Source organism: Hyperoodon ampullatus (genome assembly GCF_949752795.1).
Source record: "Hyperoodon ampullatus genome assembly, chromosome: 15".
Taxonomy (NCBI): domain Eukaryota; kingdom Metazoa; phylum Chordata; class Mammalia; order Artiodactyla; family Ziphiidae; genus Hyperoodon; species Hyperoodon ampullatus.
In genome coordinates this window covers 1,062,924-1,126,519 of record NC_136928.1, presented here as the reverse complement: position 1 = coordinate 1,126,519, position 63,596 = coordinate 1,062,924, and the positions used below count along the sequence as shown (strand labels likewise).

Genomic DNA, 63,596 nt, shown 5'->3' with positions numbered 1-63,596 from the left:
CATCCAAACTTAGAAAGGAATATAACATTTTGGTAAGGCGTAGAAGAGGTGCTTGCTTGAGATGCTTGAGAGGAAGACAAGCACAAGCACTATTCAAACTATTCCTGATAAGTTTTTTTACAAAGAAAAAAAACTTTCTCAATGTTTCTAATGTTTTCAATGACAGTGTGCTAAACAGATTCTAGTTTTATTATTTTTCAATTCTCTGTACATTTATAACTGACAGTAAGAGAATTTCTAATGTTTTGACAACGATTCTGAGAGATCCCGGAACAAATGTAATTGTTCCCATTGATTATTAGGATCACTTTGAATGGTTTCGGCTTCCACAGTCACTTTTAGATCCCACACTGTGTGCCATTCCAACACTGTTCTTTAAATGGGGTAAAAGGCAGCTCTCTTCCTTATACTGTCAAACATGGTCAATTAATGCACCTGATGTGTCTGGGCATAGTCCTAAGCAGCACCTGACTACTTGTGATCCTATGCCCTCCGCTTTTGACAAGAACGCCCACTTATTGGTGTCCCCCTGCAAACTGGTTAAATCTACGCCTTGAACCACCAAAAGCCCTCAAGTTACTCCCTTACCAAAAACCCTTCAATGGCTTCCAATTACACTTGGAACAAAATCTGAAGTCCCTACCCTGGCTCCGGAATTCTGCATGTGTCTCCTTCCCGACTCTCCATCCTCATGCCATGCCCTAGCCGGCCACCCCCTCCCATCCTCCACCCTCGTAGCCCCTGGCGCGCCCTTCAGCTCCACAAAGGCAGCTGGCCTCTTGCTGTGGAAGAGCCGAACAGATTTTCGTGGGCGCTCCAATTTCATTTCCGCTCCCCTCACGTAAGGAAAAACATAAAACAAAACCCCTTTTCTTCAGCCCTAAGGTTTCACTGTTTTCTTTTGTCTTTACAAGTTAATCTACTTCATGGCCCCCCACAAAGCGTCGTGCGCCCTCAGCACGCCGCCCACGCCGCCTGACGGATCGGCCACCCAGCCCCCAGGCCCGGCAGAGTCGGCGGAAGAGACTCGGCTCCGGTCCTCAGAACCGCTTGCGGAGGGCGCGCTCGGACGCGGCGGACCCGGGCCTCCGGCCGTCAGGCCTCCCCGGCAGCTGCCCGTGTCTGCTCGCCAGCACCCTCCCCGCCAGCAGCCGCTTGAGGGCCGGCCCGAGTCCTTCCTGCGAGGCGCTGCCCGTGGCCGTCCTCCCCGCCTGCGGCTCTCAGCCCGGCTCCTACCCCTTCCTTCGCGAAGGCAAAGACGCGGCTACGTGGCCCTTCTGGCTCTCCACGTCCGTCTGCAGTGCGAGGGCGCCCCCCTCAGGCCGGGCGGCTCATTGCGGGCGCCGCCTCCGGGTCCACCTCAGGCTGCACCTCAGGCCCGCCTTCTTCAAGGCCTGGGCGCCAGGGGAACAACCCTTCCTTGGTGCTAAGGTAGAGTTTTGGATTTCTGTTGAGAATATTATGCTAAACGTGACATTTCGTCAAGCTACGCCTGCCCCATGAGGCATTCCAGTGGTGCCCCCGTCATGTTCCCGGGCTGAACCTTTCTCTTCCACATCATTCATTCACTCATTCAGGCAGCCACTTTTTGTTTCTTCCAACTTTATTGAAATAGAATTGACATGCAGTACTGTATACGTTTAAGGTGTACAGCATAATGCTTTGACTTATATACACCATGAAAGTTTCACCACAGTGAGTTTACTGAACATCCATCATCTCACGTAGATGTGAAATTAAAGACATAAAAACAGTTTTTCTTGCGATGAGAGCTCTTAGGATTTACTCTCTTAACAACTTTCATATATAACACACAGCAGTGTAATTTATATTGTACATTACATCCCTAGCACTTAGTTACCTTATAACTGGACGTTTGTACCTTTTGACTGCCTTTATCCACCACCGCCCACCCCCACCTGCCTCCAGCTCTGGTAGCCACTAATCTGAGCTCTTCTCTATGAGTGTGTTGCTGTGCTTTGGAAGTATAACTGACCTTCAACGCTATGTCAGTTCCTGTTACACAACACAGTGATTTGGTGTTTCTATACATTTCAAAGTGAACACCACGATACATCTCGTGACCATCTCTCACTGTGGAAAGGTATTACATAGTTATTGAGTGCTCCCCACACGGTGCATTTCATACTTGTAACTCATTTATTTTGCAACTGGAAGTTTGTACCTGTTACTCTTCCTCACCAATTTCTTTCCATGTCCTCCCAACGCCCCTCACCTCTGGCCACCAGCTGTTTGTTCTCTGTATCTGTAACTCTGTTTCTGTTGTGTTCTGCTTGGCTGTTCATTTGTTTTGTTTTTGAGGTTCCACATATAAGTGAAATCATAAAATATTTGTAATTCTCTGTCTGACAATATTTCACTTAGCCTAAGACCCTCTAGGTGCATCCATGTTGTTGCAAGTGGCAAGATTTCATTCCTTTTTATGGCTGAGTAATATTCCATTGTATATATGTGTGTGTATATCTATCTATCTATCTATCTATATAGATATATATCTACATATGGCATCTTCTTTATCCATTCATCTATTGATGGGCTCTTGGGTTGCTGCCGTATCTTGGCTATTGTAAATAATGCTACAATGAACATAGAGATGCATATATCTTTTCTACGTAGTGTTTTCATTTTCTTCAGACAAATACTCAGGAGTGGAATTGCTGGATTGTATGGTAGTTCTATTTTTTATTGGTTGAGGAATCTCCATACTGTTTTCCATAGTGCCTGCACCAATTTACATTCCCGCCAACAGTGTATAGAGGTTCTCTTTTCTCCACATCCTTGCCAACACTTGTTATTTGTTGTCTTTTTGATAATAGCCATATTGATAGGTGTCAGGTGACATCTCGTTGTGATTCCGATTTGCATATCCCTGATATTAATAATCTTTTTAACAATTTTATTTATTTATTTATTTATTTTTGGCTGCATTGGGTCTTCGTTGCTGTGTGCGGGCTTTCTCTAGTTGTGGTGAGCGGGAACTACTCTTTGTTGTGGTGTGTGGGCTTCTCATTGTGGTGGCTTCTCTAGTTGCAGAGCATGGGATCTAGGTGCATGGGCTTCAGTAGCTGTGGCTCGAAGCTTTTAGAGCACAGGCTCAATAGTTGTGGTGCCCGGGCTTAGTTGCTCTGCGGCGTGTGGGATCTTCCTGGACCTGGGCTCGAACCCGTGTCTCCTGCATTGGCAGGCGGATTCTTAACCACTGCACCACCAGGGAAGCCCAATATTAATAATCTTGAGCATCTTTTCATGTGCCTGTTGCCCATATGTAAGTCTTCTTTGGAAGAATGTCTATTTAGGTCCTCTGCTATTTTTTTTTCTCTGCCCATTTTTTAGCTCGACTGTTTTTTTGATATTGATTTGTATATTTTGAACATTTTTCCCTTATCAGATATATCATTTCCAAATATCTCCCATTTAGTAGGTGCCCTTTCTGTTTTGTTAATACTTTTCTTTGCTCTACAAAAGCTTGTCAGTTTACTGTAAAAGGTTTTCAGTTTGCTTTAGTCCCATTTGTTTATTTTTGCTTTTGTTTCCCTTGCCTGAGGAGACATATACAAAAAAACTTCTGAGATTGATGTCAAAGAGCATACTGCCTGTGTTTTCTTCTAGAAGTTTTATGGTTTCATATCTTACATTTAAGTCTTTGATCTATTTTGAAATTACTTTTGTGCATGGTGTGAGAAAGTAATCCAGTGTGATTCTTTTGCATGTAGCTATCCAGTTTTCCCAGCACCATTTGTTGAAGAGACTGTCTTTTCCCCATCGTATATTCTTGCTTTCTTTGTCATAGATTAATTGCCCATATAAGTATGACTTCATTTCTGGGCTCTCTATTCTGTTCCATTAACCTATGAGATTGTTTTTCTGCCAGTACCATACTGTTTTGATGACTGTAGCTTTGTAGTATAGTTTGAAATCAGGGATCATGATATCTCCAGCTTTGCTCTTTTTTCTCAAGGTTGTTTTGGCTCTTCAGGGTCTTTTGTGCTTCCAGACAAATTTTAGAATTATATTGGTAGGGATTGCATTGAATCTGTAGCTTGCCTTGGGTAGTGTGGTCATTTTAACAATATTAATTCTTCCAATCCGTGAACATGGTATATCTTTCCATATGTTTGTGTAGTCTTCAATTTCTTTCATCACTGTATAATAGTTTTCCAAGTACAGGTCTTTTACTTCCTTAGTTAGATTTATTCCTAGGTATTTTATTCTTTTTGATGTAGTTGTAAATGTGATTTTTTTTCTTAATCTTTCTGATACAGTAGTTTGTTCTTAGTGTACGGACATGCAACTGATTTCTGTATATTAATCTTGTATCCTGAAACTTTAGTGCAACAGTGATGAGCTCTAGTAGTTTTTTTGTTGGCATCTTGAGAATGTTCTATATATAGCAGCATGTTATCTGCAAACAGTGACAGTTTTACTTCTTCCTTTCCAATTTGGATTACTTTAATTTCCTTTTCTTGCCTGATTGCTATTGCTAAGGTTTCCAATACTGTGTTGAATAAAAGTGGCAAAAGCGGACACCCTTGTCTTGTTCCTGATCTTAGAGCAAACGCTTTCATCTTATCACAATTGAGAATGATGTTAGTTGTGGGCTTATCATGTATGGCCTTTATTATGTTGAGATATGTTCCCTTTATATGAACTTTGATGAGAGTTTTTTTATAATTTGTTTTTTCAGTTTATTTTATTTATTTTCTTAATTAATTTATTATTTTTCAATGAGAGTTTTTTTTTTATCATGAATAGATGTTTGCTTTTGTCAAACTTTCTCTGCATATATTGAGGTTATCATATGATTTTTATTCTTCAAGTTATGAATTTGGTGTATCACATTGATTAAGTTGTGAGTATTGAGTTATCCTTGCATCCCTGGAAAAATCCCACTTGATCATGGTGTATGATCCTTTTAAAGTATTGCTGAATTCAGTTTCCTATTATTTCATTGAGGATTTTTGAATCTATGTTCATCAGTGATATTGGCCTGTAATTTTCTCTTTTTTGTGTGATATCTTTGTCTAGTTTTGGTATCAGTGTGATGCCTGCTTTGTAGAATGAGTTTGGAAGCATTTCTTCCTCTGCAATTTTTTCGACTAGTTTGAGAAGGATAGGTGTTAACTCTTCTCTAAATGTTTGGTAGAATTCTCCTGTGAAGCCATTTGGTCCTGGACTTATTTTGGGGGGTAGTTGTTTTGTTACTGATTCAATTTCATTACTGGTAATTAGCCTGTTCATATTTTCTATTTCTTCCTGGTTTACTCTTGGGAGATTGTACATTTCTAGGAATTTGTCCATTTCTTCTAGGTTGTCCATTTTATTGGTGTATAATTGTTTGTTGTAATTGCTTATGATTCTTTGTGTTTATGTGGTGTCAGTTATACCTTCTCCTTTTTCATTTCAGATTTTATTGATTTGGGCCTTCTCTCTTTTTTTCTTGACAAGTCTGGCTAAATGTTTACCAATTTTGTTTATCTTTTCAAAGAACCAGATCTTAGTTTCACTAATTTTTTTCTATTCTTTTTTAGTTTCTATTGCATTTATTTCTGCCCTATCTTTATGATTTCCTTCTATTAACTTTGGTCTTTGTTTATACTTCTTTTTCTAGCTCCTTTAGGTGTTAGGTTAGGTTGTTTATTTGAGCTTTTTTTGTTTCCTGAGGTAAGTTTGTATCACTGTAAACTTCCCACTTGGAACTGCTTTTGCTGCATCTCATAGATTTTGTATTGTTGTGCTTTTATTTACATTTGTCTCCAAGTTTTTAAAAAAATTTCTTCAGTGATACATTGATTGTTTTGTAGCATATTGTTTAGCTTCCATGTGTTTGCATTTTTTTCTTGTCTCATAGAGTTGTGGTCAGAAAAGACGCTTGATATGGTTTCAATTTTCTTAAATTTACTGAGGTTTGTTTTGTGTCCTAGCATGTGATATACCCTGGAGAATGTTCCCTGTGTACTTGAAAAGAATGTGCATTTTGCTGCTTTTGGATGGAATGCTCTCTATATATCAATTAAGTGCATCTGATATAATGTGTCACTTAAGGCCAGTGTTTCCTTATTGATTTTTTTGGGGGGGTCTGGATGATCTGTCCATTTATGTAACTGAGGCGTTAAAGTCCCCTACTATTATTGTGTTACTGTCAATTTCTCCCTTTATGTCTGTTAATGTTTGCTTTATGGATTTAGGTTCTCCTATGTTGGGTGGATATATATTTACAATTTTTATATCTTCTTGGATTGATCCCTTGATGATTATGTAATGTCTTTCTTGTCTCTTGTTACAATCTGTTTTAAAGTTGGTTTTGTTTGAAATAAGTATTGCTATCCTGACTTTCTTTCTTTTTTTTATTGAAGTATATTTGATTTACAATGTTATGCCAATCTCTGCTGTACAGCAAAGTGACTCAGTTATAGACATACATATATTCTTTTTAAAATATTCTTTTCCATTATGGTTTACCCAGGAGATTGGATATAGTTCCCTGTGCTATACAGTAGAACCTTGTTGTTTATCCATTCTAAATGTAATAGTTTGCATCTACCAACCTCCAATTCCCAGAAAGATATGGAACACTTCATGAATTTGTGTGTCATCCTTGCACAGGGCCCATGCTAATCTTCTCTGTATTGTTCTAATTTTAGTATATGTGCTGCCGAAGTGAGCACTACCCTGGCTTCCCTTTAATTTCCATTTTCATGGAATACATTTTCCTGTCTCCTTACTTTCAGTCTCTGTGTGTCTTTAGATCTAAAGTGAGTGTTTTGTAGGCAGCATATATATGGGTCTTGTTTTTGTATCCATTCAGGCACTGTGTTTGTTGATTGGAGCATTTAGTCCATTTACATTTAAGGTAATTATTGATAAGTATGTATTTATTGCCATTTTGTTCATTGTTTTTGTAGTTCTTATTAGTCCCTTTCTTCTTCTTTTGTTCTCTTGTGATTTGATAACTATCTTTAGTGTTGTGTTTGGATTTTTTTCTTCTTTCCAGGTGTGCATCTATTATAGGGTTTTGGTTTGTGGTTACTGTGTGTGTGTGTGTGTGTGTGTGTGTATACTCACACACACACACACACACACACACACACACATATATATATATATATATATATATAAAATCATTTTAAGTTGCTGATCTCTTAAGATCAAACACATTTTAACAACCCTGCATTTTTACTTCTCCCTCCATGTTTTACAGTTTTTGATATCATATTTTACATTTTTTGTTTCATGTATCCCTTAACTACTTATTGTGGATATAGATGACTTTACTATTTTTGTCATTTAACCTTCCTACTAGCTTTATATGTGATTGATTTACTACCTTTACTGTATATATGCCTTTATCAATGAGATTTTTCCTTTCATAACTTTCAAGTTTCTATTTGTGGCCTTTTCTTTTTCTCTTAGAGAAGTTCCTTTAGCATTTCTTATAAAGCTGGTTTCGTGGTGCTGAACTGTTTAGCTTTTGCTTGTCTGTAAAACTTTTGATCTCTCCATTGAATCTAAATGAAAGCCTTTTTGGGTAGAGTATTCTTGGCTGTAGGTTTTCCTCTTTCATCACTTTAAATATATCATGCCACTCCCTTTTGGCCTGCAGAGTTTCTGTTGAAAAATCAGCTGATACCCTCCCCAAACTTTTTTTTGACCAGTAAAGAATTTTATTAAGGTAGAGGCCAAACAACTTGGTTCTTTGAAAATTTTCACTTAGGAGACCAAAATTTAAGAATTCTGTATATGAAAATTATTTTTAAACAATAGGCCAAAAAGAAGAAAATGAAGAAATAGTACTTTCAAATGGAAAAGGTATTTGAAAATTGCCATTTCCCCTCTTCATATAATACAAACTCATTTAAAATATTTTTCTAAAAAAATATTTTCCCAATGTTTTACTATTAAAGATGTATATAAATTGTCTAACACATTTTTAGTTTTTTTTAAAAAAAATCTTTATTGGAGTATAATTGCTTTACAATGTTGTGTTAGTTTCTGCTTTATAACAAAGTGAATCAACAATACATATACATATATACCCATATCTCCTCTCTCTTGCATTTCCCTCCTACCCTCCATATCCCACCCTTCTAGGTGGTCACAAAGCACCGAGCTGATCTCCCTGTGCTATGTGGCTGCTTCCCACTAGCTATCTATTTTACGTTTGGTAGTGTATATATGTCCATGCCCCTCTCTCACTTTGCCCCAGCTTACCCTTCCCCCTCCCCATGTCCTCAAGTCCATTCTCTATGTCTGCGTCTTTATTCCTATCCTGCCCGTAGGTTCTTCAGGACCATTTTTTTTTCTTTTAGATTCCATATATATGTGTTAGAATATGGTATTTGTCTTTCTCTTTCTGACTTACTTCACTATGTATGACAGACTCTAGGTCCATCCACCTCACTATAAATAACTCAATTTCGTTTCTTTATATGGCTGAGTAATATTCCATTGTATATATGTGGCACATCTTCTTTATCTGTTCATCTGTCAGTGGACACTTAGGTTGCTTCCATGTCCTGGCTATATTAAATAGACCTGCAATGGACATTGTGGTACATGACTCTTTTTGAATTATGGTTTTCTCAGGGTATATGCCCAGTAGTGGGATTTCTGGGTTGTATGGTAGTTCTATTTTTAGTTTTTTAAGGAAACTCCATACTGTTCTCCAGAGTGGCTGTATCAATTTACATTCCCACCAACAGTGCAAGAGGTTTCCCTTTTCTCCACACCCTCTCCAGCATTTATTGTTGTAGGTTTTTTTGATGATGGCCATTCTGACTGGTGTGAGGTGATACCTCATTGTAGTTTTGATTTGCATTTCTCTAATGATTAGCAATGTTGTGCATCCTTTCATGTGTTTGTTGGCAATCTGTATATCTTCTTTGGAGAAATGTCTATTTAAGTCTTCTGTCCATTTTTGGATTGGGTTTTTTTATATTGAGCTGCATGAGCTACTTGTAAATTTTGGATATTAATCCTTTGTCAGTCGCTTCATTTGCAAATATTTTCTCCCATTCTGAGGGCTGTCTTTTGGTCTTGTTTATGGTTTCCTTTGCTGTGCAAAAGCTTTGAAGTTTCATTAGGTCCCATTTGTTTATCTTTGTTTTTATTTCCATTTCTCTAGGAGGTGGGTCAAAAAGGATCTTGCTGTGATTTATGTCATAGAGTGTCCTGCCTATGTTTTCCTCTAAGAGTTTTATAGTGTCTGGCCTTACATTTAAGTCTTTAATCCATTTTGAGTTTATTTTTGTGTATGGTGTTAGGGAGTGTTCTAATTTCATTCTTTTATATGTAGCTGTCCAGTTTTCCCAGCACCACTTACTGAAGAGGCTGTCTTTTCTCCATTGTATATTCTTGCCTCCTTTATCAAAAATAAGGCAACCATATGTGTGTGGGTTTATCTCTGGGCTTTCTATCCTGTACCATTGATCTATATTTCTGTTTTTGTGCTAGTACCATACTGTCTTGATTACTGTAGCTGTGTAGTATAGTCTGAAGTCTGGGAGCCTGATTCCTCCAGCTCTGTTTTTCTTTCTCAAGATAGCTTTGGCTATTCGGGGCCTTTTGTGTTTCCATACAAATTGTGAAATTTTTTGTTCCAGTTCTGTGAAAAATGACCTTGGTCGTTTGATAGGGATTGCATTGAATCTGTAGATTGCTTTGGCTAGTATAGTCATTTTCACAATGTTGATTCTTCCAATCCAAGAACATGGTATATCTCTCCATCTGTTTGTATCATCTTTAATTTCTTTCATCAGTGCCTTATCATTTTTTGCATACAGGTCTTTTGTCTCCTTAGGTAGGCTTATTCCTAGGTATTTTCTTCTTTTTGCTGCAATGGTAAATGGGAGTGTTTCATGAATTTCTCTTTCAGGTTATTCATTATTAGTGTATAGGAATGCAAGAGATTTCTGTGCATTAATTTTGTATCCTGCTATTACCAAATTCATTGATTAGCTCTAGTAGTTTTCTGATAGTATCTTTAGGATTCTCTATGTATATTATCATGTTATCTGCAAACAGTGACATAAGCTGATACCCTTATGGGAGTTCCCTCAAATGTAACTTGATGCTTTTCCCTTGCTGCTTTTTTTTTAAAAAAGACTTTTTTTGATGTGGACCATTTTTAAAGTGTTTATTGAATTTGTTACAACATTGCTTCTATGTTTTGGTTTTTTGGCCCCAAGGCACTTGGGATCTAGCTCCCCAACCAGGGATTGAACCCACATCCCCTGCATTGGAAGGCAAAGTCTTAGCGACTGGACCACAAGGTAAGTCCCTCCCTTGCTGCTTTTAATATTCTCTGTTTATCTTTAATTTTTGCCATTTTAATTACAATGCTTCTTGGTGTGATCCTCTTTGAGCTGATCCTGTTTGGGAGTCTTTGTGCTTCCTGGACCTAGATGTCTGTTTCCTTTCCCAGGAAGGGAAATTTTCAGCTATTAGGTCTTTGGATATGTTATCTGCCCTTTTCTCCCTCTCTTCTCCTTCTGGGACCCCTATAATGTAAATGTTACTATCCTTGTTGTTGTCTTAGAGGTCTCTAAAACTGTCCTGACATATTTTTATTCTTTTTTTCTGTTCAGCCTCAGTGATTTCTACTACTCTGTCTTCCAGCTCACTGATCCATTCTTCTGTATCACCTAATTTACTGTTGATTACTTCTAGTGTATTTTTCATTTCAGTTATTGTATTCTTCATGTATATTTGGTTGTTCTTTATATTTGCTAACTCTTTGTTTAAAACTTTTAACTTCTCATTCTGTTCATTCAATCCTTTCCTGAGTTCTTTGAACATCTTTATGATCATTACCTTGAACTATTTATTGGGTAGATTGTCTGTCTTCACTTCACTTAGTTCTTCTTCTGGGGTTTTATCTTCTTCCTTTGTTTGGAACATATTCCTCTGTCACCTCATTTTGCCTAGTTTGCTGTTTTTATTTCTGTGTATGTGGTAGGTTGGTTATACTTTCCAACATTGGAGAAGTGACTTTTTGTAGAGACATCCTATGCCTCCCAGCTGCAACTGCCCTCTGGTCACCAGAGTTATGCTCTGGGGTACCCCCTATTTGTGCTGCATGGGTCCTTCTGTTGGGCAGACTATTGTGGGCATTCTGGTAGGTGTGGCTGGCCCCCACTCTAGTTGGTTGCCAGGCTTGCATTGTGCAGAGGCTGCTGGCCACTGGTGGGTGAGGCCAGGTTCTAGAGTGGGTGGTTGCAGGGCTGGGAGGGGGGGGTGTTCCTGGATCTAGTGTCAGCATGCTGGTGGGTGTGGCTGGGCCTCAGGGGGTCCCAGGTCTAGTGTTGGGTCACTGGTTGGTGGAACCAGGTTCCTGGGTCTCTGACTGCAGGGCCCTGTGTGTGTGGGGGTCCCAGAGCTGGTGTTGGGCTGCTCATGGGTGGGGCTGGATCCTGGAGTGGCTGACAAAAGAGCCCATGATGTCCCAGTGCTTGTGTTGGCCTGCTGATGGGCAGGGCTCGAGTTCAGAGTCCTGGGGCTGGTGCCTGCCTACTGGTGCATGGGCTGGGTCCTGATATGGCAGGCTGAGAGGCTGAGTTCCTGCACTGTGGTGGGTGGAGCCAGGTCCTGGGGTCTCTGGGTTCAGGGCTTTGGGTTCTGGAATTGGTATCAGCCCACTGGTGGGCAGGGCCAAGGCCAAGGTGTCCTGGGGTTGGTGCCTACCCACTGGTGGGTGAGGCTGGCCACCGGGCTAGTGCCAGCCTACTGATAGAGCCATGTCCCAGGGTCTCTGGCTGCAGGGCCTTGGGGGGTTCTGGGGCTAGTGCCTGCACACTTGTGTTCAGGGCCTGGTCCTGGGCCCTCTAGTGGACAGAACCGTGTCCAGGGGTGGCTGCAGGCTCAAAGGGTCTTAAGGCAGCAGGCCTGCTGGTGGGTAGGGCTGTGTCTCCACCTGCCTAATTGCTTGGCCTGACACAACCTAGTACTGGTGCCAAAAGGCTGGTGTGTGGGGCAGGATCTTGGTGCTAATAAATTGGAGGGCAGATTCCAAAATGGCACTTGCCAGCACCAGTGTCCACATGGTAGAATGAGCTCCCCAAAGTGGCTGCTGCCAGTGTCTATGTCTCCAGTTGCCTCCAGCATCTCAGGGAGGATCTCCAAGATCAGCAGGTGGGTCTGACTCAGGATACTTTCTTTTTAAAAAAAAAATTATTTATTTATTTTTGGCTTCATTGGGTCTTCATTGCTGTGTGTGGGCTTTCTTTAGTTGTAGCGAGCAGGGGCTACTCTTTGTTGCAGAGCACGGGTTCTAGGCATGAGCACTTCAGTAGTTGTGGCACGCGGGCTCTAGAGCGCAGGCTCAGTAGTTTCAGTGCATGGGCTTAGTTGTTCCATGGCATGTGGGATCTTCCCAGACCAGGGCTCGAACCTGTGTCCCCTGCATTGGCAGGCGGATTCTTAACCACTGTGCCACCAGGGAAGTCCCAGCATACTTTCAAATTACTGCTTCTGCCCTGGGTCCCAGAGCACGTGAGATTTTGTGTGCATCCTTTAAGAATAGAGTCTCTATTTCCCACAGCCCTCTGGCTCTCCTGAAAGTAAGCCCTGCTAGCCTTCAAAGCCAAATGTTTTGGGGGCTCATCTTCCCAGTGTAGGACCCCTGGGCTGGTGAGCCTGATGCGGGGCTTGGACCACTTGCTACTTGGGCAGGACCTGAGAACCTCTGCTATTGTAATTATCCTCCTGTTTGTGGGTCACCCGCCCAGGAATATGGGTCTTGACTATACTGCATCTCCGCCCCTTCTACATGTCTTGTTGTGGTTCCTTCTTTATATCTTTAGCTGTAGAAGAGCTTTTCCACTGGTCTTCTGGTTTTTCTCATCAATAGTTGCTCTGTAAATAGCTGTAATCTTGGTGTGCCCAGGGGAGACGGTGAGCTCAGGGTCTTCCTACTGCACCATCTTTGCCACTCCCCTAGTATAAGTCAGTCACTCTGTTATTCAGTAAATATCTGTTGAGGGCACTATGTGTCAGGCACTGTGCTAGGACTGGGATATAGTGGACACACAAACAATGGTCCTTGCCTTCATGGGAGTTAGTCTGCCCTCAGAAAGCTCTTGTAAGTCTTTCTTCAGACTCTACGTTCCAAGAGGATCGGCCCCTCCTCTACTCACACTAACTTTCATTTACTTGCTGTTGATTCCTATAGTACCTCTGACAAAATCCAGTAGGGATAGGAGCCTCATGGTCCTCATCAGTTGTCTGGTCTGGGTCTTCAACTCTATCTGGTTGAATGAGAATTCTTCTCTGAATTAGCCCACAGGAGAGGAAAAGATAATGCTAGGACCAAACCAGAACTGGGCAAGCACTTTCTCCTGTTTCCGTCTTGATTATTGTTTCTTTACTCCTCTCAAGTTATTTGTTTGAGTTGCAGGTTGGGGAAGAGGAGGTCAGCTTACCCATGAGTGGTCCAGGATAGGTTAGAACCAATAGGAAAAGAGTTACTTGCTTATGTTCTAGTCTCATAACCACTTTTCTCCCCTCAACTGCTCCTCATTGTAAAACCAGAAATATTTAACCCAGATGTCCCAGGTATTGTAATCTAATGTCCAACAGACTTCCTGTGTTTCAATATAAAGGATAGCTTCTCAACAGGTCTTCTTTCGTACATAGTCCAAATTTATATTCTTGTCTCTAATCTCCAGATTAGACACTTATGTTGGAAATATCTTTTAAAAAATATATTTGGTCATGCCATCCTTTGACTTAAAAACTTTGTGTTTTTGGTTACAAGGTCTATTATAACTGACACCACCTCCAACAATATGCTTACTAACTCCACACCATCCATTGCTCCCAGCTACAATAAATTTCTCTATGTCTCTCTATAAGTTGTTTTATCCATCTGAAGTAGCATTCATTGGAAAATGTGCCAAGGACTGTTCCATACATGGGGGAGTATGACTTGATTCCTTGAAGACCCCACTAAAGTCTAATCATACTTATAAGCTTTTGCACAGTGAAGGAGACCATAAACAAAATGAAGAGACAATCTACGGAATAGGAGAAAATGTTTGCTAACAATGCAAGCGACAAGGGCTTAATTTCCCAAATATACAAGCAGTTCAATATCAAGAAAACAAACACCCAATAAAAAAATGGGCAGAAGACCTAAACAGACATTTCTCCAAAGAAGACATACAGATGGCCAACAGGCACGTGACAAGATGCTCAACACCACTAATTATTAGAGAAATGCAAATAACTACAATGAGGTATCACCTCACACCAGTCACAATGGCCATCATCAAAAAATCCACAAACAATAAATGCTGGAGAGAGTTTGGAGAAAAGAGAACCGTCTTGCACTGTTGGTTAGAATGTAAGTTGGTGCAGCCACTATAGAGAATAGTATGGAGGTTCCTTAAAAAACTAAAAATACACCTACCATATGATCCTGCAATCACACTCTTGGGTATAGATCCAGAAAAAAACTCTAATTTGAAAAGATAATGCACCCCAGTGTACATAGCACTGTTTACAATAGCCAAGACATGCAAATTGGAGTTTTGGGAGCGACCTTTGCAAATGTCGCTCGGGGTCCGGGAGTGACACGTGCAGCCCATTTTCGAGGCAGAACGCCCCGCCTACCCCTGGGTCTAGCTCCCTCTCTCTCTGGCCTGGGCTTTTTCTCTCCTTAGTCCGACCTCCACGCAACCCCTACGGCTGAGGAGAAAATCAGCCCCATCATTGGTTCCTTCTTGAAGGGGCGGAGCCAGGTTGCGCTCTAACCCGCCGCCGCAGGCGCAGCCGCACCGAGAGCAGAGCGGGGCCGAAGCTGGCGGCGCCGAGGCTCTGAGGAGGCTGCGGGCGCGCCACACCCCGGCGGCCGGGCGGTGGCAAAAATGCCGGCCTCTGCTGCGCGGCCCCGCTCAGGGCTGTCCCCGGCCTCGCCCTTACCCCTGCTGCTGGTGCTGCTGGAGGTGCTGAGCGGCCCGGTGTGTGGCCGCGTCCCCCCTTCGGTGCCCAGGATCTCGCTTCCGAGCTCCGGTAAGGCGCGTGCACCCTCGCCTTTATCCCTTCGCGCCGCGCCCAGACCCCGCCTGCAGGTACCCGAACCCACCTGCCCTCCCCACCCGGGAAGCCGCACCCGGGCCCGCACAGCTCAGCCCGCTGCGTCCCGCGCCGCCCAAGCCCCGGCCGGTTGCGGGCGGGACCCCCACTTGGTGCTGCTCCAGCGAGCCGGGCGACTCGGCTACCACGACCAGCCCAGGAGGCTGCCGCGGCCCCTTATAAAGGCAACCGCCCCTCACCGTGCAGACGCGGACCCTGAGGCCCAGGGAGGGGAATGGGGGCTGCCGCAAACCCTCTATTTCGAAGTCTCCTCTCCCTCACTCCGCTCTTCCCTCACACGCACCTGTGTCCGTCACGCCAGCCTGACGCCCGTCCTGCTCTCAGACCCATGGGTCTTGCATACGACTCCCAGCACCCATCCTTCCGATTACCAGCTCGGCATTATCCATCCGCCCACCTCTCGAATCCATTTGGTTCTCATCAGCTCTAAGCTCCTCCGGGCCACTTGCCCCGTTCACAGCCCGAATTTCCCTAACCCACGTACAGTCCTCTCGTGTCTGACACCAGCTCCCATGTTCCGATCCCCCGTAACCCTCCTAACCTCCTCAACGTTCCCTCTACCCATTTCCTATATTGAGCAGCTGGGAAACGATGCAACGAGTTGATTTAAAATTCTGTTTAAATGATTTTCAAAGTCTTCAGAAGGAAAAAAGAGGAGGGAGATGTCCTTTCAAAAGATGTGAAAGAAGCCAGGGGATGCCACAAGGTTAAAAGTGATCATTGGAGTGACTCACACTTTAAAGGCTCTTTGTTGAGGCGGGCATGAGTGTAGCTATGAACCTTGTGTTTTCCTCAGTGGGCGGTGAGTGCTAGCACCTTGGGCAGACAGAACCAGTGAAGCCGAGAGTACATCCTGTTGGGAAAAACTCACAACCGGGTAATAGTAACTTAGAGTCTTCTAAGTTACTTCTGTCATTTCAGACCGGTGACATATAGGGATGCTATGAATCCAGAGGACAGAGTTGTGGTCAGAGCCTGGGTTTCAGTTTGTGTTGGAGCAATAGCCACAACATGGGGTTGAGGTTGCCAGTCTGGGTTCATATCCAGGAGTCCAGAGAGGTCTATATGACAAGGCGAGGCAGCGGTGGGGATAGGAAGGGTGGTTGGGTGATCCGGGGCTTATACTAAGCATGGGATAGTAGTCAGGATACAGCACAGACATGAGTATGGGTGTGGGAGGATTGGGTGGGTGGGGCTCCATACATCAGCACATCTAAGAATGCTGGTCATTCTACTAGTCCTGAAGGTAGCTGAGCAGAGGAAGCAGGTAGAACAGAGCTGTATTCATTCAGGTCCCCAGAGCCAGAGACTGAGCTAGGAAGGTAAAAATTCATCCTAACTTATTTGTTACAATCTTTAAATAGATCAGAATTTTGAATGCTGATATGGGTTAAGATTTGGCCCAAACAGAGCACATGCTTAAAGATGGAAGAAAGGAACCATTTGTGAAATATGTAGTATGTGTCAGATGCTTCCACATATGTTATCTCATTTAATTCTCAACAACCCTGGATGGTGGTGTTTACAGATGAGGAAAGTGATGCTCAGAGAGGGCAAGTAACTAACTCAAGATCGTACGTCTGGTAAGTGAAGGAGCCACGTTTAAACCTGGGCTGGTCCATTTCCAAAGCACGTACGCTTCTTGCCCCCTCAACTCTCTTACCTCTTCGGGTAGAATTAGGGTGAGGTCAAGGGTGGTGGGAGAGAGAGGAGGTGATCTCCGGATGTGTCGGTGAGAAGAGTGAGACATTTCCCTTCTAAGGAAAAAGGAGTTACTATTAAGTAGTGATTTTTAAGAAAAGGAAATTTAGAGAGAAAAGTACTTACACCTTTTACAGGTGTTTTCAAATTATGTATCATGTTGCTATGAATAGAAATAACTATTAAATAGACTGAATATTTATGCTATTTTAATGAAGTGTTCTATTTTTATAGAAAAAGCATGCTTTATTGTGTGCTAAATACTCGTTATCTTTCCCTGGGGAAGTTAAATGGTTGGCCTGTCAAGGCTTTGTTTTTGCCCTTAAGGCTGCTAAATAAATGGTACTTGGAAGAAAACAAAAATGGGCCCCTTTGGCTTTGCCCCTGTGGACCCAACCCTTATGAAATGATGGCTGATATCACTTTTCACTGTCACCCTCTCTTCCTGCCAGAGGCTGACTCCTATCTCACCCGGTTCACCATCCCTCAGACATACAATTACTCCGTTCTCCTCGTGGATCCTGCTTCCCATATGCTTTATGTCGGCGCCCGGGACACCATCTTCGCTTTATCCCTGCCCTTTTCAGGGGAGAGACCTCGCAGGGTGAGAGTTGAGAGTGGGGAGGACCTCAGATTCTAGAGCATGTGATTAGATCCTTGGTTTTATGGCATATGAAGGGGGCTGTTGTGGTGGTGGTGGGGGAATGTTGGTGAAAAGGAATAAGGGTAGATCGTCAACCTCATTGTGTCAGCTGAAGGCGATGGGGGTGGGTCATGGTGACTGGGGAGGCTCTGAGAGAGGTTCATGATTATGGGGAGGAGGCCACAGTGACCAGGGTTCAGGTGGCAGTGGAATCATTAAAATCACATGACTCTAGGGCAATGACTTTCAAACGTTTTTGACCACCCCTTAGTAAGAAATATATGGTACGTTTTGACACAGTACGCCAAGTATGTACTGAAAGGAAACTTTCTTGAAACAATATCTACTCTCCTATATGTGATACATTCTGATATATTCTATTTCATTAAAAATAAAGTTGGTTGAGATTTCACAATTGATTTCATTACTCATTAATGGGTAGCGACCTCCAGTATGAAAAACAGTGCTCGGTGGTCGGGGGGTTGTCTCTGAAGTTTTCAGATTGATGGAGGTTGTAGAACTGTGTCACCTAGCCTGACTTGGGAGGAATTTGGGTGAGAATCTGAGAGAAATGGTCACTCTTCCTTTCTTAGATTGACTGGATGGTGCCAGAGGCCCACAGACAGAACTGTAGGAAGAAAGGCAAGAAGGAGGTAGGTATAGATCCGGGCCGTGGCCTGAATGTCAGTTGAGGCCTTGGCCCAGCCCTGACTCTGTGTCAGTCCCCTCCAATGCTCCCATCCCAATGGGCCCAGGCAGGGACTCTAACAACATACCCAGAGCTGCGTATAACTGTCCTAACAGTACTTTTCCTTGTACCTGCTGCTTCTGATTCTCTCTAACCATCTCTGACCCTTAGGAAGAATGTCACAATTTTGTCCAGATTCTCGCCATTGCCAATGCCTCTCACCTCCTCATTTGTGGCACCTTCGCTTTTGATCCGAAGTGCGGGGTTATTGTGAGTGACAGGGGTGGAAGGACGGGAGGGGTCTTCTGTGAGCGGCTGTGACAGGGGTCGTGCCTAAGGCAACCCTTGTGCGTGATAAGCATTGGGGTGAGGGATATCCTCATAGGGTAGAGGCTTTGTCTACTGAAGAAGGGTATGAAAGGGAGGGGGAGGGAGGTTGTCTGTAGACGGTAAGAATACAAAGTGAACAGAGGGACGCAGTGGGATGGGGAAGGAAGTGAGGATGCCAGCTGGCCTGTGGGGAGGAACTTCAGAGGCCAGCAGCTCATGTTTTCCTTGTCCTGTGTATGCTTTGTCCAGGGAGCCTGGGTCCATTCCTTAATCAGCACTGTCCATACCTGTTTCTTCCTCCCGTGGCATGTGATTGTCTTCTACCACCTTCCCCACCTCCGTTGTCAGCCTCATCCTGTGTGGGCTTTGCTCTCACAGCCTCTGAGGTCCCTGCACGCTAAGGTCGTACCTGTTGGCCCCATGCTCTGGGTCTTGCCTTCAAGGTGGGCACTCTGTCGGCCATGTTTTCTTCTTGGTCCTGTTCATTGCTGCTAAAGCCCTGGACATCTCCAACCTCACACCCAGGCAGGCTTGGGACATGGATACTCCTAATCACATCTAGGGTGGTCATGACCTCAAAAGTCCCTGGGATTGGTGACATCTTAGGAAGGGTGTTAATGTTTTGACTCCTCACCTTTTCTCATCAGTTATCCAGTAGTCAATTACTGTTCCTCTGGCTGCACACATGTGTGACCAGGCCCTGGGATGAGTCACATGTCCTTCATATCACTGGACACTTTTTATCCCTTTCTGCTAGGGGTAGGAGGGAGTGCAACAACTCCCTTTCCTGACCCTGATCCTTAATGGCAGATCTTGACTTGACCCTTCTGCAGCCTGCAGTAGTCCTTGCCACATGAATCTAGTCAGTGTGTAGCTCCAAACCTCTTTGTTAAACATCATGCTTATATTTCTGACTTAAGGATGCTATAATTGTATATGCTTGGTTGCCTTAGTCAGTCCCTCTGGGCTGTCCTTGGAGTTAGTTGCATTTATGTTGAGTTATTTTCATAATGCTGGTGATAGACTCCCTTTTGAGGTGTCAATAGCTCCCTCATCCTGGGAAGGTTTCCCAGTTCAGGGTGGTGTTGAAAATCTCTATATCCCTTCAGCTAATGCTGAGGGCCTAGTTTCCCTACAGTTCTCACAAAGCTCACAGAAGTAGCATATTGACATGTTTGTCCTTTCCTAGTATACATAGGATCAGGGAGCCCATGGGTGTGAATACCAGAGCCATGGTTTACAGACGATGTGATTACTCCAAGTTAGTTCCCCAGGGCCTTCTATTCTTCTTTGGCTCTCTGAGGTGGGACCCTAATGGTTGTTAGATAAGCATCTAGACAGAAAATGTTCTGGACGTACCTGTCAGGAATGGTGTGACTTGGACCCCTATCCATTTTTGAGGAATATCAGCAAACAAGAACGAAGCCAGGGGCCTGTGTACTGCACTCCTACGACTTTTAGCTCTTTTTCTGAACCCTCCTATCCTGCAGGCTCATGAAATGAAGGACCATCCTTTGACCAAGCCTTGTTTGTAGGAGAATATAAGGTACAGCTAACAACTGTGTTAACCCTTTCAGCATCCTGAGACTGCTCTCTAGACTTCCTGAATGTTCTTTTCTGCCTTTGTCTTATCCTGCTACCTGGCAATCCCCATCTGCTTGAGCAAGTCCTCGCCTTATCCTTAGTGCTGAGCTTCTCATGTCCCAGACTGATGACTTTGAGACTGTGTGTAACAATCTGAGAACTTTGACTAGCTGATCCAGATATAACAACTTGCTCAGAGTTGATTGCTCAGAGAAATGAAGGTTCTCACAAAAGGAAGTCTAAGCATAGGACCTACCAGTTCCAACAACGTGGAGTGTTGTCCTTCAGTGACAGCTCATCAGACACTGGGGGAAAATATTTTAATTTGTTTTTCTGAGGGAGCTCCAGCCGTTAACAGAAAAAATGTCAGACTTATATAACAACAGCAACAACAACGAGAAGACTTCCCATTCAATTGAGTGTCTACTCTGTCGCAGGCTTGGTGCTTGATACTTTACATTCACAATTGAGTTTAATTCTTATCACCATATCATGATATTTATTTATTATGATAGTGATGACACATCATGATAGTATTTATTTCCAATTTACATGAATGAAACAGAAGTTCTGAAAAGTTAGGTAAACGTCTGAGATATATAGCTGGCCAAGGCAGAGCTGAGATTCAAACCCAGGTTTATCTGGCTCTGCTCGGCTACCTTGTCCCTCTAGTCCAGCCTGCACCCTGGAAGAAGACCTTAGCTGGCTTCAGTTTCTTGTGACATTTGATTTGTTTCATGTTAACAAGGACCATCTCCCCCTACCCCTCACCCCAACCTCTTAGGAAAGGTCCTTTATATGCCTTGCAGTCTTCTTGGCCAAAGTCAAAGGATGGCTTCTAACCCCACAGCTCAGTGAGAGCCTGCCTACGTAGCTCTGGCTTTCAACTTGAGGGACTTGCCTTCACTACAACTCATGCTGATAGGACTGTGCTGACACGATGATGATATAATGAAGAATCTCAACATTCAGATAATGTGGTGGTGTGGTCTTATCCTTTCAGACCCTAATTAAATGTCACTTTGACCGTACAGTAATCATAACCTATGTAGTTAATCGGCTCCCTTGCTCAAAGGCTATAAACTTAGGTAACGTGATGATGCCATTTGGGGAAACTGGAAGAGGACGAGTTTCAACATGTTCAGTTTTAGTAGATCATCTCTGTGAGGAAAGGAAGTCCAGCAGTCAAGTGCAAACATGGACTAGAGTTTGGAAGACATCAGGCTTTAGAGAGTTTGGGGAATGATTTGCATAGAAAGTCTGGGCAGAAATGTGAAAATTAATGAGATCTTTAAAGTATATGTGAAAAAGACTAAGGTGACATGGTTAGAGGCTGGAAACCAAAGGAGATAGAGAACCAACAGATAGGAGAAGGGGCTCCAGGAGGGTAGAATTTCAAGAGTCAAGAAGTAGACTGTTTCAAGGAGGGGAGTGAATCAAAAGTATCCAGTGGTGCGAAAAGATCAAAGAGAATGAGAACTGAGAAAAGGCTCATCCTTTATAAGTCCTTGGTGAAATGTAACGGAGTAGTTTCAGGCATAATTTGTTTTCTAGGAATAACAGGTGATCCAGGTTTGGTTAGAAGAAGTAGTAGTTTGGGATAAAGAGGCAATGGTGAGCCATTTTTGTCATTCTGTGGCTCAAGCATTTATTAAGTCAGTGACTAATAGTCTAGGAATATTAATGTGGGGTGGGTATAGAGAGTAAATTGGGGGCAAGGCGAGGCAGTGTGGAGAAAAGGAGGCGATAAAACAGGCCACAGCAGCAGGTAATAACCCCATGTTCAGAGTGCCCAAACATCTTGGTAATCTCTCACTGAACTGTCATCTTTCTCCTCTGGCTACAATGTGCCCACCACCATACAGGGCAGATGATTGTGTTTCTGTGGGGTCCTCCATTCTGGAAGATTCTTGACCCAGTGTTCCCTTTGAGGGGACATCAGATCACATCTCATTTTAACAGGCCTTCTTCAAGGCTGTCTCAGTAAAATGAAACCCTGTTTGCCAACTACAGCAAATAAGTGAGCAGTCAGAATGGGCCAGTGGTACACTTATGCTCAGGGGACGTAGATCTATGTTGGTTCTCCAATTACCATCACAGCAATAAGGCTCTAGCAGCACCATATGTCCATCCTGGTTTGTGAACTGGAGATGTCATGCCTGGTACTTCATGTCATAACTGATTCCTAACTGGCCATAGTTAACTTCCCTGTCAGGCCAGGTTGAAATCATCTGTGATTTTCATTTTTAGATGTTATCTTGAAGCCTCTCTTAGTGCTGGATGCTCAGCTAAGGTAATGTCTGGCTGGCTCTGTGGGACTCTTACACCTCTTGCCCACCCCCGCACCCCGGGTTAGTCCCTCTGGAGTCCCTGGATGAGGAAGACACTTGCCAAATTCTCATATCCTGACCTCAGCTTCAGGTCTTCACTGACTGTAGATTCCCTTCCCTCCTTCTGTGTATCCTTGACTCTGGTTCAGTCTTTTATTCGTGGGGTGGGATTAGGCGAAGGATGGCCCTTCTCTCTAGACCCCTGGGCTTCAGATGGTCCTGTATCAGCCTGTACTTTTCTTTACCCTTCCTAAGTGCTCCAGCCCTCAGGAGGCCTGCTTTCTTCCCTGATCCTCCTCATCCTGTAGCACATTCTCCAGCCAGGTGCAAAGCTGGCAGTTCAGCAGCATTTCAGAGGAAAGATCTGCCTTTCAGCTCTTGGTGTCTTCTAGTGCCATCCTAGCTGTTCCTTCATCAGAGCATGTGGGTGTTGGGTACTAGGGAAATTGAGGGAAGAGGAATAAACTGATGAAAAGAGGGATGGCAGAGGGAGGAGATGCAGGAATGGGTGGTGGAATCAGGAATAGCAGACTGGGAATATGGGGATGGTAGTGGGGGAACGGGAGATGAATGGGAATTGGGTTTTTTCTTCATCTGACCATCTTTGTAATTCTCACCATGAACTTCCCCATGACCTCTAAACCAATTGCCCCCTTCTGGTCTGTAGGATGTGTCCAGTTTCCAGCAGGTTGAAAGACCTGAGAGTGGCCGGGGGAAATGTCCTTTTGAGCCAGCTCAGCGGTCAGCAGCTGTAATGGCTGGTGAGTGGGGAGAGATAAGAACCTGTGACTTCTTGCTGTGATTGCCTCCTTCCCCGCCCTGCTGTTGGAAGTTCTGTGTCCTTTCTTTTCTTTGATCAGAATGTCTATTATTCCCACATCTCTTTCTGGCCTTTCCTATTCTTCCCAGAGTGCCTGTGTTCTCCTGCTTTTACCCACAGAGTATCATTTCTCTTGCTTTTCTCCAGAGAATACGTCACTGTTCACAGTAGACTGTGGACGTTTCCTCTGTTAACCTCATCTCTTTTAGTCATTTTTCCCTGTTTGTAAGAGGAATCTACTACAATGAATATTATAATAAATTTGCAAAATGTATAAAGAAGAACAGAAGAAATCTTTTAGAACAGCACAGTCCAAAAGAACTTTGTGTGGTGATGGAATTGTTCTGTATCTTCACTGTGTAATACGGTAGCCACTGGTTACGTGTGGCTATTGAGCCCTTGAAATGTGACTAGTGCGACTGAAGGGGAGAATATTGAATTTCATGTAATTTTAAGTTAAATATAAAGAGCCATTCTTACCTAGTGACTACCATATCAGCACAGTTTTAGAGTATTCCTACTCTGAAAACCACTGCTAGTATTTTAGGATATTTCCTTCTAGCCTTTTTAATGTGTGTGTCCACATGCATATATACTCATGCACGTATATTTGGCTGGCCAGTCCTCTGTTGCTCAGAAAAATCAGTAATGACTATTAAAGAAATTCCTTCTGTTACTTCCTTCAAACAAACTATATATACATAGAGAGTTGCTCAAGTGTTCAATGGTTCTGTCACGGATTATGCCTAAATCTTTTCTGGAGAATGACTGACTAATTCTTTGGTAGCCACAGAGTGAACTGTTCGTGTGCGACATAGCCTGGATTTTAGGTTAGCCTGTATTTTACTCCACATGCACCCTCCAGATTCAGTGAGAGCCCAATGGTTTTTCTCATGAGAGTGTAAAACAAGCAGGTGAACAGAAATTTTATGAGTGTGTGTTTTATGAAACTTCTAAATGTCATGCTACATGGATAAAATTTTGAATATTGTCACGTGACTTTATATCATAGGCATTTCTATATAATTTAAAAATTCTTTGTGAAGAAAAATGTTAATGACATTATGCTACTCAACCTGTGAGCATATCATAATTTAATCAAAGAATTCCAAATTATTTATGTAAATTTATTTTCATTTATTTAGTTTACTTCAAAGTTTTTGCTATTGTCTCTAATACTGTAGTGAACATTTTTGCACGTAAATTTTTATCCTCATTTTAGATTGCCTCCTTAAGACTCCTGGAAATGGATTATTATATTAAAGGATGTGAATATTTTACAGCTCATTATCTGTTGCTAATTGAGTTTTTAGAAAGGGTATACCAATTTACACCCTAAATCAGCAGTAGATGAGAGTTTTTTCACATAAATTTCACCACACTGTTGTGTTGTCATTAAACATTTGTGTGTGTGTGTGTGCTAATTCAAGGCTAAAAATAGCACCTTTTAAAAAATATTTATGTATTTGGCTGTGTCAGGTCTTAGTTGTGTCATGCAGGCTCTTCGTTGTGGCTGCAGGCTTCTCTCTACTTGTGACGCACAGGCTCTACAGTGCATGGACTCAGTAGTTGCAGCACGCGGGCTTAGTTGCCCCGTGGCACGTGGGATCTTAGTTCCCCGACCAGGGATCGAACCCGCTTCCCCTGCATTGGAAGGCGGATTCTTAACCACTGGATCACCAGGGAAGTCCCAGCACCTTGTTTTAATTTGTATTTTTTTGAATATTAGTGAAGTTGAACATTTTTCATGTTTTAGTACTTATTTTTATTTCTGCTTTGGTCAATCCTCTGCTTATGTTCTTGGGCCAATTATCAGGTAGGATATTAGTATTCCAATCTACACCTTTTCCTTTGTGATTATATTTTTTAAGCTAAATCCTTCTTCAGTTAGAGAGCAGATAAAATTTTCCTTCTTAAATATTTTTTCCCAAACATTTTAACTCTGATTTATTTGAAACTTATTTTGACAAATGGCATGAGAAGGCAATCAAAATTGATTTTTCCCAACTAACTAATCAGTTGACTTAGCATCATTTATCACACTGTTTTTTTCTTCCTTCACTAAAGTTGCTGCAAACCTTATTATAAAATATTGGACAATATAAATTTTAATTTAAATATTGCACAATATTTTATGAAATACAAAAATTGGGATATAAGATCTAACCTTAAAATTTGTTGTTGTTGTTATGGACCATTTTTAAGTCTTTATTGAATTTGTTACAGTATTGCTTTCAGTTTTATGCTTTGGCCTTTTGGCCGCGAGGCATGTGGGATCCTAGCTCCCTGACCAGGGATCGAACCGCACCCCCTGCATTGGAAGACAAAGCCTCAACCACTGGACGCTAAACTCTTTTCTTATGCACAATTTTATTTGTAGGAAAAGTCTTAAAAGCTGCATAAATTAAATCACTCTTAGGCTTCCCTGGTGGCGCAGTGGTCAAGAATCTGCCTGCCAATGCAGGGGACGTGGGTTCAAGCCCTGGTCCGGGAAGATCCCACATGCTGCGGAGCAACTAAGCCTGTGTGCCACAACTACTGAGCCCTAGAGCCCACGATCCACAACTGCTGAAGCCTGTGCACTTAGAGCCTGTGCTCCTCAACAAGAGAAGCCACCGCAATGAGAAGCCCACACACCACAACGAAGAGTAGCCCCCGCTTGCCGCAACTAGAAAAAGCCCTCACGCAGCAACGAAGACCCAATGCAGCCAAAAATAAATATAAAATAAATAAATTTATATATTAAAAAGTCACTCTTAGTCATTCAGTTAATGATTTACCTTTTCTGAAACGTAATGAAATAACAAAAGTTTTTGAAAATGAACATAAAGTATATATCGAGTAAATACGATATTTGAGTTGTCATTTTTATCATTCATCTACAGTTGAAGTCAGTGAGACCTTGTTTATACACATACATATTTGAATAAAAGTTTAGTCAATAGTTTATTTTTCTTAGCTTTATATCAAGCATCCTTGGCAAAACGCTGAGCCAGTCATTAAGATCATTAAGAAAGATTTCATAGGTTTAGCAGTTATGAATGTCTCTTGATTCTACATAATTGTTTATCAACAAAATGACTTCTCATTTGCAACAATCTGAAATAATTAAAATACTTTGTTTCAAGCAGCATCTTTAAGTACATTTAACCATCTGTGTGTAATTTCTCTGTGTTCTACTCAGCAAGTGGAACACAGCATGTAGTTTAAGAATGCAAATTTCATAGATAAGATAATTGTATAACAAAGAACATTTTCAAACAGGTTAAGTCTTTTTTTCCCCCAGGTAATGAAATTTAGTGTTGCCTTTCAGCTGATAATTGAGGGAGGTGTCAGAAATCACTTTCTAACAGTTTAGAATGGCTAGCTCAAGACCTAGTACCTCCATGGCTTTTTCTGTCTCAGGTCCAAGTCATAGTCAATATCAATATTATAAGTTTTCCTCTGAAGTTCTTTATAGGGCTATAATTTAAATTTTTTCTTGGTCTGACATAATGCCAATATTTAGTTGGAACTTATTATTAGTATTTTTTTTGTGGTACGCGGGCCTCTCACTGTTGTGGCCTCTCCCGTTGTGGAGCACAGGCTCCGGACGCGCAGGCTTAGCGGCCATGGCTCACGGGCCCAGCCGCTCCGCAGCATGTGGGATCTTCCCGGACCGGGGTACAAACCCGTGTCCCCTGCATCGGCAGGTGGACTCTCAACCACTGCGCCACCAGGGAAGCCCTAGTTGGAACTTTTAATGTTGATCCATTGTGTCCTACTGGCCCTTTGTTTTGAAAATAGCAGTATAGAAGATAGTGGCAATATTATTTAAGAATTAGAACCAAAATTCCCAGTTAGGAGCTATACAAATGTCCTTAAGGATAATAGACATATTTTGAAAGAAAAGAGCTTTTAGTAATGAAACTATTAGAATATAATGGCAGGAGTATTTCTTATTTTAAATTATAAAAATTGCAATTTGCATTGTGAAAAATTGAGAAAATATAGAAATGTACAAAGAAGAAAGTGAAAAGTTTATTGTAATTCAGTCATCACCAGGTAACCACTATTATTATTTCGGAGTATTTTCTCATACTCTGTGTGTGTGTGTGTGTGTGTGTGTGTGTGTGCGTGCGTGCGTGTGCACATTTATAATAAATTGGAATTGTCATGCATATTTCACTTATTGTATACTGAACATTTTCTCATCATAGAATTTGTTTAATTATTCAAAACTTGATTTTTAGTGATTGTATACTTTTTCGTCATATGAATGTAGCACACTTATTTAATTATTCCCATATAATTATGCATTCAGATTTTAAAATAAATTATTGCTTTTATAAATAATGCTGCATAAGGAATCCTTTTACATAAATTTTTATGTAAATCCTTTACATGAATCTAATTAATCGCATGAGTCAATCCAAAAAGTAGGATTGCTGGGCCAAAGGATATAAAAGATTTTTATAGTACTTGATGGATTTGGCCAAATTTCTCTCCAGTGAGTCTTACCAGCAGTGATGAGAGGGCCTGTTTCATTACAGCCAGTTAGCCCCAAAAATATAGTTAATAAACATAAAACAGTGACTTTCTCCAGAGTCCAATTTGATGTTTTTGATTTACATTTCTATTAGTGAGGTCGAACAGCTTTTCATGTGTTTATTGGTACTTGTATTTCTTTAGGAAAAGGTCTCAGATATCTTGTCTTCAAATTTGACATTTATCTGTACTCCACTGAGATAAAATTAACAAAAATGATCTCAGTGTCTCTATTTGCACTATTCCAATTTGGAAAAATGCAAATGTTTTGACAGTAATGTTCACATTAGCCTAAGAACATCCGCAATTCCTTCTCAGTCTTCTTTGCAGCATCTTTGTCTTCCACTCATCCTTTAAATATTCCTGAGACTTCCACCTAAGATCCTCTTCTCTTGCATTCTTTGTCATTGTGATCTCAGCCAGCCCCGTGGGTTCTGTTTCCACTGCATTCTGATGTCTCCCAATCTGATGCCTTCCAGATCTCCCCAAACTAGCCCCATGGATTCTGCTTCTACTAGATTCTGATGCCTCCCATACATTATCTGGAGCTACAGACCACATATCCATCTGCCTTCCAGACATCTCCACTTAGATATCCCACAGGAATCTCAAAGTCAGCATGTCCCAAACTGAGCTCATCATCTTCACTCACCTCCCCCAAACCTTCTCCTCCACCAGTGTCCCCTTCTCTGAGTGCATAGTGCCATTACCCACCAAGGTACCCAAGCTAGAGGCAGTGATTCGTCATCTTTGGTCCTCCCTCTCACATTCAATAATAAATAGGGCTCTTATAAAGAAGAGCAGAAGAAGGGAGCCTTTGCTTTCTCTTTGCGAAGCCATCTTGTGTTTTTCTTGTCTCCTTTTGGTCTCACTGCATCTTGTGATTACTGCGTCTGCCAAGGAGCCCTGTATGTGTTCCAGGTGCACTGGGTGCTGACAGCATTTTGGGGTCAAGCTTATCTCTTAAATCCGTGAGTGTGTACCCCAAGACAGCATTCACACTTCGAAACAAGACAGTTATAGAAATCCTATATGCCAGGAGAGGAAAAGGTAGAGTAAACACTGCATCTCCAATGATCTGTAATTATGTCCTGATAATAGGCTGTTTAAAAAAAAAAAAAGAAAAAAAAAAGGTATCCAGCTGGCATAAACCTTAGATAAGGAAATAGAGAATATTAGGTCAGGAGCTGTCTATCCTGCAAAGCTCTGACCATGAGAAGAAAAGAGAGTGGAAGAAGGCAGGCCAGGGCATGTTTAAAACCCTCTTTTTAAAGATAATGAGTGATAATTCCTATTATAAACCTTCTTTAAAAGTGAGCATTTTGATACCAGAGTGAAAATTTGAACCCCTTCAGGGTGTAGTGAAATATTCACTGCCATGGCTTATATCGTCTGTCAGTGTTGGGTTGCTAACATATCTGGGAGGTCTATGTTCACAGGCTTTACATCTGAGCAAGTAGGGATCTATTTCTGCACGTAATTGTCATTTTTCTTTGGCTGTGATTCTTCATCTTTGTGGCTTTCAATCTTGTTTTTCTTTGTATTTCCAAAATGGCAGTATCTTAATTTTGGGGGTTATAAAAGTAAAAGGTGCCAACTACAAAAAACGTTCAGTGAATACAGAAAAGTAGAGAGGAGAAAATAAAAATTACTTGTAATTTCATTAGTCAGAAACAAACATCAGTAACACTGTCCAGTTGTAGCTCCTCCAATCTTTCCTGTGCCTACAGACATATATACATATTTTTTAAAAATAGGGTTGAATTATGCCATGTGTTTTTTTCTAACCACCTTGTTCACTAAACTCAACACCGTGGGCATCGCTCTCTTTGGCGTATCATCTTTTGCCAATAGCAGATGTACGTTTTCATGTTTGCTAGCTTGATCTAGTCAGTAATAACTTGCCAAACAACTGCACATACAGGGATATTTTATTGTATGAACAGTGCAACAGAATATTTGAAATTGACTGTTCTGGAAAATTCAGGGCATGTGGTGACCTTGTGTCGTCCCGTGGACTTCTGCCCTCGTGACTGTGATGGCTGTTGTTCCTTTTCCTCTGTGTGTGTGTGAAGATTGTGTTGTGAGCCCCTTAGTACTCGTGGAACATCTGAAGCCCTGCTACCCCCTCCCAAAGTGTCCGATCCCTCCTGCTATCCCTTTGTGACCCTCCGCTCTCTCCGCTGGGTGAGTGTGCTCTTCAGCAATCCTAGGCTCCAGAGTTGCTGACTGCCCCCATTTAACCCCTTAGAAAGTTTTGGGACTTGACCTCCATCCACCACTGGGCCCTTGCATTGTTGTCTGCGGTCCTTTACCGTTTCCAGAATATTTATGAGTGTTCCCCTTCAAACACATCAAGTCATACTTCCAAAATATTCATAACTGTCTCTTCCACCACATCTCCCCCATTCTCAGGGTATCCATGACACAGCTTCTGTCAATAGTTTCGGTTTTAGAGTGTTTTGTGTATGATGCTTTTAGGAAAATTTTTATTCCAGTTCTGACTTCTGTGTCATGTTTTTCCCCCTGGAACTACTGAGGATTGGCTTATTTGCTGCTCCGTTAGCTGCCAGAACCTTTGCCCCAAATCTGATTTTCTCCCTCATGAAATACTCTGGAAGGGAATGGGATGCCATTTTATAGTTGTGGCCCCCCTACCTTATGGCAACAAATCAAGCATATGCCCCCCTGAGGTTCCTAAGCAGCTGCACCTAACACATATTGAATGCCAGCCGTGCGCCAGGCCCTACCTGGGGCTCGCTTTTTATCTCATTTAACCCTCAGCACTGCTCTGGGTGGAAGGTGGTATTATCCCCATTCTACATTTGAGGAACCTGAGGCTTAGGAAGGGTAATGGCCTAAGATCGTACTACTACTAAGTATTCAGAGTTCAAACCCAAGCCTTCCTGACTCCAAAGTGCTTGGATTCTTTTCACAAACTCGAGTGATAGTATAGTCTTCCCTCCCACCCAGTAAGGAAGGGGCTTTCTAATTCTTTGCTATTGCCCTCAGAGGGCTCCCAACCCTTTTCTTGCTCTGCATTAAGTGTTTTTAAGTGTTAGTGGTCATCATTTCAGTGCCTGAGACATGCAGCTTCACAGGAGCATCTCTGAGCCCAGGACGTCATGCTTCCCTCAAGGTGGCCCTGCCCTCTGCTGCTTCCCTCAGTGCACACGACCCCACGGCTCTTGCTGGGGTTTCTGGGCACCAGCCTCCAGCACTCCAGCCTTGCTTGCTTCTCCAGCCTCTCTGACTCTTCTGAGTCAGTGCTTTTCTGAGTTGCCTTCAAATGATGGTGCCCCAGGCCTCTCTCTCGCTTTCCTTTTCTCCCTGGCTTTCACGTTCCTGTGGTAACTTAAGCATGACTCCTAGGCTGCTTGACTCTGGCCCTATTGTCCACACCCTTCTGTTCGATTGATTCCAACCAGATGTCCCAAAGGCGCATCAACTTTAGTGGGTCCAACAACTGAACTCATCTCCTCTCCAGCCACCTCCTTTATGAGCCTTATGTCATTTCTTTGCTTGGTTCATAATATCATAATCTTCTATTATCCATCTTATAAGCGGAAACCTTAGAGACATTATTTTACTCCATTCTTTCACGTCTCATATTCAACTGATGTTCAAATCTTGTTAACGGGCTCTACCTCAGAAATCTCTCCCACATCCCGCCCCTTTCTTTCCTCTACCAGTGCCTTAGTCCTGCCAGGACTGTGTGAAGGCCCTTTTAACTAGCATTTTCTTCCTAAAAAACAAAACGAATTATGTCATGCCTCCTCAAGAAAATCTCTGCAGTTTTGCCCTCACCTTTAGGATGAAGTCCACATTTTCCTGGCGTGGAAGAGCAGATTCATCACAATTGGGTGCCTGTCTCTGCACCTCTAGCTCATCTCTGCTCACTTGCCCAGCAGCCCCTGTGCCCCGCTGGAGTGCCAGCCATGGGGAGTGCCCCACATGCCTGAACATGGCTCCCTTCTTCCCCACTTGCCTGTCTTCCCCCCGAAGTCCTTCTACCTGGCAGATTGCTCGCTCTTCAGAGCCAGCTCCGATGTGACCTCTGAGTTGCTGCTCCCCCAGTTAGATGTGGCTGGGTCCTCCTCTGGGCTCCTACACACGTCTGCGAGTCCACGCCTCTGGTATCTGACTACGTTTGTCTTCTGGACTCAAATGGGAACTCTTGGGGGGGACAACGATGTGCTTAGCACCCAGCGCAGTGCCTCCTACGTAGTAGGTGGTGAAGGGATGCTTCTCTGTTCTCCTCTGTTCTCTCCAGAGTCCCTGTGATACTCAGGACTCCCCCGGGGGTTTGTGACCTTCTTGTTCCCCGAGCCATTGTCTCCACTCGTGTCCGAGCCCTCGGCGGTGTTGCTCAGCGTGGTTATAGTTCTTTCGCATCCAGCCCGCATAACTGCACCTCGCCTTCCTTCCCAGAACGCCTCTGATTCCTCTCTTCTCCAACCCCCACCATCCCTAGACCACCTGTGCACCTCCACGGAGCCAGGAGGGAGGACCTGATTCCTCCTTGTTTCCTCTGGCTGGCTGTGAAATATCCAGAAATCCCCTACGTTGGTGTTTCTCAAAGTGAGCTCTTGAATCACCCACATCAGAGTAACTCTGACTGCTTGTTTGAAACGTAGTTCTTGGGCCAACCCCCAACCCTACTGAGTGAGAATTGCTGAGCCCGAGGCCCAGGAATCTGCATTTTGATCAATTCCCTAAATGATGCTAGTATACCTTAAAGTTGTGACTTGTTCCAGGGCAGTATACACCCCCTAATACTCAGAAAGAACAGTAGTGCCCTCAGACATTTACCGTAGTGGGAGAAGTTAAGTAAGATGGGAACATGCTGCAAAGCAAACCTCTTCCTGGAAAGTTACCATGTAATTATAGGGTAGAAAAGTCCTTAAAAACGACAACAGCAAGAAACAGACCAACAAAAAAAATCTTGCTTTCCACAGGGATAGCTTCTATTCTTCCTTCATATACATGAACATTCCAGCAGTTTTTCCGTAACACTGGTTCCCGTTACTGCCCAGGAGCACTTTATTTCTGTTTATTTTAAGTGAGGTAATGCCTGTCGTGCTTCGCATTGCCTGGCACTTAATGTGTGCTCAGCCCCTGAGGGTTCTTGCCCCTGCTTTGCTCCCTGCTCTGCCTGTGACCCTTTCTGAAAGTTTCCTCAGTGAGTCTGACAGTCCACCTCCTCCCTGTCGCCCTGCAGGGGGCATCCTCTACGTTGCCACTGTGAAAAACTACCTGGGGACGGAGCCGATTATCTCCCGGGCTGTGGGTCGTGCTGAGGACTGGATTCGGACAGAGACTTTGCCATCCTGGCTTAACGGTGGGGAGAGGGCAGAGGGGGGTGGTGCTGCTCTGGGCACAGAGTGGGTGGAGGCTGGGTGGCCCCAGGCTACATCTGTGGGATCTGGGGTCTCCCCAGCCCCAGCCTTTGTTGCAGCAGTGGCCTTGAGCCCAGCCGAGTGGGGGGATGAAGACGGAGACGATGAAATCTACTTCTTCTTCACGGAGATTTCCGGACCTTTTGATTCATACGAACACGTTAAGGTCCCGAGGGTGGCCCGTGTGTGTGCGGTAAGACCCTGATCCCAGCTGTCTCTCTTGTTTTCTACTCTGCCTGTCCTCCTGTCTTTTCCTCTGGTCTCTGTGTTTCTCCTCTTTCTCCTTTTTTGATGGGCAGTGACTACTTTTCTGGGAGCTTGAGGAATGTGGCGAAAGGGCTCTGGCCTCTTTTACCAGCTTATTATCCCGTGTGACACTGTAGTGTAGAGGTTAAAGGCAGGAACTGTCGACAGACCTGGGTTCAAGTCCCTGCTACACTGCTTACTGCCTGTGTGACTCTGGCGGTGTCGATTTGAGGACTAAACAAGGTAACTTATGTAAAGCATGTAGTGCAGAACTTTATAAACACGACAAACCTCACTGTTGTGAGCCTGCCCGCCCCACACCTCATGGGCCTTGTCAGTTACTCTGTATCTCTGTCCTTGCATTTCTATGCATCTGTCTCCCTATCTGTGTGTGTCTGGGGCAAACGTGTATTGGTCTCCACAGTCGTCCCCTAATGTTGGTCTTCTAAAGAGAACTTCCTATGTGCTTGTCACCCCAGGGGGACCTTGGGGGCCGGAAGACCCTCCAGCAGAGGTGGACGACCTTTCTGAAGGCTGACCTGCTGTGTCCAGGGCCTGAGCATGGCCGGGCCTCCAGTGTCCTGCAGGACATGGTCATTCTTCGACCTGAGCATGGAGCGGGGACGCCCATCTTTTATGGCCTCTTTTCCTCCCAGTGGTAAGGGGGTCCTGATGTGGAGAGTTGCGGGGTGGGAGATGCCTGGGGCTGGTGCAGGTCGGTGCGGTCTCCTCCAGAGGGCGTGGGCTCTCCGCGGAGCGCTGCTCCTCCTGCCGTGAAGCAGGCCGCATGGCTCCCTGTGCGTTTCTCACGGGTCCTCTCACGTGACGGGATGAGCTGCCTCCCCTAGTTCCCTCTAAATATCCCGCTCCAACCTGTGACTCTTCCAGGGAAGGGGCTGCCATCTCTGCCGTCTGTTCCTTCCGACCACAAGACATTCGGACAGTGCTGAATGGTCCCTTCAGAGAGCTTAAACATGACTGCAACAGGGGACTGCCTGTCGTGGACAGTGATGTACCCCAGCCCAGACCTGGAGAGGTGAGGGGGCTGGGGCAGTTCTTCACCTCACGCCTGAATTGCCCCGTTAGGACAAGAGCCCAGCTAGGCATCACAGACACTTCCTGGCCCCTGGGAAGCTTTGTCGCTCATCCTGTGTTTCCTTTAGTGCATCACCAACAACATGAAGCTCCAACAGTTTGGCTCGTCACTCTTCCTGCCTGACCGTGTGCTCACCTTCATCCGGGACCACCCACTCATGGACAGGCCAGTGTTTCCAGCTGATGGCCAGCCCCTGCTGGTCACTACAGATACAACCTACCTCAGAGTTGTAGCCCACAGGGTGCCCAGCCTCTCAGGGAAAGAGTATGATGTGCTCTATCTGGGGACAGGTATGTTTAATAGCCAAGCAAGTTGCCCGTCCAGTGCACACAGGTTGTCGCCATAGAGAGGGTCCCATGCATACAGGTGTCAGAGTCCCAGGCACAGGTACAGTTATGTTATTATGTCCTGTCCCTTGCTTGCTTCCTAGAGGATGGACACCTCCACCGAGCAGTGCAGATTGGAGCCCAGCTCAGTGTTCTTGAGGATCTGGCCTTATTCCCAGAGCCACAGCCAGTTGAGAATATGAAATTGTATCAAGTGAGTTGTAGATTTTGGCGAGTCTGGTGGGGAGATATCTGAGTCCAGAGCCAATCTGTGACATTGAAGTCTGGGAGATACAGCGTGTTTCTCTTCCTCCCTTTCTGTAGAGCTGGCTCCTGGTTGGCTCCCGTACTGAGGTGACACAAGTAAACACAACCAACTGTGGCCGTCTACAGAGCTGCTCAGAGTGCATTCTGGCCCGAGACCCTGTCTGTGCCTGGAGCGTTCGGCTAGCTGCATGTGTGGCCCACACTGGAGAGCATGAAGGGTGAGGGTGATGGCACTGGCTCCTTGCCTGATGTCCCCAGGCTCTGGCCTATCCATATGTCTGTGTCTGTTTCTCATGGGTTAGCGCTGCCCCCCCCGCCGTGTTTCTTAGTGTCACCTGTGTGTCCATCTGTCAGTCCGTACTAGCCATCTCTCTGTCCTCATCAGTGTCCCTGCCTCCCTGCTGGACCTGCCCTGACTGTGTGGTTGATTTCCATGTTGCCATACGCTTCTCAGTTTTCATTTTCATTTTTTTTTTTTTTTGGCCGCACCACACAGCATGTGGGATCTTAGTTCCCCGACTAGGGATCGAACCCGCACCCCCTGCGTTGGAAGCGTGGAGTCTTAACCACTGGACTGCCAGGGAAGTCCCTCAGTTTTCATTTTACAAGTGCTCTTAGAAGTGTTTTCACAGTTGACAACTCCCCTCCTCTGTTCCTTGAAAAACTCTGTCCTGTTGCCTTCTATGGCTCTGCATTCTCCTGGTTTTTCTCCCTACCTCACTCTCCAGTCTGTCTCCCTTGCTGGTTCCTTTTCCATCCAGCTTCTGAATGTTGATATTCCTCAGGGTTCAGTCCTTCTCTTTACACTTTCCTGCACTCTCTAGGTGATTTCATTCTCATTGTATTCAGTACCAACGGAGTGCTGGTGACAACCACAGATGTATCTTTAGCTGAGGTCTTTTGTGAAACAGAAAGTCATCTCACTGACCCTCACAGAATTTTGATTAGCTTTGATAGAAAAGAAGTTTTCTCTTTCTCTTAACAGAGAAATCTTTTAACAGAGATTTCCAGAGAAATCTTGTGGTTGTGGACCACCAGCTATACTTCTTGGAAGGTTCCTGTGTTTCTTTCAAAGTACCCCACCAAACATCTTTCTGACAGACCTAGTGCAAATTTAATTCTCTGTAGTCTGCTAGAAATATTTGTAGAATTTGACACGGCAAATGTCATGAGTACAAGAGGTATTGGGGAAAAATTTAGTGATGAAGAGAATGTTGACTGATAATTCTAGAGGTGATTTATGAGATGATGGGAGGTGCAATTGGCGAGTGAATGTTCAGTACTGAGGAGGGTAGAGGGGGTGTTGACACTGGATTTATCAAGTATTCTCTTCTTTACAGGCTGGTTCAAGACATAGAGTCAGCGGATGTCTCTTCTTTGTGTCCTAAAGAGCCTGGAGGTCTGTATGGTTTAGGGAATGTGGGTAGAGTGGATGTAAAGGGCCTAGAAAGTTATGTTTTTGGACTTAGTTTAAAACTTGTATCCTGGAAGTTATGGCAGCCTTACTCTCTTTGGGAATCCCCTTTTTAGCTTGGTGTACCATGGCCCCTTCTCATATCTTGTATCACTCCACATTTCTCTCTAACACCTCCAACCTACAGCCTCACCACCTTTTGTGCTTTTGCTGTCTCTGCAGAACACCCAGTGGTGGTTGAGGTTCCTGTGGCTGCAGCTGCACATGTGGTCTTACCATGTTCCCCGAGCTCAGCCTGGGCATCCTGTGTGTGGCACCAGCCCAGCGGAGTGACTGCACTCACCCCCCGGCGGGATGGGCTAGAAGTGGTGATATCCCCAGGGGCCATGGGTGCTTATGCCTGTGAATGTCAGGAAGGTGGGGCAGCTCGTGTGGTAGCTGCTTACAGCTTGGTATGGGGCAGCCAGCGGGGTGCTCCAAGCCGGGCTCACATAGTGGCGGCTGGACTGGCAGGCTTCTTCCTGGGAGTTTTTGCAGCATCCCTGACCCTCCTCCTGATTGGGCGGCGTCAGCAGCGACAACGACAGAGGGAACTTCTGGCTAGAGACAAGGTGGGCTTGGACCTGGGGGTGCTACCATCTGGGACCACAAGCTACAGCCAGGACCCTCCCTCTCCCTCTCCTGAAGATGAGCGGCTGCCCCTAGCCCTGGCCAAGAGGGGCAGTGGCTTTGGTGGCTTCCCTCCACCCTTTCTGCTTGATCCTTGCCCGAGCCCGCCCCACATTCGGTTAACTGGGGCTCCTCTAGCCACGTGTGATGAAACATCCATCTAGGGCTGGGCAAATAACCACTAGTGCATGAGTGACCACTGGATGGAATGACCATTGGGACGCTGGGGGTCGATGGTCATGGAAGATCGTCATGGCCTCTGAGTTTTCTTTGGCTTTTGAATGATCACTTCGAATTCCCTGTCTGCCTTTTCTGGGCCTGGATGGGCTCAGGGCCAGGGCTTTGCCCGATTCCCATAAGAGATCAGAATTGCTCTTGCAGTGAATCAGGGCTTTTCCTGCCCCTGCCCTCTCAACCCCTATGACCCCTTCAGCCCACTGTCTTGGGCCCATTAGTTTGGGGCTAGGCCCTAGGACATCGCTGTGACTTTGCTTTCCGGTTGGGCCCTGGCCAGAAGGAGGAGCCTTGCAAGTGCTAGGGGGCTAATGTGCACTGACTCCTTTTGCTGGTTCTCCCAGTTTATCCGATTCTCTGTGGAGAGTGCATGATTCCTAACCTGCAACATGGATCTCTGCCCTGAGATCCACCCCATCCCAGTTTTCCTTCTTCCATGCAAGAGCATGTGTAAATACATGGATGTTCATAGGTGACCTGGACACATGTGCATGGATGACTAGGCTGATGCTCTGGTGTATTCATGGGAGATTGAGAGGGTCAGGTTGGAATGAGGGCAATACCTACAGGACTTTAGACCCTGTAGCCAGTGAGGGAATGGCTCTCCTTTCTAAAAGGAGAAAACCACTTCCCTGTCTCCATCACCTCTCACAGACCTTCTGTTGAGTAGAGAAAAACTCCCAAAGTGACCTTCTGGGTGGGAAAGGCAATGGTACATCTGACCCCATCTTTCTCTTTGGTTTTGCCTCCTGGCTGCCACCACTGCCATGCACAGCTGCTCTTCTCTCTGGCTAGAACCCTTTCCTTGGCTTCTATTAAAACTTCACAACATTCTAAATATCAGGAGATGAAAAAAGTGGAACAATCGTTGGAAATACAAGCCACACAAAGATAGGTTTGTATCAGTGACTTTATGACTTTACTCAGGTTACCCTTGCTCTAAAGCAGGAGTTCCCCTGGGGTCCATGGCCTCCCTGAAATCACATGCAAGATGCTGTCTGTATACGTGTGTCTGTATTTTTCTGGTGGTGGTGGGGCTTGGTTTGTGACTCTCATTAGATTTTCAAGCCTTAACAAAGTTAAAGGACCACTGCCCCAAGGTCACCACATGTTGGCCAAGCTGAGGTGGTGCCAGGCAGGGGCAGCTCTTCCTGCCCTTTGGCCAGACCCTGGACTGGCAGCCGCTGGATACCTTCTTGTTGCTCCATTTCCTGGAAGGTGGGCTCTGTGCATATTTGGAGACACTGTCGGCTCTCACCAAATTTAAAGACCTCTTCCTGCTTCACAACTCTCAGATGCTCTAGGCTTCTCCTGCTCAGTTCCTGTCTTGGCCTGTGAATGTGCCTCATTCATCCCTGCTGAGGGGCTCCCTTGAGCTCCAGTGAATGGTCCAGCCTTTCCCAGTTGAAGTTTTCAGCCCTACTTACCTTGGCAGCAGCCTGTGAACTACTCAAGAGTCCCCTTGGGTTTTGAATTTTCAATGGTTTTGCCATTAATAAGTGTATGTTCCTCAGCAAGTAATCTAACCTTGGAACTATGGCTTACTCATCTGTAAAGTGGGGATAATAATACCTACCTCAGGGTTGCTGCAAGGATTAAATGAGAGAACATGTAAACAATAAAGCACTCTCTATACCAGTAGAGGTTGTTATTGTAAAAATTGGCCTCTTCTGCCATAATCATATAGCTTAACCATCTGGTAAGCATGACACATGCAGTCACTTTAAGCCTCATTTGGTGGGAGGAGAGTCATTGCCTCACACAGACATCCTGTCCTGGGGCATCTCTGGTGAGATCTTGGCTGCCAGTGTCTAGGTTTGGGGAGGCAGGGGCTGTCACTTTCATAACCTTCAGATGTCTTGGCGACCTTCCTGGTCTTTCTATGTGGGAACGGAGGGGGGCTCTGTACTCTTTGGTTTATCCTCACTCACTCTGCTCTCTTGAGGTTATGGATTAGTTTCATTTCGAGGAATGAAGGGAAATGGGAGATTTCAGTAGGACCTGGGATCTCTGTGAAGAGGGGAGAAGAGCTTCCCAAGGAGGGGGAACCAGATCACAGTGGATTGGGGGCATTTGGTCCTTGGGTAGTGGCTCTGGTTGGAGGAAGATGGGATGAGGAATGTAGGAAAACTGAGGAAGGACGGAAACAGGCCTGAAGGGAGGAGAGCTGCGGCTTAGGCTGTGGAAAGTTCAAGCCCCAGGAGTGAGTGACAGCGTGGAAATGTGGAACCAGCTCCCAAAGAGACAGTGTGAATAACTGATTGCATTATCTTTGGACTGTGGGGGTGTGGGATGGGAGAGGATCCAGTGCTAAGGGAGGTGAAGAAGGGTGCAGGGTTCCTGCAGGTAGAATTGTGAGGGTTCTGGCAACCAGAGACCTGACTGGCTTTTGCGCATAAAAGCAGCCAGGGAGAGGGTTGGGGATGGGGCTTGGGTTTGTGTTTACCTGCAGACTCTAAAGATTGCCCACTTTCTGGCCTTCACTCTGAAATTCCCCTCTGTTTTTGGTTCTGGTCCCTGGTCCATACATTGTGACTCTCAGCTTGTCACCCCTAACCAGTGGTCTGCTGCTACCCACGTGACCTTACTGAAAGTAGAGCCAGAAGGAGATGCTCCCTGTTCACTCTCATGAACCAAGTGAACTCCAGCATACCGCTGGCCCTAACCCAACAGGAGGCAGACTCACATCTTTTCCCAGGAGTCTCCTGGCTCCCTACCTGTCCCCAGTAGCCCCACAAGTGATGGCAGGAGAGGGCTCCTTTAGGTATCGGCAGGGCCTTGTCCCTCCTGGCTACTCTGCCCCTGTCAGAGGGGGGCGGTCCTGGCTACAACAGACTGTTCTTGGTCAACTGCACAGAGATCCTATCTCACAGGTGCGGGGATTGAACTTGCCTTTTTGGTTGTAGTAGGTTGGAATTTTTAAAGATCATTTTCACCAACTGGAGGAAAAACTAGCAATCAAAGCGGTAAGAAATATTTCTACAATTTTAAAATTCTGTCTGATGGGTCCCAGGGACAGACCTTGCTGTGACATGGCAATTTGTATGACCAGTAGAGAGAAGGTGTGGTCCCAGAGAGGTCCATCTGGAATGATGTAAAATACCAGGTCCTGGTTGAGGTAGGGAGGGGCAAGCGACAGAGAGAATGACCTAGCTCCCTGAGGATGTTAGGTGGAGTCAGGGGTGTTTGGAAGAGCCAAGATGAGGGGTCAGTTTCAGAGGGCCGCTTCAGGTCCTGTGGAGAAATAAATGCAAGCCAGGAACTGTCTTCCTCTCTTTTTTCCAAGGGTTCCCAGTCCATGGGACTAGCTTTTCCCTAGACACACTGGGCCGAGGGTTTAGGGCTACAGATGAATCTGCTGCCTGCAGGTGGGTATGGCACCCATCTCATGGACTCCAGGGCTTGGCAGTGCTGAACCACAGGCTAAAGGCTTTCACCACCTGCAGCTGGAGCCATGGTTGAGACAGGAGAAGTTATCAACTGACGCTGGATCCAAAGACCAACATCACGCCCTCAGCTTCAAGCAAGTCCTTTGGGTTGAGACGCTGGGAGTACAGTCCTCCCAGGGCTGAGGTTCACTCCAGGGACTCTCTGAAGGTTATGTGTCGAGAAGGCTGAGCAGACCTCTCTGATCAGAGGCTGAGGAAGAGAACTCATGGGAAAAGCTCAGCCTTCAGGCCTTTGTAGGCGTACTTCACATCTGTCAGGTAAGGGGTTCTAATCAGCCTCAGGTGGATTCACTGAAATTCTCTCCTGCGAGCCCACGAGTGCACAGACTTGGCACACGCTCTCGACGCTCTACTTTCAAGATACGCCGAATTGTGTGTGGTAGGTAAGCTATTCCTTCCTTTATAAGAAGTGAGGAAGCAGAAGTGACCCTTCCCTGAGGTGAGGATGGAGATGGATGTTTTGTCCTTTAAGTGATGTAGAACTGTGTCCTGCTTCCATGCAGCTTCTCCAGCGCTCTGGTGGGATAGAAGGTGTGGATGCTGGAGACAGTCAGGCCTTGAGGGTTATGAGGAGGTGTCCCCATGCTTTGATGTGGAAGGATGGATCTGCCTATCCTTTGTGTGAGGTCGGATGATGAGCTTCTCAGCAGCAACCAGGAACCAGAGGCTCTTCTTCCCTTTGCTGGGAGCCACACAAGTCCCCTGAATTCTTGTTCAGTTCTAGGGAGAAGGGTAACCATCCCCAAGATGGCTGAGATAGAATATTTTCCCCCTGAAGTGCCTGGGAGTTCAGAACCAGGTTAATTTGATTTATAGAAATAAAGTAATATTTTTGTACCTATAAGTTGTGGAGAAAAATCCGTGAGCACTATAACTAATACCAGCATTTCTAAAACTAGCTGAGTCCAGAGTGCCTGCATTATGAACTGTCCTATAGATTGAGAGAGCAGAACGGACTGTAGACAGATTAGAGCTGAGTGACCACTAGTTGTCTGAAATGAGGATGAGGGCCTCCTTCCAGCCCTTTGCAGGAGCTATTCCCCCTAGTGTAGCTTGTCTGCATACATATCCACCAAATTAAATTTTTATCAGACTCAAAACCCATCACCTCTCAGATTTCCTGGATTTTGGCAATTTGTCTGTGGTCTCGTCATAATACTATAGCTCATTGTATCGTGAGCACCTTGTAATTCCCAAGTAAACATCCTTAGAAAGAAGGGAGCGTGAACCTGCTCCTAGTTGACAAACCAAGGTGTCCACATGCTACCACTACAAAGGTTTATGACAAAGCTGTCCTTGGAACAGTTGCTAGATAAGTTCTTATTCTTTTGGGTATTTATTGCTGTACTAGTCAGGACAGGCTTTGTTATGACACAATAACATACAACCCCATATTCTGAGTGGTTTAAAGCAACATGTTTCTTATACTACTTAGAAAGGAAGGCAGTTCTGACATATACTACAACATGGATGAATCTTGAGGACATTATGATAAGTGAAATAAACCAGTCACAAAAATACTGTATGATTCCACTTACATGAGGTACTTAGAGTAATCAGATTCACAGAGATAGCAAGTAAAATGGTGGTGGCCACGGGCTGGGGCTCAGAGGAATGGGGGTTATTGTTTAATGCATATAGGGCTTCAGTTTTACAAGGTGGAAAGAGGTCTGGAGATGGATGGTGGTGATGGTTGTACAATATTATGAAAGTATTTAATACCTCTGAACTGTACACTTAAAAATGGTTAGGATGGAAAGTTTTATGTGATTTTACCACAATTTTAAAGATTGGAAAAAATGAATAAGACACAGTCTCTGCCCCTTTGAAGCTCTTAATTCAGGGGGGAGGCAGATACACACTATGAAAAGCACTATTGTGAAGGTATGTCCCAATCCCAAGCAACCTATGGACACCTCATTCATCTTACATCTCTCTTTTTTTTTAAACTTTTTAGTTTATATCGGAGTATAGTTGATTAACAATGTGTTAGTTTCAAGTATACAGCAAACTGATTCAGTTATACATATACATGTATCTATTCTTTTTCAAATTCTTTTCCCATTTAGGTTGTTACACAGTGTTGAGCAGAGTTCCCTGTGCTATACAGTAGGTCCTTGCTGGTTATCCGTTTTAAACATAGCAGTGTGTATATGTCAATCCCAAACTCCCTAACTATCCCTCCCCCCACCAGTCACCCCTACTAACCATAAGTTTGTTCTCTAAGTCTGTGAGTCTGTTTCTGTTTTGTAAATAAGTTCATTTGTATCATTTTTTTTAGATTCCACGTATAAGCAATATCATACGATATTTGTCTTTGTCTGACTTACTTCACTCAGTATGACAATCTCTAGGTCCATCCCTGTTGCTGCAAATGGCATTATTTCATTCTTTTTAATGGCTAAGTACTATTCCATTGTATATATGTACCACATCTTCTTTATCCATTCATCTGTTGATGGACGTTTAGGTTGCTTTCATGTCTTCGCTATTGTAAACAGTGCTGCAATGAACATTGGGTGCACGTATCCTTTTGGAGCATGGTTTTCTCCAGATATATGCCCAGGAGTGGGATTTCAGGATCATATGATAGCTCTACTTTTAGTCTTTTAAGGAACCTCCATACTGTTCTCCACAGTGGCTATACCAATTTACATTCCCACCAACAGTGTAGGAGAGTTCCCTTTTCTCTACACCCTCTCCAGCATTTATTGTTTCTAGGTTTTTTTGATGATGGCCATTCTGACTGGTGTGAGGTGATATCTCATTGTAGTTTTGAGTTGCATTTCTCTAATTAGCTATATTGAGCATCTTTTCATGTGCCTCTTGGCCATCTGTATGTCTTCTTTGGAGAAATGTCTCATTAGGTCTTCTGACCATTTTTTGATTGTGTTGTTTGTTTTTTTGATACCGAGCTGCATGATCTGTTTGTAAATTTGGGAGACTAATCCCTTATCTGTCACATCGTTTGCAAATATTTTCTCCCATTCTGTGGGTTGTCTTTTTGTTTTGTTTATGGTTTCCTTTGCTGTGCAAAAGCTTTTGAGTTTAATTAGGCCCCATTTATTTATTTTTGTTTTTATTTCCATTATTCTAGGAGGTGGATCAAAAAAGATCTTACTGCGATTTATGTCAGAGACTGTTCTGCCTGTGTTTTCCTCTAAGAGTTTTATAGTGTCCGGTCTTACATTTAGGTCTTTAATCCATTTTGAGTTTATTTTTGTGTGTGGTGTTAAAGAGTGTTCTAATTTCATTTTCTACATGTAGCTGTCCAGTTTTCCCAGCACCACTTATTGAAGAGGCTGTCTTTCCTTCATTGTGTAGTCTTGCCTCCTTTGTCATAGATTAATTGACCGTAGGTGTGTGGGCTTATTTCTGGGCTTTCTATCCTGTTCCATTGAGCTGTATTTCTGTCTTTGTGCCAGTACCATACTCTTTTGATGACTATAGCTTTGTAGTATAGTCTGAAGTAAGGGAGCCTAATTCCTCTAGCTCCATTTTGCTTTCTCAAGATTTCTTTGGCTATTTGGGGTCTTTTGTGTCTCCATACAAATTTTAAGATTTTTTGTTCTCATTCTGTGAAAAATGCCATGGGTAATTTGATAAGGATTGCATTGAATCTGTAGATTGCCTTGGGTAGTATAATCATTTTGACATTATTGATTCTTCCAATCCAAGAACATGGTGTATCTTTCCATCTGTGTGTGTCATCTTTGATTTCTTTCATCAGCGTCTTATAGTTTTTGGAGTACAGGCAGGTCTTTTGTCTCCTTAGGTAGGTTTATTCCTAGGTATTTTATTCTTTTTAATGCAATGGTAAATGAGATTGTTTCTTGAATTTCTCTTTCTGATCTTTCATTTTTAGTGTATAGAAATGCGACAGATTTCTGTGTATTAATTTTGTGACCTGCAACTTTACCGAATTCACTGATGAGCTCTAGTAGTTTTCTGGTAGTGTCTTTAGGATTTTCTATGTATAGTATCATGTCATCTGCAAACAGTGACAGTTTAACTTCTTATTTTCCAATTTGGATTCCTTTTATTTCTTTCTCTTCTCTGATTTCCATAGCTAGGACTTTCAAAACTATGTTGAATAAAAGTGGCAAGAGTAGACATTCTTGTCTTGATCCTGGTTTTAGAGGAAATGCTTTCAGCTTTTCACTGTTGAGTATAATGTTAGCTGTAGGTTTGTCATATGTGGCCTTTATTATGTTGAGGTATGTTCCCTCTATGCCCACTTTCTGGAGAGTTTTTATCATAAGTGGTGTTGAATTTTGTCAAAAGCTTTTCCTGCATCTATTGAGGTGATCATATGGTTTTTATTCTTCAATTTGTTGATGTAGTGTATCACACTGATTGATTTACGGATATTGAAAAATCCTTGCATCCCTAGGATAAATCTCACTTGATCATAGTATATGATCCTTTTAATGTATTGTTGGATTTGGATTGCTAGTATTTTGTTGAGGATTTTTGTGTGTATGTCCACCAGTGATGTTGGCCTGAAATTTTAACTGTGATTTAAAAACCCCCAACAAACAAAAGTCCAGAACCAGATGGCTTCACAGGCCAATTCTATCAAACATTTAGAGAGGAGTTAACACCTATCCTTCTGAAACTGTTCCAAAAAATTGCAGAGGAAGGAAAACTCCCAAACTCATTCTATGAGGCCATCATTACCCTGATACCAAAACCAGACAAATATACCCCAAAAAAAGAAAATTACATCTGGTCTAATGTGTCATTTAAGGCGTGTGTTTCCTTATTGATCTTCCTTCTGGATGATCTGTCCATTGATGAAAGTGGGGTGTTAAAGTGCCCCATTATTATTGTGTAGCTGTCGATTTCTCCCTTTATGGCTCTTAGTATTTGCCTTATATATTGAGGTGCTCCTATGTTGGGTGCATATATATTTACAATTGTTATATCTTCTTCTTGGATTGATCCCTTGATCATTATATAGTGTCCTTCTTTGTCTCTTATAACAGTCTTTATTTTAAAGTCTATTTTGTCTGATATGAGAATTGCTACTCCAGCTTTCTTTTGATTTCCATTTGTGTGGAATACCTTTTTCCATCCCCTCACTTTCAGTCTGTATGTATCCCTAGGTCTGAAGTGGGTCTCTTGTAGACAGCATATATACAGGTCTTGTTTTTGTATCCATTCAGTCTGTGTCTTTTGGTTGGAGCATTTAATCCATTTACTTTTAAGGTAATTATTGATATGTATGTTCCTATTGCCATTTTGTTAATTGTTTTGGGTTTGTTTTCGTAGGTCTTTTTTCCTCCCTTCCTCTCTTGTTCTCTTCTCTTGTAGTTTGATGACCATCTTTAGTGTTGTGTTTGGGTTGCTTTTTCTTTTTTTGTGTGTGTGTGTATTGTAGTTTTGGGGTTTGCTGTTCCCATGAGGTTTTGTTATAGCAGTCTATATATGTACAAGGTTGTTTTAAGTTGCTGGTCTCTTTCCTGCCTAGAGAAGTTCCTTTAGGGTTTGTTGCAAAGCTGCTCTGGTGGTGCTGAATTCTCTTAGCTTTTGCTTGTCTGTAAAGCTTTTGATTTCTCTGTCGAATCTGAATGAGATCCTTGCTGTGTAGAGTATTCTTTGTTGTAGGTTCTTCCCTTTCATCACTTTAAATATATTGTGCTGCTCCCTGCTGGCCTGTAGAGGTTCTGCTGAGAAATAAGCTGATAACATTTTGGGAGTTCCCTTGTATATTATTTGTCATTTTTCCACTGTTGCTTTTAATATTTTTTCTTTGTCTTTAATTTTTGTCAGTTTGATGACTATGTGTCTTGGTGTGCTCCTCCTTGGATTTCTCCTGCCTGGGATTCTCTGCACTTCCTGGACTTTTCTTTCCCACATTGGGGAAGTTTTCAGCTATTATCTCTTCAAATATTTTCTCAGGTCCTTTCTCTCTCTCTTCTTCTTCTTCTGGGACCCTATAATGCAAATGTTGGTGCATTTAATGCTGCCCCAGAAGTCTCTTAGACTGTTTTCATTTCTTCTTTTTTCTTTATTCTGTTCTGTAGTGGTGATTTCTATCATTCTGTCTTCCAGCTCACTTATCCGTTCTTCTGCCTCACTTCTTCTGCTGTTGATTCCTTCTAGTGTATTTTTCCTTTCAGTTATTGTATTGTTCATCTCTGTTGGTTTGTTCTTTAGTTCTCCTAGGTCTTTGTTAAACATTTCTTGCATCTTCTTGATCCTTGCCTCCATTCTTTTTCTGAGATCTTGGATCATGTTCACTATCATTATTCTGAACTCTTTCTGGTAGGTTGGCTAGCTCCGCTTCACGTAGTTGTTATTCTGGGGTTTCATCGCATTCCTTCATCTGGGACAAATTCCTCTGCCTTCTCATTTTGACTGACTTTCTGTGATTGTGGTTTTTGTTCTGCAGGCTGCAGGATTGTCATTCTTGCTTCTGCTGTCTACCCTCTGATGGATGAGGCTGTCTTAAGAGGTTTGTGCAGGCTTCCTGATGGGAGGGTCTGGTTCCTTCTCAGTAGTGGGTGGAGCTGGGTCTTGTCCCTCTGGTGGGCAGGGCTGTTCTCGGGGAGATTTTAAGCCACTTTTCTACTGATGGGTGGGGCTGTGTTCCTGCCCTGTTGGTTGTTTGGCCTGAGGCATACCAGCGTTGGAGCCTACAGGCTGTTTGGTGGGGCTAATGGCAGTCTCTGGGAGGACTCACGCCAGTGAGTACTTCCCAGAACTGCTGCTGCCTGTGTCTTTGTCCCCGCAGTGAGGCACAGCTGCTCCCCATCTCTGCAGGAGACCCTCCCATACTAGCAGGTAGGTCTGGCCCTGTCTCTTATGAGGTCACTGCTTTTTACCCCTGGGTCCTGGTGTGCCTGAGACTTTGTGTGCCATCCAAGAGTGGAGTTTCTCTTTCTCCCAGTCCTTTGGAAGTCCTGCAGTCAAACCCTGTTGGCCTTCAAAGCCAGATTCTCTGGGGACTCCTCCTTCTGTTGCCAGACCCCCAGGCAGGGAAGCATGACGTGGGGCTCAGAACTTTCGCTCCTATGGGAGAACTTCTGTGGTATAATTGTTTTCCAGTTTGTGTGTTGCCCACCTGGTGGGTATGGGATTCGATCTTATCACGATTCACGATTGTGCCCCACCTACCAGCTCGTTGTGGCTTCTTCTTCTTTTTTTTTTTTTTTTTTTTTTTGCGGTACATGGGCCCCTCACTGTTGTGGCCTCTCCTGTTGTGGAGCACAGGCTCCGAACACGCAGGCTCAGCGGCCATGGCTCACGGGCCTAGCCGCTCCGCAGCATGTGGGATCTTACCAGACCGGGGCACGAACCCGTGTCGCCCGCATCGGCAGGCGGGCTCTCAACCACTGCGCCACCAGGGAAGCTCAGTGGCTTCTTCTTTGTCTTTGTATGTAGGGTATCTTTTTTTGTACGTTCCAGCGTATTTTTGTCAGTGGTTGTTCAGCAGTTAGTTGTGATTTTGGTGTTTTCGTAAGAAGGGGGTGAACTCACGTCCTTCTACTCCACTATCTTGAGCTAATCTCCTGTTACATCTCTTCTTAACTGGCAGCTAGACAAACAGACTTGAGACACCAACAAAAACTTTGTACCTCTAAGTGGACTCCCCTGAAGATACTGAGACAGTCTAGACATATATATGCCTTATATGGTCTTTTTTGTGTATCCAATTTTACATAATAAAACTTTAATAAAAACAAGATGTTTTTCTGTCTGTGAAACTAGCAAAGATTTAAAAAAAGGTGGATGATACTTTGTGCTGACAAGGGTTTGTGGGGAATTGGGTATTCTCCTATCCTATTGTTGGATGTGAAATTAGTACAGATTCTATGGAAGGCATTCTGGCAATATCTTTTAAAAACATAAAAATGTATGTATCATTTGACCTAATAATTACGCTTCTGGATATTTATTATTTTTAGGAAATAATGGCATAAGTGTGCAAAGACGTATTTCTAAAGGTTTTCATTTTAGTATTTTATATGCCTAAAATATTAGAAAAATCCAATTCTTCAATAAGAGAAATTTGGTTAAATTAGACCCAATATTGACTTGAAAAAAGGTCCACAACATTGTTAAGTTAAAACAAAGAGAAAACCATAAGGAAGAGAGGAGCAGCCCCTGACAGCCAGGAGCTGGCCTGACATCACTGTGGGGACCTGGAGTTCTCCTGTTTCATAGAACACCAACATCAAGTAAGGCCACTCAGCAATGTGATGGATGGGACAAAAACAAGACCACTCTGTAATCGTGTCTGCACACAGACAAAACTGGAATATTGTGCAAACCACAAATATGACCAAGCATCTACCTGTCCCTGCTAATAGAAGTGACTGCTACTTCTTTACCTGTTCTTCACCAGCTTTAGCCTAGTTCCAGTCATCTCTCCTTCTGGGTGAGATTTATAAAGGTACCCAAGCATGGAATTATGCTGTTTCCTGGCCACACCCAATCTAGAGCAAAGCCCTGCTTCCTTAAACCCTCCTGCAAGCCACTTAGCACAAGTGTGAATGCTGTAAGTTCTTCCTAACAGTCTCTTACTGAAACACCCCACAGTTCCCTGTGCTGTGCATTCTCCCTCACTGTAGAATGATAAACCTAGATACAGCTGTGTTCGTGGTGGTCTTTGGCTGGGGATCAATGACAATCAGTTCAGTCCATTATTGTTTGTAATAGATACTTACTTCCATTGTCACAAAAATGTATGGAATAATACACACCAAGCTGTTGGCAGTGGTAACCCGGTGAGGGATTTTACTTTTGATTTACTATTGTTTTTGGAGGGGGGAAGGGAAGAAAGGAAAGAAGAAGGAGAAGAATGAGGAGAGAATGATGACGATGATGTGATGGCAGTGGCTCTAAATGAAGTAGTAAGTGTTGATAATGATGTTATTGGACTATCTTTATTCTTTAAAATTTCTACAATTAATATGTATTACATTTGAGTGAAAAATTATAGAAGTTACTTTTGAATGGAAGAAAATTGTGATTTTTCCACAGAAAATACTATATGGTCATTTAAAAATTTTTAAATAATTTTTAAAAATTGAAGTGTAGTTAATTTACAATGTTGTGTTAGTTTCAGGTATACAGCAAAGTGATTCAGTTATACATATACATACATGTATATATATATTTGGATTCTTTTCCATTATAGTTTATTACAGGATATTGAATATGGGTCCCTTGTTGTTTATGGTCCTTGTTGTTTATCTATTTTATATATAGCAGTATGTATATGTTAATACCAAATTCCTAATTTATCCCTCTCTACCCGCTATCCCCTTTGGTAACCATAAGTTTGTTTTCTATGTCTGTGAGTCTATTTCTGTTTTGCAATTAAGTTCATTTATATCATTTTTTAGATTCCACATATAACTGATATCATATGATATTTGTCTCTATCGGTATGACTTGCTTCACTTAGTATGATAATATCTAGGTCCATCCATGTTGCTTCAAATGGCATTATTTCGTTCTTTTTTATGGTTGAGTAATATTCTGTGTGTGTGTGTGTGTGTCTACTCCACATCTTCTTTATCCATTCATTTGTTGATGGACACTTGGGTTGCTTCCATGTCTTGGCTATTGTAAATAGTGCTGTTATGAAAAATGTTTATTTTTGCAATGGTATCTTGTGCCTGACTAAAATTATACACAAGTCATGAATAAAGTTTGAAGGCTTCCTGTATTCCAGGTCAGTTGCAGTACCAGGCAGGGTACAGTAGGTGTCGCTATTTCCCAGAGAACTGCATATTGCTAATGAGGTCCTCTCGGAGCAGTGCCCAATTCTAAACCAATTATCTGTCTGCCAGATATACCTAATCTCTAACTTTGAGTATTATGTACTTGTAATTTTCCTTCCTCTTGTCATTTTAATCCATGACTCAATCTCGATAAGATAAATTACTACAGTAAAGCACACTCCTTATTCCTTTCCATAGACAGAATTTTCACTTACACATCCTATCTTCACAGTAATCTTGTGAAGTACTTCAGGCAGGTATTACATACTCCATTGTACAGATGAGGAAAGTAAAGTTAACCAGAAAACTTAAGTCATTAACAGTTCATTGGTTCAGCTTTCTTTCCCCTCCATTGGCTAGTTCTAGAAACTTGCACATATACAGCAAAACAACACTATATTTGCCTTAAGTGTATCAGTATATAAATGTATCAACAGTAAAAAATAGATTTGAATCAGTTTCTTAAAACTGCCACCCGAATGATGAAAATTGACCCATGTTGCTTGTGCAGTGTGGTTGTGCAAAAGCTCCTGATGGATGCACTGTAAAGAGGAGCCCTGAAATTTGGGCAGGTGGGCAGCCTTCAGAAGTCTGAGAGTTCTTTGCAAACACCTAGGCATCTTTGGGGAGCATGCTGAATGTGACTCATGTTTGTGTGTGACTAGGAGTTATGTTGTAAACATCCGTTATTGTGCTTTGTGGTAATACCAGATTCATAGGGTTTTTTGCTTCTTCCTTCTGAGGTTTCACATTTTTCCAACCCTTACATGTGATCATTATCCAGTTATCACTTCCTGATGCCTGCCTTGTAGTTGCTGCTTTCCCCTTTTCTAGTCGCTTTTGCTCAAATGTTATGGAGTTAGAAATCAAATACCCAAGCTAGGTAGAAATGACTATAAAGTAAAGTTAACCAAGTTCAAAGCAAATCTATTTGAAGGCATTTGTATGTTACTTCCTGGTTCAGACTGATAGGGAGCTGGTTCTGGAGAGATGAGGATTGACTATGTCAATCTTTTTTAAAATCCCAAGATAATCAACACCAGTCTTGATGTCAGTCTACTGAGGCATCCTGGGACTTGGTCATTCACTCCAGTGTTGTAACAACTTGAAGGGTATGCTCCAGACTGGGGTGAGGATGTCCAGCCTTATAGAGCTGGCCTGACCACCTCTGATGGCATGATGGGTTCTGGACCAAGAGGAAAGCTGGTGGAGTGTGGGGTGAGTATGAGGTAAAAGAAGAGGCTCAAGGGAGGGGCTGCTAGATTATGACTCAAGTTGAAACAGGGAGTTGGCAAATCCAGTCCCCTTTCTAGCAGGCATTGAGACCCAGTAGGGGCCTTCTTACAACCTCCAGGGCACAGAGTGGAGACTTGGGAAGAGGACCAGATGCACCACATATAGCAGCAACCTATGCCAGGCAACGTGTCTATATATGATGAGGTGGCCAATGGCAGATGCAGGGTTCAGACACAAAATTGTGGCCAGTAGGAATGAGGTAGCAGAATGGACCCAACCAGCTATCTGAGGTACAAGGCTGGGGCACAGTTGAGGAACATTTAAGGTACCCAAGAAACCTGGGATGAAGTTACTGGACCTGGCATGCTCTGCCCATGACCTTCAGCCCAGAAGTGGGGCAAAGAGCTTGGTATATGGAGGCTTGAGATTGCCAGAATGATTTCCAAATCCACCTACTGAGGAGGCAAAGACTTCTGCTGGATGACTGCAGGGAAGAGCACTGTCAACTTTGGGCAAGATGAGCAGACTTAGAGGGTTGGGAATTCTTTGCAAAGAGCTAGGATGGGGCTAGGACTATGTGTAGGTGCTGATACCAGGGGCCATAGTCACCTGGGGAATCAGGCCCAGGACTAGGCCTTTCTGGAACTCATGGATCTGGGGCTCTCCTTCCGAGGGGAAGAGACCAGACAGAACAGACCAATCTAGTTTTTCAGGGAGGTGAGGGTGAGCTGGGAAGTGACCTTAGGTCACAAACACTAATCACTTTAGGATAAAAACAGCTCACCCTAATGATCTTGAAATTAGTTTTATATGCATGCCCAATGTGCACATGTTTGTGGGGAAAAGAAGGAAAGGAGATTTGTTGGTTTTTTCCCCATTATATAAATATGCTTATTATAAAACATTCAGAAAATACAGAAAAGTATAAAAAAGAAGAATCACCTGGAACCCCACAGGCCAGAGATATAATCTCTAAATATATTTTGGTGAATTTCCTTCCAGACTTCTCTTTATACACACACACACACACACACACATTCAATATAAGTATATAAATATATATTTAAATTAAATCAATAGTATTTTGTAGCCTGTTTCTTCCACTAGATAGTATATCTGGGACACTTTTCCACAATAACATATGTAGTTCTACATCATTATTTTTGATAGCTGCATAAGATTCTTTTGCCTGATATTTCTTGTTTTAATGAGTCCTCTATTGAGTAACAACATCATATCATCTGAGGATAATGATAAATTTGTTTTTCTTTTTCTTATTTCAGCATATTGACTAGAACTTCCAGAACAAGCTCAGATACAGCTCATTCTTGACCTGAACCTAATTTTAATAGCAGTGCCTTTTTTTTTTTTTTTTTTTTGCTGTACGTGGGCCTCTCACTGTTGTGGCCTCTCCCGTTGCGGAGCACAGGCTCCGGAAGTGTAGGCTCAGCGGCCATGGCTCACGGGCCCAGCCACTCCGCGGCATGTGGGATCCTCCCAGACCGGGGCACGAACCCGTGTCCCCTGCATCGGCAGGCGGACTCTCAACCCCTGCGCCACGAGGGAAGCCCAGTAGCAGTGCCTTTAAGATTTCACCACTGTTTTTTCATGCTTCCTGTTGGTTTCTAATACACTTATAGTATTAAGGGAGTCTTCCTTCTATATCTCAAACACTAACAGGGCTTTGTATCTTTCTTTTAAGAGAATCAGGATGGATGTTAAATTGGGTCAAACACCTTTCTAGCATCCATTAATATGATGGTACAGATTTTCCCCTTTAGCCTGCAAGTGTCCTGGTGCTGAGTCTGCCTTGGTTTCTTGGAATGAATCCTGTGTTAGTGATTTTGCAACCTGGGAAGGGGAAGTGGCTGCTCTTGGAAATCTCACAAAAAGGCAGCATGCTTCAAGCCCTGTGCAAAACCCACTCTTTTCACAGACTGCTGTGTGTGTGTTAGAATGAGTTGGGAAGCATTCAGCCTTTTAGTGATAGATAACTAGATCAATAAAATCTGACTCAGTTAAACAGAGTTTAGATAACTTGGCAACAGTCTATTCTAGGTTTGATAAAACAGTCCTAGCAAAGACAGTTGGGGCTGGAACTCTCGCATGTATATGTGTGTGTGGGGGAGGGGGAGGTGAGGGGAAGTGGTGGTTGGATACCTTTCACATTTCTTGCTTGATACTCAAGCTTTCCCATAGCTGTGCACATCCTTCAGCACTTAGGTTTTCTAAGACACGATGGAGGTAAGGAAGGTGGTAATCATTAACATTCACTGAGCACCTTTCCAGAGCCAGGCTTATTTCTAGTCCTTCTTTCAGCCATACCAGGAGCTCTTCTGTGCCTTTTTTACAAATGAGGAAAGCAGAGCTCAGTTTGCTCAAGGCCCCCAGCTGGGAAGTTGTAGAGGCAGGATTTGAAGCCAAGTGTGTCTGCTCCTCAGTCATGCCCTGTTAACCTTGCCCATGCCCACGTTCTGCTGGGAAAGGCTGACTGGTGGGGATATGTCCTGGTAATTAAAAACAGTACCCTTCAGCTTCTGGATTATTATTTTATTTATTTATTTAAAATTTTTTTTTACTATTTGGCTGCATTAGGTCTTAATTTCGGCATGCAGACTTCTTAGTTGTGGCATGTGGGATCTAGTTCCCTGAGTAGGGATTGAACCCGGGCCCCCTGCATCGGGAGCATGGAGTCTTAGCCACTGGACCACCAGGGAAGTCCCTGGATTATTCTTTTAGATAACAGTTCTGTGCTGCTAGCTCTATTTTTTTTTTGTTGTTGTTGAATCAGGTCAAATTAACAAATGTTTATGGACCATTTACCATGTGGAAAGGCATAAGGCTAGGTGCTGTAGGAAATATTGAAGTGTAGATCAAGACATTTCTGGACAAATTTAAGTCCAGTCTTGAAAAGCAATATGTAAGTAGGTTGACTGGTTAACCTTAAACTACTCTACCAGGTAATATTGTCAAACGGACTTTCTAGGAGTGAGACTGTGTATGCTAGAAAATATATGCAATCAGACAGATCTGCTCCTTTTTGGGACCCTCACACCACACACCAATGTCAACTCCAGGTCTATAAGCTTATGAAAAAATCTAACTCAAGTCATGGAAGAGCTAGCAAAGACTAGAGTATTCATTTCTATTGTGGAGGAATAGCCTTATAAGAATTGATGCTACAGAAAAAAAAAGAAAGAATGATAGATAACAGTGGAGAATTTTAGAAAGAGTTTAAGAATACAATAAGATTATATTGGTCATATACACACTAGTATATATCAAATAGGTAACTAATAAGCACCTACTGTATAACACAGGGAACTCTTCTCAATACTCTGTAATGACCTATATGGGAAAAGAATCTAAAAAAGAGTGGCTATATCTGTATGTATAATTGATTCACTTTGCTGTACACCTGAAACTAATACAACATTGTAAATCAACTATACTCCAATACAAATTAAAAAAAAAAGATTATATGGGTCAATATGATAGATTATACAAAAATTTATAAAAGACAATCAAAGTTTTACAATGAGCAAGCATTACTTTTAAAATAATAGTTTCAGTAACTTAAACCCAGGTTTAAAAAAGCTTATTCAAATACATAAAAAACAATACCTCGGGCTTCCCTGGTGGCGCAGTGGTTGAGAGTCCACCTGCCGACGCAGGGGACGCGGGTTCGTGCCCCCGGTGTGGGAGGATCCCACATGCCGTGGAGCGGCTGGGCCCGTGAGCCATGGCCGCTGAGCCTACGCGTCCGGAGCCTGTGCTCCGCAACGTGAGAGGCCACAATAGTGAGAGGGCCGCGTACCGCAAAAAAACAAAAAAACAAAAAAACAATACCTCACCTTCAAATACTGGCAACAAACATAAACAGATAATCTGCCTGATTGTATTAGTAAACTCCATGGCCGGAGGTAGGATAAAGTCAAGGAAGGAAAAAAAAAGTAAGAAAGTAGTGAAAATGTCCAACATGTTCATATCCTTTAACGTAGTTTCCTCTTCCTGAGAATTTATTCTAAGGCAAATGTTCTATGGATGGGGAGTCTAAATGTACAAGAAGCTCCACCATAATAGGGAAGTGGTTAACCAAATCATAGTGTATCTATGCAGTGGAATATCATTTAGTCATTAAAATAATCACATTGTGAAGACTTTGAGGCCACAGGCTAATAGAATAAAGTTAAACGAAAACAGCAGAAACTTACCTACATAATTATTCCACTTCTGGAAAATTAAGTTCTTATGATCAGGGTTGGGAAGCAAACATGGAGAAATCAAAAGAATTGTGTTCGGATGAAGGTAATCAGGATTTTTTAAATTTAAAAAAGTTTCTGGTCAAAAATGATTTTTAAAGGAAAAAAAAAAAGAAAGAAAATTGTGGTTCTGGGCTCTCTGGGCATCTCAGTGGGTTATACCAACACTGTCTACACCAACATTATGCAGTTGTCCAGCTGGGACAGTGGAGCCGCCTCCTCTGTAGCTGGGCCCAGAACCAACTTTGGAGCTGAGGCCTTACATTCACAGAGTGCCGCTCCTCCATCAGCCTATAGCCTAGCCCCTCTCCCTGAGCCTCGTGCAGGGCATCTCCCTAGCACAGCCCTCAGCTCACGTTGGTTCTCTGTCCTGCATGCAACTCCGAGAGCCCCTGGGTACACTGCACTCCCCTGTCCAGCTCCTCCTTCCTCATTCCCGTAACCCTTAACAGAAGTAACTCCAAATGAATGAACAAAACAGAACTGGACTTTGTCATATAGAGCAGTGGTCCCCAACCCTTTTGGCACCAGGGACTGGTTTCATGGAAGACAGTTTTTCCACGGACTGGGGGTGGGGGTGTGTGGGGAGATGGTTCAGGTGGCAACGCGAGTGAAGTGGGAGAGATGGCGAGCAGCAGGTAAAACTTTGCCCGCCAGCCCACTGCTCACCTCCTGCTGTGCGGCCCGGTTCCTAACAGGCCGTGGGCCAGTACTGGTCCACGGCCCTGGGGTTGGAGCCCCCTGGTATAGAGGTTAATTACCCGAGAAACAGGATGCTATATTAAACTTTTATGATTCATCTTTTATATGACCAAATTGCTTTCTAGAAGGATTAATCCAAGTTAAAGAGCAAATTTAAAAGCCTCTGAATAAAGCTTAAGAGAGAAGCAGAGAGACATGGACAACTGACAAATATAATCCAAGAATGAGGAATAACCAAATATGGATTGTAAGATTCTGGAATTCTCTGGAAAATGGTGCTAAACGTACTCAGTTAACTTGCAATTGTCTGTACAAGTGGAAGGGCACAGAAGGTAGCCATCATAAAAAACAGGGCATGATCCAGGAAAGGATCTTATTTATGGAACAGTGGAGCTGGAAGGACAGAGAGCAGACAGGGCCACCCCGTCTTGTCTTTCAGCTGAGAAAATTCAGGGCGGCCAGAGGCCCAGCCAGAATCAAATCTGATCTTCTGCTGCTTAGTCCAGTACTCTTTGTCCTTTGCTTTCTAGAGGTTTTTTTTTCCCTTTATTAATTTCTGTTTTGCAAAGTTAAAATATTCACATCATTTAGAAATGAAAAATTATCAAAAGATGTACATTGAAAAGCCTCTCTCTCAACTCTTTTATTAATTTCTTATGCCTCCTTCTAGTGTCTCTTTGTGAAAATACAAGCAAATCTAAAAATATTAAAATGCTTTCTTATTTCCCACTCTTTCTAACACAATGTGTCAAGGAGATCTTTCCACAGCAATGCATAAAAAGCTCCCTTGTTTAAGATATTGAACTGTAAGGATGTACCATATTATATTTAACTAGTCTCTATTTATGGACCCTTAGGTTATTTCTAATCTTTTGCTTTTACAACCTGTGCTGCCATAAATAATTTTGTACATATGTCATCTTGTAGGAATGTAGGTGTATCTGTAGAATAATTCCCAGAAGTGGGTTTACGAGGTCAAAGGATAACTGCATGTGTAGTTTTGATAGATTGCCAAACTGCCTTCCATGAGGCCTGCACCATTTTGCGTTCCAATTAGCAGAGTAGAAATATGCCTGTTTCCCCACAGCCAGAGTTGTTCCTTGCTGGAGATCTGTATTCCCAAGTTATATTCTGCTTGAACTAATATAGAATTTTGTTTCATCTTTTGAGTAAATACCAGTTGACATCAATTGAGGGACATTAGTCCTGAGACGTATTGGATAACCTAAGTTCCTAAGTTGGAACCAGCTTAGACTTAAAAACTTGGCATAGCTAATACATAATATGTAGTCTCGTGAGTGTCAGTGTTTCTTGCCCCAAATAAGCTCTTCCCTGTACTTCTCTTTGAGAGGCCTTTGCTCAGAATAACCTTGGATGTTGGGCAATCATGTGAGCAATTCTAATTTTATCCTCAAAGTGATCTTGTGGGATGTGAGGAGTAGTTATTACAACTTCCACTTGACAGATGAAGAAACTGAGGGACACGGGTGAGATAGCACTCTCTTACTGCCTGCTCCTCTCCTAGGGTGGGGCTCAGATGTAAGATTGAGGTCTTCGATTTGAGGTGGGGGCATTTTGAGCTGGGGCTGCCTCCTGCTGAGGAGATGCAGGTCATGCAGAGGGAGCAGAGAGTAGCACGTTGAAGGATGGCTCTAGGCTCCAGGCTTAAGAGAGAAGAAAGAAACACTCTTTAGTTCAAGTACTACATTGAAACCTGGTTTGCTTGCATCCTTGGTGTTCCTTGGGACCAGGGACTGGGCCTACTCCGCCTCCATACCTGGCACCTCTAGGATTTACAGGGCCCAGGGCAAGAGTACAAGAGGAAGATGTCAGCCTCCAGCTGCCCTTTCTCATCCTTGGCCTGGCTCCACCCCTGATTCCCAAGGAGCCCTGTGCACTGGCCTCAGCCACCCCCTCAGGCCTAGAAGTTCAAACACAGGCAGTAAGATCCACCCTCCAGACCCAAGGAGGAGGCCTGTGCAGGCCCTAGAAGCAGGCTTGGGGCTGTATGGACAGGGAATTCCATTGTCTCAGTTACCTGGAGGATGGCCTAGAGGGAGGTTAAGACTCCAAGTGAGCACATCCCTTTGGGCCCATAGGTTCCTTGCCAGAGCAGAACCCTCTAAAATATAGGGCTTATGGGAGGTACTGTGGGAAAGAATCCAGTCAAATTATCAATCCGAAGGCATCAGGTCGAGCTGGACAATCCAGGTATGAAAAGCCATATGGAAGTCAGTGAAATCTATTCATAGTAAAAGGGTTTAAAGAGGCAGAAGGGAGGCAGAGGTTGTAGAAGCCCAGGAAACAGGAAAGCACAAGTACAATACATGTTATGGAACAGGATGGCCCAGGGATGGGCAGGGAGGGAACTGCCCTCGAGCTGGGGTATCTTGTCACATGAAGGTACATGGAGCTGGCTGTAAGTGGGAACCATTCTTTTTCAGACAGTAATTCAAGCCTTCTGTCCTCTACTCAGAAGGCAGAGATGTCTGTAGACTCAGGGACAAAAGTCCTCTCCAGCCTGGTTGTCAGGCCATCGTGTTCCACCCAGATTCAAAGGCTTCTGCTTCAAGCAATGTGCGGTTAGGTTTGTTGAAACAGAACTTTAGCTCAAAGGTCCCTCTGCAATATGGGTAATGCAAAATCTCAATCCACTGAGTGGTTCCATAAAAATATAACTAAGCACAAAAACCTCCAAGAAAATCACGCCATGGTGAGTTTTCTTTGACTATCAGTCCTTCCGCCCTTGAGAGTTTATCCAAATTCTTTTGTCCCTTCAGCTATCCTAAAACGTCCCTACTATTATTTCCACTTCAGGTGATTAGAGAATCCAGCCAGCAAGCCAATGCCCAATTGGCACCAGCACCAGTATTACCAGGTTTTACTGCATTTGGTCAAATCTTCATAAGCTGTTTTGCTTTCTCACAAAATTATAGATTCCTGGAGTTGGAAGGAATTTAAAGCCTGGTGCTTGAATGCTGTTAGTAACCAAGTTCCTACAACCTTGTAAGGTAGCGAAGTCCACATTTGAGTCACTGACTTCTAAAGGTCTTCTTTAGGTTTAGCTGAAATCTATCTTCTCCAATTTTCCAATCACTAGTCTGAATCTTACCCCTTGGGGTCCATACAGAATATCTCCAGTTCCTTTCCCAGTTGACCACCATGGACCAGTTTATCACTGTAATCTATCTGAGTCACCTCTGTGGATTAGACACCTCTAGTGTCTTCAACTATTTTCCATATGATGTAGTTTTAGGAACTGTCCCCTAAACCCACATACTGAGTATGTAATGTTTCAGGGGACCCCCAAGTGAAGATGCTGCAGTGGCTTTTGGATGGATAATCTGACATTTAGGCGAAAGAACTAAGTTAATGGATATAGATTTGAGAATCATTAGCTTGTGTAAGGGGTGATTGAAACTTTGAGAATAGATAAGCTCACTCAGGGAGGCTGTGAGATGAAGAGAGAATGGATTGTTCAAGGATGGGTGGACAAGGAGGGAAGAACACATGAAGGACATGGAGAAAGAGTGGTTGGAGAGGCAGGGGAATGACCAGAGAGAGTGTACTATAGAAACCCAGGGAGGAGAAAGTTTAAAGTAGGGGTAACAATGATGCCTAATGTAGCAGAGGCCCAGGCTTTTCGTAGTTGGGGGAGATGTCAGTTTCTTAGGAGAAGTGAGAGCTAGAAAACAGAGAATTGAGAATGGGAGGGGAGGAAGTAGAGTCAAGTGAGTGGAGATGACTTTTTGAGATGCTAGGCTGGGAGGGGAAGTGGAGATCTAAGGAAGGGGGAGTCTAGGAAAATCTATTTATTTTTAGAGTGGGACAGACCTGAGCTTGTTTCATTGCTAATGGGAAGGGGCTGGGAGAGAGTGAGAGATGGAAGATATATGGGGGGTGGGGAGACAGAGGATGGCTGATGGAACAACAGTCCTGAGGAAGACTGTGGGGATATTAAAAGACATTAGGAGGGATTCTTCTTGGATAGGAATGGACACCTCATTCACAGAGATGGAGGAAAGACAATGGGGTTGGGTTTCAAGGCAGATAAATCTGAATATAGGGGACTAGGCATAGTAGGTATGGTCATCTACTGATGATCAAAGGGAGCAATGGTAGAGTAAGGATCTGAGAGTAATTACCAAGGTTTGGAATATATTGCCCTGCTCCTAACAAAATGGTATGTCTCCTGCCTGGCTCTGAGTAGCACCACAGCTCCTGATGCCCCTCCACCCCATCCACAAGATTGGATCCCTGTGGATCCCACTATTGGCTTGAATGGGACCCCAGTTTATTACCTTCAATCTTGAAGGTAAATATCTGATTAACTCCTTGGTGTCCAAACTCTTCTCTTGGATGAGAAAGAACCTGGAGGGTCAGGGCCTCTTCCAAGGGCTTTAAGAGTGTTAAATTATTTACTCCTCAAGCAACACTATGAGGTAGGCACTAATTATTATCTCCATGAGGAAACTGAGGCACATGGAGGACAAGTAACTTGCTTAAGGTCATTCAGCTGGGAAATGGATGAACAGCATTAGAGTTAGAATATCAGGTAGCTGGTTCCAGAGCCCAAGCTCTTAAGTTTCTTCAGTGAGAAAGAATGAAGATAACTTGCAGAGCAAAGGAGAGAAAGAATCTAAAGAGAGAAGGGTCTAAATAATTTTGAGTCCCTGGTTCTAGTCCTTGAGGTCCAGGCTTTCCTGGTTGCTGTTTTCTTTAGACTTAATTCTTCAGCTATGCTTTTGATGCTGTGAGATACCCCAGTGTCATAATAAAAGGTGAAACTGGAGAGATTCAGCTGGAGGGGCTGAGTTGTTCCTGGGAGGCTAAGGCTTCACTTAGCCCTGATATCTGGGGATCTCTGATGGGGAGGGTATGGCATGGCCACAGGGGATTGCGTAGGATTTCTGCTGCCTTGCTTGTGAGAGGAGATGGGGCTGCGGAGTTTACTGAGCCAGACTGGGCAATGGAGTGTCACTTGCATTAGTTTCCTCTGTCTTCAACTTGTCTTTCCTGGTCCCCCATGCTTCATCCCTTTGAGCTCCTCACAGGTTCACCCACAGCCTGTCTAGCTGTGACACTCTGGGCATCCGTTCCTTCCAGCTTTACCTTCCTCCTTTCTCCAGCCTGGGATGCACTGGCAATTGTTTCAGCTACATTCTCATGAACAACCCACCGCTTGCTTTCCCTATGCACCTGTCAGGCCATTCCCCAGCCCTGAAAGTATCCTACTATTTGCTTTCTCTGCTGGAGTTCAGCTAGAGAAAATTCCACATCCAGGCTGACTGATTCCAGGACAAATTTATGATTTCCAACTTCAGCTGGTTTCTCAATGTTGCTAAAAATTCTTTTTATTCCTCCCTCTGTCAGTACTTTTCAGATACCTCAAGCCAACAGCTCTGAGCCCTGGCCATGCTCCTTGAGCCCCCTTGACCCTCATTCTCTGTAATCTCCACCTTCATGGCAGGGGGAAGGGGTGGGATGCATTTTGACTGAGTAGTTAGTGGGGGTGATACAGGTTATGCCCAGAATATGAGAAGAAAGGAAATTAGAAGGTCCTCAAATCACACTATGGCGCCTGTGCTTCATATCAGAGGTATGCAAAGTCACTGAAAAGAGACAAGTTGGATCCCAGGCCTGGATTATGGTTTTAACATGTGTTCATTTACAAGTGCCTTGGTCAGCCATGGAAGCCCAGGGAAAAGGGAGTCTCAGAGGCAATCTCTAGGGGTTAACCATTTCAGTCCTTGAACAATTGCAATTGAACACACACACACACACACACACACACACACACACATTGAATCCCAGTGGGACTCTAATGAGAAGTGAAATATGGCAAACTTGAACTTTGTAATGCAGCAGCAGGGAGCAAAGAATCTTCAGGACTGGGACTCTGCCAGTTAAGAAACAAGTTTGACAGCCCTGAGGCATTTGCTTTAGACAAAGTTCCATGATATAGTTGGCTCCCTAATTCATATCTCTAATGCTTGAACTTCAAACTTGTGTATGTAACTGTTTATGCAACATCTGCTCTTGAGAACTGAAAAGGTATCTCAAGTTCAAGATGACCAAAACTTAACTCCTTCCTCTGCCTGAAACCCACTTTATCTATAGTCATCTCCACCTCAGTTAATGTTTATGGAGCAGCTAAAATTGCTCATCAGCATCTAATGAATAAATCTTGGTGATCATGAACTGTTTTGTTTTTTTTTTCTTCAGTTGTGTTTCCTATCACAAACTTACCCTACTTTAGTTCTCTTGGGTGGTAGCTGGCTTTCACCCCTTCCTGAGCATCCCAAAAATTTGGTCTCTCATCCTGGATGAGAAGACTGGGCTGGGCTGGCCATCTTAGGGAAGGAAGCTCAAGGGTCATCCTGGAAGTCTGAATTCTGTTAAGGCAGGAAAGCAGAACAGTGATCAACCACAATGGGCTGGGTTCAAGTCCTGACTTCACCACTTACTAGCTGTGAGACCAGGCAAGTTATTTGCCTTCTAGAAGATTCAGATTCTCATCAGTAAAGTGATTAATTTTAACAATATCAAGCTAAGGAAGAGAAGTGTTGATTAAATGAGAATATATATAGTTACTGGTGCATAGTGAAAACTCAGTTAAGTACTGGTGGTTATTCTTAGGATTTCCTGAGCTAGAAATAAATGAAATATATAAGAGAGCCTAAAGAAATCCTCCTGAAATTCATAAAGAGCAACACATAAAATACTCACTGAAGAGATGAAATGGAAAAAAGATCATCTTCTCATAAATATTGGTATTTCACTTCATAGTTTTTTGCATTATTTATCCCTTAATTCATCCATTAA

The 63,596-nt window shown here is 43.5% G+C and overlaps 1 protein-coding gene across 3 annotated transcripts; it reads left to right on the top strand.

Annotated features, from left to right (window-relative positions):
* Positions 1–14,882: 14,882 nt before the first annotated feature.
* On the top strand, positions 14,883–37,315 carry SEMA4F (ssemaphorin 4F; the record flags this gene model as incomplete). 3 transcript variants are annotated; one of them, XM_079720591.1, is made up of 14 exons in its annotated part: positions 14,883–15,027; positions 17,265–17,416; positions 18,049–18,108; positions 18,315–18,413; positions 23,055–23,148; positions 32,956–33,075; positions 33,175–33,326; positions 33,859–34,037; positions 34,268–34,415; positions 34,543–34,765; positions 34,906–35,015; positions 35,126–35,286; positions 36,409–36,467; positions 36,705–37,315. In XM_079720591.1, 14 exons carry the CDS (start codon positions 14,883–14,885, stop codon positions 37,313–37,315), a joined length of 2,313 nt encoding a protein of 770 aa, XP_079576717.1. The 3 variants fall into 3 exon arrangements, with proteins under 3 accessions (XP_079576717.1, XP_079576718.1, XP_079576719.1); XM_079720592.1 differs by lacking the exon at positions 18,315–18,413; XM_079720593.1 differs by lacking the exons at positions 18,315–18,413; positions 23,055–23,148; positions 32,956–33,075; positions 33,175–33,326.
* Between the last annotated feature and the right edge of the window lie 26,281 nt (positions 37,316–63,596).